At 37.4% G+C, this 72,089-nt stretch overlaps 3 protein-coding genes across 4 annotated transcripts; 1 reads left to right on the forward strand and 2 right to left on the reverse strand.

Moving 5' to 3' along the window:
* Window positions 1–25,208: 25,208 nt before the first annotated feature.
* Window positions 25,209–26,391, forward strand: LOC142554596 (uncharacterized). The gene is made up of 3 exons (XM_075665260.1): window positions 25,209–25,224; window positions 25,503–26,019; window positions 26,100–26,391. Exons 1-3 carry the CDS (start codon window positions 25,209–25,211, stop codon window positions 26,251–26,253), a joined length of 687 nt encoding a protein of 228 aa, XP_075521375.1. The 3' UTR covers window positions 26,254–26,391.
* A 130-nt stretch (window positions 26,392–26,521) lies between these two features.
* On the reverse strand, window positions 26,522–44,970 carry LOC142553794 (PX domain-containing protein EREX-like). Of its 2 annotated transcripts, none has more exons than XM_075664301.1 (11): window positions 44,541–44,970; window positions 43,950–44,060; window positions 36,921–37,019; window positions 36,627–36,713; window positions 29,813–29,921; window positions 29,512–29,674; window positions 29,068–29,446; window positions 28,138–28,302; window positions 27,815–28,057; window positions 27,292–27,510; window positions 26,522–26,885 (listed from the first exon to the last, which is right to left on the reverse strand). In XM_075664301.1, exons 1-11 carry the CDS (start codon window positions 44,847–44,849, stop codon window positions 26,646–26,648), a joined length of 2,124 nt encoding a protein of 707 aa, XP_075520416.1. In that variant the 5' UTR covers window positions 44,850–44,970; the 3' UTR covers window positions 26,522–26,645. The 2 variants fall into 2 exon arrangements, with proteins under 2 accessions (XP_075520416.1, XP_075520415.1); XM_075664300.1 differs by having other exon boundaries at window positions 29,512–29,701.
* Window positions 44,971–50,566: 5,596 nt separating this feature from the next.
* LOC142553796 (uncharacterized) lies at window positions 50,567–57,439 on the reverse strand. The gene is made up of 10 exons (XM_075664302.1): window positions 56,984–57,439; window positions 56,204–56,269; window positions 55,710–55,890; window positions 55,326–55,522; window positions 52,996–53,046; window positions 52,800–52,891; window positions 52,323–52,450; window positions 51,301–51,380; window positions 51,054–51,158; window positions 50,567–50,970 (listed from the first exon to the last, which is right to left on the reverse strand). Exons 1-10 carry the CDS (start codon window positions 57,326–57,328, stop codon window positions 50,806–50,808), a joined length of 1,410 nt encoding a protein of 469 aa, XP_075520417.1. The 5' UTR covers window positions 57,329–57,439; the 3' UTR covers window positions 50,567–50,805.
* Between the last annotated feature and the right edge of the window lie 14,650 nt (window positions 57,440–72,089).

The raw sequence follows: 72,089 nt of genomic DNA on the forward strand, positions 1-72,089 counted from the left end.
TGAGTAAAAGGAAGAGTACGACGTGCCTTTACGTATTTTACGCACGAATAAACGTTGACAAATCTAAGAACGATGGCTCGAAGAAGATGGCTTGAATTTCCTTGAAGAACTTTCGAAATTTCCCTCCAATTATGATGTGTGTGCCGTGTGTTTGATGGAAATAATGAGTTGGGATTTTTTGGGGAAGTGGGGCGTGGGAATTGTGATGCATCGGGTAGGTTTTTCTTTAATATTAAATACTTAATTAAACCACTAACAAGGCTTAGGCCCACCAATGAGGTTAATTATGCTCATTAGTGCTTAATCAAAATATTAAAATTATTTTGAGTAGAAAAGTTTGTGAACTTATTAGCCGGGTTGCCAACACTTTTGTATTTTTGTTGAAAAACCAACACCGATAAAATTTACGTCCCGACGTATAAAATCATCTAAAAACCCCTTATTCTCAAAAATAAGAAAAAGTATCAATAATATTTTAAATAATTAAAAACAATTATTTAATAAAAACATTTTTCATTTTTCGGCCCTCGGTCTCCGTTCCTTGATCGTAACTCGAATAACCCTTAAAAATACATTTTAATGCATGTAAGTATAAAAACTACTAAAACATCATATAAACATGTCATAATCAATTTTTCAATTAACATCAATTAATTAATCATTTTTTTCATATTTCCTAGATTTGGATGCAGTTTAATTACGTCGTCTTAATTTTGAACCTTACAAAGTTACCACTGAAGATTGTGAAAGAATTATCATATATGCCCTACAGTGGGGTTAGGATAAAAAAAACCCTGGCTGGACCATTAAAAGGTCAGCTACTCGAGTGTCTAAAGAAGAACAAAGACGTCTTTTCTTGGTCGGCCTCCGATCTCATGGGTGTCCGACCAGGAGTTATTGACTACCAACTAAATGTAATGTATGATTACCAACCTGCGGTCCAGAATTAAAGGCACTTTGGGCTGGAGAAAGATGCAGTTTTACGAGATCAAGTGGAAGAATCTTTGAACTTTGGCCACATTAAAGAGGTAAATTTTCCGAGTTAGTTATCTAATGTTTTACTTGTGCTGAAATCTTCAAGAAAATGGAAAATTTATGTGGAATTTCGAAATCTTCATTGAGTGTGTCCAAAAGATTGTTACTCACTGGCCCCAACCGATCAGCTGGTCGAGTCTACGAATAGACACGAGCTCTTGTGCTTCTTATATGCCTACCAAGGTTACCACCAAATCCTGTTGGTGGAGCACGATAGGAATAAGTTTAGCTTCATTACTTCAAATGGACTTTCTGTTTTGTCGTTATATCTTTTGGGCTCAAGAATTTCGAGGCACTTATAAAAGGTTTTAAAGTTGGTGCTCAACGAGTCAACTTGTAGCTTGAACTTTATTAACTCTTGTGTAAAATTAATCTTTATTTTAATAATATTTTATGATTTTATCCATTTATGACATTTATTTTATATGTGTACCCATGCAAACTGTGTAGATAAAATACTTGAATATACTATAGTATCATGAGGTCTATCTCACTACGTAACTCATGAAATTCATTAAGAAGTGTACTATATATTGTAAATATGTTCTTAGTCGATTCAACTGCCGAAAACAAGAATAAAGATCGCTCGAGCTCGAGACTAGCATATGTGATAATAACGTCACTGTCTCATTGGTATGGGTATTGAGATGTTCAATCATACAGATAGGTAATCATATGATGATTTCACTAAACTAACATCCCTTGACTTTCAAAGTGGTTATAGCTTAGCGAGTGAATTATTCATTCTGTTATGGTTGTACACCATTAGTCCTTAGACCTGGGACTACATGGAGGCTTTACGTACTAGCACTACACTTTGATCTTTTTACCAACTCCATGAGGGTTTTCAGGTGTAGAGTTTGGACGTAGTTTCGACATACATGAGAGCTATGTAATGTAGTCAATGATTCACTGCTCACCTACGGGTGTGGATATCATATTTGATATGAGATAATAGTGTAAGGACCTCTGGCTAGAGTAAGACACGTGAATTATGGAAAGAAGTTTCCTCAGTTGCTCATATGACGTCACTATGATTACTCAAAGATACATCACATAATTATCGAATTAATTTGTAACTCTCGATATTCAAATGATTGCATATTCGATCGAAATATATTTATTGAAAAGACCATACTGTAAGCTAACTATAACTTACTGGTTCTTGAAAGTACTATCAGTGATACCCATGGATCATAGGGCTATGCTACTAGATAAGTCTACCATGACCCGATGCATGAAATCAGACTCGAGTTCTGACATTCTTTATCAAAGAGTTTATGAAAAGAGTGAGGTCAATTAGGATAAGCCCGAACAAGGACAAATGTTCTCTTAAATCACACGAAGTTGTGAACCCACGACTAGATTTATCCTTGATCCATTGAGGGTTACACAAGTATTGAATTATGTATCCCTGCTGAGATAGTCGAACTCAAGGAGTTGAATTTGACAACTGTGAGTTTGATGCAGATAAAAAATATTGATTATAAAATATTTTCAAGTAGATCTATATTTGGAAGTTGTATAAGTAAGCATAGTTGCTAATTTTATAAGGAGAGTGCAATTACCTAATTAAGTAAAGGGAGTTCCAAAATAGGCATTTAACAAAATTGAACAATGGAAAATTGTGACGAAATTTCCATTTTATAGTATATTAATGAGTTTTTTTACCCTCGTCACATCGGTACTTTTTTATCGTTGATTGAGAATATAATGAATCGACAATCCTAAAATATTTAATTAGTGAACATGAAAATTCTAGTCAAATGTTAATTACTGGATATTGCAATAATCAAAACATCCATGGAATATTCTAGGAGAATTTAGAATAAATTAATTATTTAACTAATTATTATTTAATTATGTTAAATATTTTCAAGAGTTGAAAATATTTCATGAGAATATTCTAGAAGGACCTAGAGTATGTTAATTAAATAATAATTTTTTAATTATATAATGTGTTGTCAAAAATTGAAAACACAACACATAAGTTTTGATAATGAGAATTATCCTAGTCCTAGGTGAATGATGATTCTAGAATACTTTTAGTAAGATTAAGATTGAGTCATTGAGATATAATAAATATGTGTTATCAAAAGTTGATCATACCCAACACAAAACAATCCAGCCTTAGATTCTCTCAATCACTAATCTCTCTCCTCTTGAAAAAAATTACCCCTCCCTTTGTTTTGACAAATCTTCTGCTGACACCTTTTCCACCACCGCGCCGTCGAGAGTCGCCGCCGCTGCCAGCATGATCTTGCAATCTTTCACCATCTAACTTTCTACGCAAATCTTGTATAGATTTCTAGTGTGATCTATACAAGGAACATCATATTAAATCGTGGACCTAATTCGGAAAACGAAAAACAATATTTAATTCAATTGATAATTATTAAAGTGTGAGTGTTTGTGACATGTTCCTTCTCCTTAACATTATATCCCAAATTTCCATGAACATAAATATTAGATTTGGCGGGAGATTAAGATTTGAATAAGGTGGACATTTATTATCATGAGTTTTGAAGATCGAAGACATGTAAAATATTGGAAGCTTATGTAATATTGCATCTGCATCCTTGCATTTTCCTAGATTTTGGACTTGAATCCGTGTATAACTCTCACAGATTGAATAACTTTGGTTATTTTATTATTATTATTATTTATAATGCATGTGATATATTATAAATAATTAGTATGTGTATTATTATAATAATAATAATTATAGTTGCATGAATCCAGAAAACATACAAACAAACATGGTAAATTTTTAAAGTTAAACGATGAGACAAATTTTTGAAATTAAAAACCCTCATTTTGAATAAGATTTGAAATTTATATCAAGCTGAAAAAAGAACAATTAAAAGAATTTAATATTTCTTGCCTTCCATCAATGGTGGTTGCATGATGAACGCTACCTACAGCCAGTGTCTGACTCATATTGTTGGGGAGAACTGGACGCCGAAAATATGTGACTTCCGCTGACATAATTGATGTGAATTACTTGGAATTCTATTACTTTGGCTCATATTATTGGAGGATCTCATTGCGACTGTCCACTAAGATTTGACATTGATGGCCGAACTCGACACATGAAGAGAAACAACATCATATTATTTGGTCACTATCAAACTTGAGTCAAGTTACGTGAGAGTTGTAGTTGGGCTCTACCTTTCGAAAATTATGATTGACTAGTATCATTCGAGATCATAATTTAGCAATTAAGCTTTGTGTACTCACTGAGGAAATACAATTTCCTGTTTTCATCAAAGAGTGGTGAAAGTGTCAAAATATTAGAAGATAATTCATAAAACAGACCATATTTTATGTCTTATGAAATAATTTAAAATAGCTAGTAACGTTTATTTTGTTTTCATTTTATATATATTTATGACGTTGTCATAAAATCCTTTATCTGTTATACTCGATCAAAATAAGCTAGCTAGACCAAACTATCATGACTGTCTAAGGAATTTAAAAATTATTTTAAATTCGAAAAAAATAGCATATGTACTCACTAAGGCTCATCCAAAAAAGGCAGATGCCAATGCCCATGCCGAGTAATTTGCTAAGCTTGATAAATGTCAAGACCATGACTTACATGCTAAGATTTATATGCTAGCTTCTATGTCAAACGAACTGCAGAGACGATATAGAGATGCTGCAAATGCTGGTGACATTTACAGACACCTATAAGAGTTGTTTAGTGTACAAATACGTCCTTTGAGGCATGTTACTGTCAAGGAGCTCATGACTACATGTATGCTAGAAGAAGCCTTGGTACATGAGCATGGTGTTATGATGATCGAGCTAATTGAAAAGCTAGTGGACATGATCATCCCCAACGAGTTATCTACAGACATACTACTATTATCATTGCCATCCTTATTTGATGGGTTTGTGGTTAATTTTATTATAGAAAATCTAGAGGCTATCATTGAAGAGCTAGTCTATATGGTTACTATATATGAAGCCACCATTAAAAAAAAGTATGTTTTATTAGTGGACATCATCATCTGGGACGAAGAGAGGACCATAAGGAAAGGGAAAGAAACATTATGCCTCTTCCAAGAAAAATAAATCCAGCAAGAAGCAAACTCCAAGTACTGCTAAAAGGTCCGCAAAGCCCAATAAGTCAGAAGATGTTCGTTTCCACTACAAGAAGCCTGGACATGGAAGCGCAACTAAAAATAATATCAAGCGCAAAAAAGTTCTGTCAAGGGTATATATATTGAAATAAATATCTCAATTAACTGAACTTCCCGTGTATTAGATACTAGATGTGGTTCTCATCAATACAACGATTTGCAGATGATGACAAGAAGTAGGAGGATAAGAGATGGTGAAACCTTCCTAAGATGATAAATGAAGCAAATGTTGTTGTGAAGGTCATATGAGATGTTTATATGATATTAAACAATAATTTTAAGTTATTTTTTAGAAATTTTTATTCGTTCCAGATTTGGTTAAAAACATTATTTTATTTATGTACTTGATAAAGATATATTTTTTTGTTCTTTTGTTGAAATTTTTGCAATATTTACAAGAATAAATCTTTAATTGGAATAGACGAATTAGAAAATGATCTCTACAGCTTAAAAATAAAATTTATTTAACCTAACGATATCCAAGTTAACGCAATTTCAACAATACACAAAAAAAACAAGATAGTCTAATTCAAAACACTTACGGCACGCAAGGTTATGACATATTTACCCAAATAATATGCAACGTTAGTGGGAGAAGACATGTTTGACTTGTCAGAAATAAAATCTTTTGATATACGTGAGTCCTGTCTGAAAGAAAAATAAATTGTAAATTGTTATACATGGAATGTATGACAAAAAGTACCATCTTCATCATTGAATATGATAGGATCGGATATTTAGTTAAAAGAGTGTTTAGAAAGGGGGGTTTAAATAAACACTCTCAACTTTTCGAATCTTTTTGAAAGTTGAGTTCAGTTTAGTGATAAACTGAATCTTGGAATCCTGTCGGTCAATATCACTTGGTTGACAATAAAGTGCGGAATAAAACTGACTGATAGATAGAATAAAAACTGAAATAAAAACACAAGATTTTACGGATGTTCGGAGATTTCAAAAACTCCTACGTCACCCCTTCTTTCACAAGGATATGATATTCACTAAAAGACTTTGATTTATACAAAATTTTGTACAGACCCACTTCAGTTTGGACTTAACACTGCCTACTGAAACTCTTAGTTTACAAAATGCTTCACAGTATACAACTGAATTTAGCACAACTGATCTTTTAAAAGATCGAGTTTTACAATGATAATGATATGTTTTAAAGCTCGAAAGAGTAGCCTTGATTGCTACGAATATGTGCGATAAGTGTGAGCTTATGATTTTCGAATGTAAGCAGTAATTTCAACAGGGTAACATCAAGCTTAATGAAATAGTAGGTCGATTGCATTTTCAACTGCTTCTCGTCTGCTATTTATAGGCTTCCCTTCAACGGTAATATCAAATGAAATTTGAATCTTTTTATCCGTTGGTTTTCCATGTCAACATACTTCTGACATTCGTACGCTGTAGCTGTATTGCGGCGTTCCCACTATCTGTTGCAGTATGCTTTTGCACTATTGTCGGTTGAACGTCCTTTTTGTTGATGTGTAAAGCTGAAGGATCAGCTGATAGGTAATAGCCGATAAGCTCATGGCTGAAAGTAGCAACTGATCAGTTAGTTGTCTTCGTAGATTCAGTTGAGTTGGTTCAGTTGCCTTTGTTAACTAATCTTCAGTTACGGCAACTGTCAGTTTGAGTATATTTGTTCACTTCTTTGATCAGTTTTTCATCCGAATTAAGCACTCTGTTTGTCAAACAGCCGAAATTTAGTTTCCAACAGAATAGAATCCTTCAGTTATACAAGGAATGTATGATTCGAGGTCCTTGACATGTACATTATGCTCGAGGGAATCCGTTTCAATAAACAATTCAATATGTGTGTATACGTATATATGGATATATATGTTGTATTATCAAAAATTTATAATGATTTAATTATACATAGTATTTTCAAGAGTAGAAAATACATACAAGAGATATTTTGAATTATGGAATTACATTATTTTGATTCAAGTAGGATTCCTGATTTGATCATGAAATAAAGTTTATAAATATTTCATTAATGATCATATGAAATAAGATAATTTTCACACAGAAAATTTTGGTCACCAAACTTTTCTCTATTCTTTCCCCTCACAAAAAAATTGGCCACCCTTATATTTTGGAGAAAACATTTCGGCCACCATCCTTCAACCGTGTCATCGCCCTGACGCCGCCATATTTTTGAAATTTAGGAGATCCAAACTCGAATCAAACTTTGTTTAGATCTCTATTGCGAGCTATACAAGGAACAAAGTTTATGATCGTGAACCAGATTAGGATATTGAAGAAAGTTAGTAGGTATTTACAAGAAGAGCTAAGATAAATTGGAATAGCTGGAGCCAATACGCAAAGATATATCGGATCTAAATACATTATGAGTGGCTAAAATCATACGGCGCCCAAAGAATATTTTGAACGTGAAAACTAATTTTAAAACTTCCGATGCGATAAACTAACAGTGGTATCTTTGTCGTATAGATCGTGTTGGAACATTTCATGTTCGGAATCTTGATTTTATGATAAAAAAAACTTGTTATTTTGTTTCTAATGATTTTACCTAAGTGCGCATATATTGGAACTGATCAGAATTCAAACTGATCAGTTATCAAGCGAAAACTGAAGCAATCGAGAAGCAAACTGAAAGTGCTAACTGACTGACCAAACTGAATCAGTCCAACTGATGTATCAAGAGCAATTCAAATTATTGTTCAGTTGATAGGTGATTCAGCAGAAGACCTTCAGAAGCCCGGTCAGCTGATGAAGAGCTCAATTGATGATAAGCCCAACTGATCAGTTCAACTGTATTAGTGAAACCAGTTCAGCTGACGAGCCAACTGATTTCACCAAACCAGTTCAAACCAACTTAACTGATCAGTTCAAAGCATCAATTAGGAACAAATCAGTTGCAGAATTCGACAAGCTTATTCTATGGAATCCAGCTACGCATAAAGGTACAAAAGCAACTGTACTATCAATAGTACAATATTGGACGTTGCAGCAAAGCTTAAAGACCAAAGGTCCCAGCATAGATGTCGGAAAAGTCGAGACACGAATCTCAAGTAACGCATTCAAGCTGCAATAGATACAATAATTGAGTCTCACTGTACGTTCAGCCAAACGCCTATAAATAGAAGCTGAAGATCAATGAAGAAAGACACAGATACACAATACAACAAGTGTGTGAAGATACATAGAAATGGTATGTTTATTGCATATCAGCTTACAAGAAGCAATCAGTCAAGAGGGAACACTTCATCGTGTTATCAGCTTAGATTATAAGCATATTTTCCTCAGTGTGTGAAAACATTTTCGGGTTGTTTTTGTTAGATCTCGGTTTTCTAAGTGCCCATACGCAGCGGAATTTTAAAAATTTTATTTTATTTTGACAATCAAAATATGTTTATGTTTGGGAACTTGTATGGTTTAATGAATCAACATTCAAAGGGCATAAGAATTTTATACCTTTGGTGATTTAATCACTTGGCTCCAACTGATCCGGTATGACGGATCTAGCTCTTGATGAATCCTTACGAACTTTCTTCAAGAGACTCCTTTCTTTTTCTTCTAATCAGGTCCACGACTAGATGATCTGTTCCTCTTCCAATTTGCACTAGAAAATTGGGAGAAGTTTTGCGTTGGAGATCAAGGTTTGAGAGACGGCTCAATCTTTTCTCCAAAGAGAAGTGGCCGAATTTTTGAAGAGAAAAGTGTTGTGATTTTCGAAAAACTCACTCTGGGGTAGAGGCTAGGGTTTTCATAAATTGTGAATGAATTATTTTAAACTCTAAGGCTAATACACATATATATAAGCTTAGGTCCCATTAATTAAATTAAATACTTAATGGGCTTAATCAATTAATTATTCTAGTCCAACTAGTTTAATTAATTAATTAATCTTTTAAAGTCCAATTAAGAACCTTAATAATATGTATGTTGATTTTGTACTCCTACAAGTCCATTATAAATATACCCATTACATTTAATTTAATCCCCTTATTTAAATTATAAATTCAACTCCTTGAATTTATCACCTCCAAAATTTAATATTTAATAAACTCAACTTTTGAGCTTAATAAATTAAATCCTCAAATTTTATAAATTCAACTCCTTGAATGTACTATCTTATAAATTCAACTCATTGAATTTATTTTCTCAAAATTTAATTATCATAAATTCAACTCCTTTAATTTACTATATCATAATATAAATTCAACTCCTTGAATTTATTCTCTCAACGGGAACAAACGATCCAGTGCTTGTGTCACCCTCAATGGTTCAGGGATACAGCTAGTTGTGGGTTCACAACTCTTTGTGATTCAGAATAATATTTATTATTATTCGGGCTTACCCTAGTTAGCCTCATTCTTTTCATCAACACCTTGATTAATAATGTCAGAACTCATTTCTGATTGTACCCATCGGATCATGGTAAGAGCGTCTAGTAGCATCGCCCCATGATCCCCTAGGTATCACTGATAGTGCCTGCAAGAACCACTCGATTATTATTAACGTACAGTACGGTCCCTTCATCTCATATATCCCGATTGAATCTGCAACCATTAGTTCATCGAGGGTTGCATAATAATTCGATAACTATGTGATAACTATAAATAGTTGCATCGCATGTACGGTTGGAGAACTCCTTCTCTAACGTACATCTCATATTCCCGCAGGTGAGAGATATATCCCCGACTACAATGCACTGGCTCCTATATGTGTCGCAACTGTACCCAACCTCGTCACCTAATACTCTCCTGGAGCCGGTAAACGAGTCAAAGCACAGCCCTAGCATATAGAGCCTCAGTGTTGTCCTGGGTCATAAGGACTAATGGTGTACAATCATAACAACGGACTTATCCTCTCGGTGAATGATAACCACTTGGAAAGTCCGAGGGAGGGTTGTTCGGTATAATCATCATATGACTACCCATCTGCATGTTTGGACATCTCTATGCCTTTACCAAGAAACGCAGTACACAACATCACAGATGCTAGTCTCGAGCTCAAACGACCTTTATCTTTATTTTAGGCGACTGAATCGACTAGGAACGAATTTAGAATATGCAGAGTTTACAAATGAGTTTCAACATCGAATTACGATTCATTTGTATTAAAGTATAATCAAGGACTTTATCTATGCTGATTACATGTGTATACAGATAAAGTAAAACAAGATCATGAAAAGTTAAATTTTTTTAAAATAAATATTGTTTATTACACTTGAGTCAATAAATTCCCCAGCCAACCGTTGGCTTGCAGGGCATCTACTCTAACAATCTCCCACTTGTCCTAGAGCCAACTACCCATAACTTTAATCCCATTGCTTCGCGATGCTTCTCAAACAATGGTCCTGGCAAGGGCTTTGTAAGTGGATCAGCAATATTATCTGCAGAGGGGACTCTTTTGACTGATATGTCTCTTCTTCCCACAATCTCCGTATGATGTGGAACTTCCTCAGTACATGTTTGGATCACTGATGAGACCTTGGTTCCTTTGCTTGTGCAATGGCACCAGTGTTGTCTCAGTACAACGGGACTGGATCAACTCCATTAGGAATAACGTCCAACTCTTGGACAAAATTCCTCATCCAAACTACCTTTTGCTGCAGCAGATGCAACAATGTATTCAATTTTAGTGGTGGAATCCGCAACGGTGTCTTACTTGGAACTTTTACAAGAGACAGCCGCATCATTAAGCATGAATACAAAGCCAGAGGTCGATTTCGAATCATCTACGTCACATTGGAAGCTAGAATCAGTGTAGCCTTCCAATTTCAATTCTCCACCCCCATAGACCATGAACAAGTTCTTAGTCCTTCTCAAGTACTTAAGAATATCTTTCACGGCCTTCCAATCCGTTGGACCAGTGTTCGCCTGATATCTGCTTGTAACATTCAGAGAGTAAGCAACATCAGGACATGTCTATATCATACCATACATGATATTACTAATGGCTGACGCATATCAAATACGTGTCATCATCTCTATCTCTTCATAAGTTTTGGGACATATAGCTTTAGATAGAGTAATACCATGACACATTGGTAAGTATCCTCTCTAGGACTCTTTCATAGAGAATTGCTTCAGAATGGTATCGATATAAGTGGCTTGGGTGAGTCCTAGCATCCTTTTGATCTATCTCTATAGATTTATATTCTCAATAAATAGGATGCTTCACCCATGTCTTTCATTGAGAATATACTTGCTAACCATACTTTAATTGATTGCCGTAATCCTATATCATTCCCAATGAGTATGATTTCATCAACATAAAGTATAAGGAATGTCACTGCAATCCCACTAACTTTCTTGTACACACATGGTTTTATCAGGATTCTTAGCAAAACCAAACTCTTTGATAGTGCTATCAAATCCGAGGTTCCAACTCCTTGACGTCTGCTTGAGACCATATATTGATCTCTGAAGTTTGCATATCTTATGCTCACTCCCCACTGATGTGTATCCTTAGGTTGAGACATATAAATTTCTTCTTTGATGTCTCCATTGAGGAATGCAGTCTTTACATCCATTTGTCATATCTCATAGTCATACCATGCTGCTATGGTAATAGTATTCTAATGGACTTAAACATAACAACTGGTGAAAAGATTTCCTCATAGTCAACTCCTTGCCTTTGAGTCTAACCTTTTGCAACCAGCCTAGCTTTGAAGGTCACTACCTTCCCATTCGCCCCAAGATTTCTTTTGTAGATCCATTTGCGCCCTATGGGAACGATTCCCTCAGGTGGATCTACTAATGTCCAGACTTGGTTTGAATACATAGAGTCCATCTCTGACTGCATGGCTTCAAGCCATTTGGTTAAATCAATATCAGATATTGATTCCTTAAAGTTCATTGGATCACATCCAACACAAGACTCATCATGGTCTTGTTCATGAAGAAGCGTATATCTAGCATGTGGTCTAATAACCCTATCAGACCTCCTAGGAGCTTGTACTTCAACTACTGGTTGTTGGGGATTAGGTTCAACTACTATAGTTGAGGGAGTATCTTGAATTTCTTCAAGTTCTATCATCTTGCCTTTTATATCTAATAGAAATTCCTTTTCCAAAAATATGGCATTGAAACAAACACTTTTGCTTCATTGGGATGATAGAAATAATATCCAACAGAATTCTTTGGATATCCTACAAAGTAGAACAAATTGGACCTACTATCCAATTTGTCTCTCACTGTCTGCTTCACGTAAGCAGGACATCCTCATATTCTCATGTAAGAATAGTTGGGAGTTTTTCCCATCCATATCTCATATGGTGTTTTATCCACTGCTTTAGTATGAACATTATTCAACAACATTGCCGCAGTTTCAAGCGCAAAGCCCCGCAACTTTGTAGGCAATTCAGTGAATCCCATCATAGATCAAACCATGTCCATCAAGGTTCGATTACGACATTCAGAAACATCATTCAATTGTGGTGTTGCTGGTGGAGTCTATTGTGAGAGAATCTCATTCTCTTTTAGATAACCCAAAAATTCAGCACTCAAGTATTCTTCAACTCGATCATATCGAAGTGTTTCAATACTTCTTTCTATTTGATTTTCTACTTCAGATCTTAATTTTGAACTTTTCAAATGCTTCAGATTTGTGTTTTATCAAATAAACATACACATACCTCGAATGGTCATCTGTAAAGGTAATAAAGTAGGATTGCCCATATTTTGTGCTAACACTTAGCGGGTCACAAACGTCTGTGTGGATCATATCCAGTAGACCATGCACATGTTCCACGTTTCCATCGAATGGAGTCTTTGTCATTTTTCCTTTTAGATAGGATTTACAAGTAGGTAGAGAATTTATGTCTAACAAGTCAAACATGACTTCTCCCACTAGTTTGTGCATCCTTCTTTGGGAAATGTGACATAGTCTAGCGTGCCATATTTGTGTGGGATTTGGATCATCTAACTTTCTTTTGTTTGTAGTTGAAATCATGTTTACTTGGACATTCACTTATCATTTCCAGAACATTTCTGGCGCATATAATTTCTTATGTCTGAACTTCTTGCAGTGAAATAAATATGTTCTGACTTATTGGGCTTTGTAGGCCTTTTAAGTGTCCTTCAGAGTTTGTCTCTTATTGGGTTTGTTTTTCTTGTGAGGGGCAGAACATTTCTTTCCCTTACTTTGTGGGCCATTTTTCGTCTGACGAGAGGCCCATTAGAAAAACAACATTTTTCTCTTTTATGGTGATCTCATAAGTCATAATCGTATTGACTAGCTCTTCAAGGCTATCATATATCTTATTAAAATTGAAGTTCACCATAATCTCGTCAAATGAGGAAGAGAAAAACAACACGTTGATGTTATCTAGTAACTTGTTAGGAATCACATATTCCAGGCCCACCACATTCTTAATAAGCCCAGTCATATGTACACCACGCTCATGGGCCAAAAACCCCATCTTGCCTGCGTGTAATCATGAGCTCCTTAAAATGGTGTGCATCATTTTATGAGTTTCATGCACCATGCAACTCTTGCACGTGCATTCGAATGTCAGCAACATTCAACATTCCCTCAAACTGTCCCTACAGTTCATTTGACATAGAAGCGAGCATGTTACACTTTAGCTTGCATACTATGGTCCTACCATCTTGCATGCTTTGTCAATTCAGCAGGACTCACATTAGTGTGTATGCCACTTTCTCCGAATTCAGAACAATTTTCCCAACCAGTCTTGAAAATTAGATTCGATTAGCTTGTTAATAAAAAAATTGGATTACATGACGAAATCGAAAATATACTGATACAGAAACAGAATAATGGTTGCTGATTATTTCAAAATAATTATAAGATATAAAATATGGATTTTTATTTTATAAATTTCCCTCCCACTATTTTGACGTTTCCATCACCCTCTGATGAAAAAGGGAAATCGTATTTCTTTAGTGGACACGTAGAGTCCAATTAGCCAATTATAATTCCGAATAATATCAGCCAATTATAATTTCTAAAAGGTAGAATCCAATTGCATCCATATGCAATCTCCGCGTGTTTTGCCTCACGTTTAATAAGGACCCAATAATATGACGCCGTTTATTTTCGCGTGTCAAACCGACCCATCAATATTGAATTGTAGTAGAGGGTCGCCATGAGTTCCCCAATAATATGAGCCGAAGTCATGGGAGTTCCACTCAATTCACATCATATGTCCGGTGGAAGTCACAGCTTTCCGGCGTCCAGGCCTCCCCAATAATATGAGCCAGACACTGTCCGCGGGTAGCGATCAACATGCAACCACGGTTGATGGAAGGCAAGGAAAAATTAAACTCTTTTAATTTTTACTTTTTCGATTTGATATAAATTTTGAATCGTATTCAAAATGAGGTATTTTAATTTTAAAATTGTCTCATCATTTTAATTTAAAAATCGCGTGCCATGTTTGTATGTTTATCGGATTCATGCAACTATATTATTTAATAATATAGATACATGCATACTACTATATATCGCATATATCATAATATGACATTCAACAATAAATAAGGATGATCGATCGCCAACACTATTAGATCCATGTGAGCCATACATGGATCCAGGTCCAAAACCTAGGTGAATGCAGGGATGCAAATGCAACTATTACAAGAGCTTTCAATATTTTACATGTCTTCATCTCGTTAATCGGGTCCACCATCTTCCAGTCTTGATCTCCCACTATTTCTAATAATTAGATTTAAATAGTCATGGCACATAAGGGATACATCTCATGGGGTGGGAACGGGCCATAAACCAGGCCCACTTTAATAATATCAAATATTAAAAAAATAAATAAAACACTAAAATATCCTAACATACACCTAACACATTGGTTAAGGCTCTTGATCATCCTTCATACATTTAATATCAAATATTAACATCAATTTAATTAAATAATTTAATTAATTGATAAATCATATATCTAATAATTTTATCACTAACCACCACAATTATTAAAGAATTTAATAAATTAAATAAACATCTTTATTTAATTTTCAATTAAATCAATAATAATTGATTTCTTATAAAACTCAATTTTACCATAAATAATTAAAATCATATTATAATTATTTATTTTACAAGAAAATTTTTAAATTTCCAAAAATTAATTTTCCAAAATAAAAATTGAACAAATTTTAAAAAATATCAATTTTGCCCAAAAATTTGAAAAATCAGAAATTGCACCATGGCCTAAACAATTCAAACCCATCATTTAGCACGCTTCCCGAGACGATCCCGGGCAGCCGCCCTCGCTGCCTGCCTGCTGCCCGAACGTTTCGGGCAGAGGCAGGCCTCCTGTGCGCGCAGGGCGCGCACAGGTGCGTGCGGCGTCGCGCACAGCACGCCGCGCAGGGCAGCGCACGTGCGCCCACGCTGTGCGCATGCCCGCTGCGCGTTTCTGCGCACAAGGCGCTGCGCGCGCAGCCTTGTGCGCGGTCTGCCCGGAACAATTCCGGGCAGATCCGAATTTTTTTTTTGTTTTCTGAAAAAAAATAATTTTTATGGTGCTATAATTTTCTGAAAAATTTTCTTGTGTGGTTAGAAATAAATTATTCAATATCAAAACCATACGATTTAGAAAAACATTGGCTCTGATACCACTGTTGGATCTCGGTTTTCTACGTGCCCAAACGCAGCGGAAGTTTAAAAAATTTTATTTTATTTTGACAATCAAAATATGTCCCCTGGCACTGAAGCTTTTACCTCCACAGGATTAGAACCCAAGACCTCCTGGACTTATATAGATCTTGGCAGCAATCCTGGTACCAGTTGATCTACTAGCTCAACTGGTACCAGGATTGCTGCCAAGATCTATATAAGTCCAGGAGGTCTTGGATTCTAATCCTGGGGAGGTAAAAGCTCCAGTGCCTGGGCTGGAGAAGTTCTATGAGTAATGGGTAATGGGATAACAGTGAGGGGACTTAAGCCCAATCGGGACAGCCCATGTGCATTACAAAAAAATGTTTGGGCACTTGTATGGTTTAATGAATCAACATTCAAAGGGCATAAGAATTTTATACCTTTGGTGATTTAATCGCTTGGCTCCAACTGATCCGGTATGACGGATCTAGCTCTTGATGAATCCCTACGAACTTTCTTCAAGAGACTCCTTTCTTTTTCTTCTAATCAGGTCCACGAATAGATGATCTGTACCTCTTCCAATTTGCACTAGAAAATTGGGAGAAGTTTTGCGTTGGAGATCAAGGTTTGAGAGACGGCTCAATCTTTTCTCCAAAGAGAAGTGGCCGAATTTTTGAAGAGAAAAGTGTTGTGATTTTCAAAAAACTTCACTATATGGTGGAGGCTAGGGTTTTCAAAAATTGTGAATGAATTATTTTAAAATCTAAGCCTAATACACATATATATAAGCTTAGGGCCCATTAATTGAATTAAATATTTAATGGGCTTAATCAATTAATTATTCTAGTCCAACTAGTTTAATTAATTAATTAATCTTTTAAAGTCCAATTAAGAACCTTACTAATATGTATGTTGGTATTGTACTCCTACAAGCTCATTATACATATACTCATTACATTTAATTTAATCCCCTTATAAATTCAACATTTGAATTTAATATTTAAATTATAAATTCAACTCCTTGAATTTATCACATCCAAAATTTAATATTTAATAAACTCAACTTTTGAGCTTAATAAATTAAATCCTCAATTTTTATAAATTCAACTCCTTGAATTTATTCTCTCCAAATTTCATAAATTCAACTTCTTGAATTTACTATCTTATAAATTCAACTCCTTGAATTTATTTTCTCAAAATTTAATTATCATAAATTCAACTCCTTGAATTTACTATATCATAATATAAATTCAACTCCTTGAATTCATTCTCTCAACGGGAACAAACGATCCAGTGCTTGTGTGACCCCCAATGGTTCAGGGATACAGCTAGTTGTGGGTTCAAAACTCTTTGTGATTCAGAATAATATTTATTCTTATTCGGGTTTACCCTAGTTAGCCTCATTCTTTTCATCAATACCTTGATTAAGAATGTCAGAACTCATTTCTGATTGCACCCTTCGGATCATGGTAAGAGCGTCTAGTAGCATCGCCCCATGATCCCCTAGGTATCACTGATAGTGCCGGCAAGAACCAGTCGATTATGATTAACGTACAGTACGGTCCCTTCATCTCATATATCCCGATCGAATCTACAATCATTGGTTCATCGAGAGTTGCATAATAATTCGATAACTATGTGATAACTATAAATATTGACATCGCATGTACGGTTGGAGAATTCTGGCCAGAGATTCCACGCACTATAATTTCATCAGATCACATAGGATATCCACACCCGCAGGTGAGCGGTGAATCCCCGAATACAATGCATTGGCTCCTATATGTGTCGCAACTGTACCCAATCTCGACACCTGATGACTCTCCTTGAGCCGGTAAACGAGTCAAAGCACAGCCCTAGCATATAGAGCCTCAGTGTTGTCCCGGGTCGCAAGGAATAATGGTGTACAATTATAACCACGGACTTATCCTCTCGATGAATGATAACCACTTGGAAAGTCCGAGGGAGGGTTGTTCGGTATAATCATCATGTGACTACCCATCTGCATGTTTGTACATCTCTATGCCCCTACCAAGAAACGCGGTACACAACATCACAGATGCTAGTCTCGAGCTCAAGCGGCCTTTATCCTTATTTTATGCGGTTGAATCGACTAGGAACGAATTTAGAATATGCAGTGTTTACAAATGAGTTTCAACATCGAATTACGATTCATTTGTATTAAAGCATAATCAAGGACTTTATCTATGCTGCTTGCATGGATATACAGATAAAGTAAAACAAGACCATGAAAAGTTAAATTATATTAAAATAAAGATTGTTTATTACACTTGAGTCAATAAATTTCCCAGCCAACCGTTGGCTTGTAGGGCATCTAGTCTAACAATTTTTAGAGATCAGTTCTCTCTCACACACACACCACCACTCAAATACAGTCTTGCACAAAGACAATAAACTTGTGTATGTAGTCTTTGATACATAGACGTTAAACAAGTGTTGACTGGAAGGTGCTGCCTTCAGTCTAGTCTAGGAGTTCAGTTAAGCAGTGGGTAAGTTCTAAGCTGGGTGGGTTATTATACTTGTTGTAATTAATCAAAGTCTTCTAGTGGAACCTACCCAATGTGGTAGAAGGGGTGACATAGGAGCAGTTGAAGTCTCCGAGCATCCATAAACATATCTTGTGTACTCTAACTGTTACCCCTAGCTTTAAACTGACTTGATCAGTTCGAGTATCTATCAGTTCTGTAGAACCCGTAAATCAGTCTACGTTTAAGCCATGCATAATTCTAGATTTCTAAATTTAATTGACTTCATTGCGTAATTATTTTAAATGCATTTCTTTGAAGTTAATTATTTTATTATTTCAGTTCAGTAGTTGGATTTTTAGCATTTCAGTTATTTCAGTGAGGCCGGACCGGAGTTGGAGTTTTGAGATAGAATTTAAGATTCGAGAAATATTTCCAGGAGTTAATTTAGCTAGCAAGTAAGTTCATTTAAGTTAGAAAGGGAGGTTTGAGAATTTAATTTAATTATTTGAGGTGATTAAGAAATGAACTCATTTAAGTTATTAAATTAAGGGGTTAGCTCACTAAATTATTTAAAGGATTAGTAAGGCTTTCAAGGATTATTAGTTGACTAGATAACCAACACTTCCCACTCATTTTATTAGCATGATTTCGGCCCCTTGGATTTACTAAGCAATTCATTTCCAACTCATCAACTTTGACCAATTCTTTGCATGTAATTAGTAGGATAATTCTAGGATTTTTGGGAGCACAATTTAATTAAATAAATGGACATATCCTAGACTAGAAATAAGCAAAAATCGGCCATCACCATTCTAGAAACACCCAACATAGATTTGATATCAAACCATAATTCAAAATTCAAAATGGGAAGACTTGGTCTTGATATGATCCTTATATCTTGCATCATCCTCCTCACCCCTCATAACCACTCCATCACACTCCCTCCCCACAGAAATCAGACCCCTTTTCAGTAGAAAAATCGTGAGCCATAGCTAGGGAGAAAGGCAAGAAAAATCGAGAGTAAAGAAAACAAGAGAAGCGCTCCATCTCCTCCGTGCCGCGTCGTCGTCGTTTCGTTCGTTTTCTTTCGAAACGAAACCAGGCATGTCTAGATTCTTTCAAAACCTCAATCAAGTCATATTATCATTTATTTTTCAATACATGATCAAGATTTATCATTTCAAAAACCGAAATTTTCAGTAGACAAGAAACGAAAATTCTGCACAGATTTTTTTTATCGACTTCCATGCTTCACGATTGGTATGTTTTGTTTCGATTTCAGGGATGGGGATCGTTCCAGGGGCTCAAGGCTGCATATGGACATGTACTAGGACATGTTAGGGTCATGTTAGAACGTTTATTTCAGTCCCATGCTTGCTGGAAAAACAGAAATGACAGCAACACCATTTGTGTCCCTTTTTGAGTTCGAAAATTTCAGTTTTTATGTCAGGAGGAAGGATCTGATCTTGGCTGCCCCAATGGCCTATATCCATGGTTGGATCACTTCCCTAGCATGTCTAAGACGTGACTAAGTTCACCCTTTTGGTGGCTTGGTCCATGGCTCATCGGTTTTTAAATAATCAACAAGAACAACCCCTATATCCCTTCGGCCCCTTCCATTTTTCAGCATATGGTTTCGTTTCTTTTGTTGCTTGGTATGGATCTTGGTTGGCCTATGGCCCTTAGCCACGGTTCATATCATGCTCCTTTATGTCTAGATCGTGCCATGTTCAATCAAATGGCCACTGGAACGACGCAAGACATCGATCTAGGCAAAACACTACACACGCATGCACGTTGGTTCTCGGTTGGAGTTTCGGTTGAGTTTTGGTGTGACGGGGATTGTGGCTGGCCTAGGGCCCTTAGCTATGGTTCAAATCACTCCTTGGGATGTTGGTAAGAGTCTCTGGCCGGTGTTTCACGCCCCAATGGCCGGTAGTCTCGAAAACAACACAAGTTACACGATTGTACAGGTGCTGGAAAATTACAGCAAGTTGCTGTGTCGGTTCGGTGGCTCGTTCGAGTTCTTGGTTGGCTTGTAGCCCATGGCCTTGGACTGGACAGTGCCTCATTGAGTTAGGAAGGTCATGTTTTTGACCGTTTGTCATTTGGATCATTTTTGAGGTCGTACGAGAATTTACGGTGCGATGTGCCAAATTGACTCTCGAAAGAGCGTTTCGTGTTTTGGCCTCCATTCCACCTAGATTTCGACCCTATCATTTTAGGAGCATTATTTTATGATTTTTCAGCGTATTTTAATCATGACTATACGTCGGTTCGGTGTCGGTTCAGTTTGGCTCGGAGTCATGATTAAATGCGAAGTCATTAGGCGTCATAGTCGCATCTTTTGAACTAAATTGCATAGTTGGTCAAGTTTAAGCTATTGCACATTTTTCATGGCACAGTTAGGTTGCAGCGAGCCTGGAAACGATCCAATCCAATCCAGTTGGTAAAATTACGGGACATTTTCATTATGCCAGTTAATTATTTTACGTGCATTAAATAGAAAATGATTATTTTTGAGATTTATGCGATATGGCTTGTGGTTCATTCACTATGTGGGAGTGTTATTTTATACGTTCGCCAGTGACCGATTAGTTCAGTATGGTACCACCCGGTCGCCAGTGACCGGCCAGCTCAGTTCAGTTTCAGCCTCCCCGGTAGCCAGTTACCGATCAGTTCAGCTTAGTGCAGGGGCCACAGGCGTAAAACATAATCTCAACAGAAAATTTTACCAGTTATTTCAGTACAGGCTCCAAGGAGCAAACATTTTTACTGTGATTATCAGTTCATTTATGCACATATTATAATTGCTCAGTACAGATTATTTTCAGCATGACTCATGACATGATATTTTATCCCATGCACATTTTACTTCAGTTTTTACTCGTTACCTGCGATATATGCATGCTGAGTCTTTAGGCTCACTAGACTTGATTGTTGTAGGTACTGATGAGGCCAGGGCCGAGGGCGGGGACCAGTGAAGCCAGCTTGGGTCGGCAGTAGTGGCACCCGAGGACCTCAGAGCAGCAGTTGTTATTTTATTCCGCAAACATTTTATCAGTCGTTGGATATTTTAAAATTTTGATTTTTGGCAAACTTTATTTTCTTCCGCTGCGATATTTTAAACATTGAACTTGATTCATCAGTCGATTTTATGAATGAGGCCATTTAAGTTCTTTTAAAAAGAAAAATTTTTAATTTTCCGCAAATTTTCAAGAAAGGAGTTCTAGGTCCTTTGCAAGTTCAGATCTCATCATAACTAAACTGATACATGTGAGAACTAATTTCCCTTATTTTCAGTTATTTAGTTACACATGATATAAAACATATCAGTGTTTCTTAACGAATGATTACTTCGATTGTTTTCCTCTTAGTTTATAATCAAACTCGATTTAATTCATTGGTGTATATGTTCTTAGAACACGAGCTATTGCAGCTCATTTATTTATTGTGTTCGAAGCACCTCAAGGTGCCCAGCACACGATCCATCAGATCACATTAGATATATAAACAAAATTTGCGTCGAGGTTTGATCGCCTGTATTTCAGAAATCCGATGGTAATGTAGCGGAGGCGCGATGGAAAGATGGTGGCCGGAATATTTTCTAAAAGTATGGGGTGACCGAAAATTGCTTAGTGAAACGAAGAGGTTTGTGTGTAAATATTGAATTGTGTATTTTTGTTATGTTGTTATGTTATCAGCTTTTGATAACATATATATAAACACAATATGACAATTGTCCTAGGATTCTAATCTTATCATAATTCTTTATTTTCATTATTTAAACATATATAAAGTTAACTAAACATTTTTTAATTACTTATTTAACCTTTTAGTTAATTAATTTATTCTAAACTGCTCTAGAATATTCCATTAGAATCTTGTGCATAGTAGTCTCCACTACTAACATTATTATTTAATAAGCATATTATAAATTTACTAAATAAATAATTGTGAACTCATTATAACCTGAATCAACGATCACACAGTGCCGATTATCGATTGTACAAATCTTGTTCATATAATAAAAATTAAAAATTTTATAGATCAAAATTTTCAGTGATCCACTTTTGGCAGCTGTAAATTTTCTGAACTCCTTCATTAAAACAGTTAGTTTTCACTCTCCTCACTTAATTAGTTGTTATGCTAACTTCCACAACTTCTAATAATGGAATCCACTTACAAACTCATTTATAAGTTATCTATTTGATCTCTATTAAACTACAGTCACCAAATTCAACTCCTTGAATTTGACTATCTCAACGAGAACAAAGAATCCAATACTTTTGTGATCCTCAATAGTTCAAGAATATAGCTAACCTCGAGTACACAATTTTATGTGATTCAGAATAAAATTTATTCTTATTCGGACTTACCCTAATTCCCATGATAAAGAATGTCAAAAAGCAAGTCTGATTGTACCAATCGGATCATGATAAGAGCTTCTAGTAACATCGTCTCATGATCCCCTATGTATCACTTATAGTGCCTGCAAGAACCTTAAATTATGATTAGCGTATAGTACGGTCCCTTCAACTCATTTATCTCGATCGAATCTGCAACCATTGGTATATTGAGAGTTGCAAATGAATTCGATAATGATATGATGTATCTTTGAGTAACAATAGTGACTGATATTTGCAACTGAGGAAACCCCTTTAATGTGCATGTCTTATTCTGGCCAGACTATTAACTCTTACATGTGTGTGAGCGGTGAATCTTTGACTACAATATATTAACTTTTACGTATTTCAAAACTATATCCAACCTCGCCAACTGATGACCCTCAATGGAATCGGTAAATTGATAAAAGTATATGCTAGTATGTAGAGTCTCTATGTTGTCCCAAGTCAAAAGACTAATGATGTGCAACCATAACCGCAGACTATTCCACTTCATAAGTGATAACCACTTGGAAATATCTAGGGAGGATTGTTCAGTACATCATCAAATGATAATACATTTTTATGAATGGACATCTCAATGTCATTACTAATGAAACACAGTGTTTACATCACAGATGCTAGTGTCAAGCTCGAGTGACCTTTATCCTTATTTTAAGCGACTGAATCGGCTAGGATCTAGTTTAGAATATATAGTATGCTCCCTAATGATTTTCATGATCTTACGTTAAGAGGCAGGCCTCATGGTACCTATTGTATATTCAAGGACTTTATCTATGCAACTTGCATTTATATAAAGATAAAGTAAATGTCATAATTAGATAAAACAGTAAAATATTAAAATAAAGATTGTTTATTCACAAGAGTCAATAAAACCTAAACCACAAATTTCTCGATAGATACCTACTCTAACACTCAATTCATAAATGGCCTTGAACTTTGTTGCAAATAACATAAAAGATGTTAGATGAAGGATTCAGTCGACTCTCGTTGCCTTCTTCTCGTTGTTGCTTTAGTTAATGACTGAAACCCTTCAACTTGCTTTGTCATCTCGCGTTATAGCAATGGGCACTGGGAAATCGTTAGGCAGTCGATTTTAATTGTTTGATCTGTCTTAGGATGCCCTTTCTGCCCAATGAATCTAGTTTGCTTAATGACATCGGAAAAGTTATGTATTGAAAAACAAAATAATTATTTCCTGTGATCAGAAGCAAAAGCTTACTTGTAGCTGATTGGTTTCGGATACTTTTGATTTACGTATTCAACCATAGTATGAGTTACTAACCTAATAGTCTTTCCGAAGCATTATTTCTTGTGAATTCTTAAATTAAACATACCTTTGGCCTAAAGATCCATAACTATTAGATAAGGGTACCATGTTTTGATATAATAATTTCAACTGTATAAGCACTCAATACATTTAAAATAAGTGTTAGTTAAAATTTGAGCTGTCAAACGGTCTGACCGGCCAGTTTGACAGTTTGAGAAAACCCCAACCCGATAAAAATTAAACAAGATACTGAGATATATAGTTAATAAAATTAGAGCAATCAAATGATCCGACTTGTCAGCTTGACATGTTACAATAAACAAGTATAAATAATATAAATATTTTAAAAATCATGCATATGTAAACAGTTACAAAACTCAACAACATAAATATATAAACAATAGAAAATTTTGATTTGCTTTTAAATTTTTATTATTATTGTTATTTTCGATAATAAAACTACTTAAAATAAAAAATAAACCAGCGTAACAACACTAAGAGAGTATGTCTCTTGTGAGACGATCTCATGAATCTTTATCTGTGAGACGGGTCAACCCTATCGATATTCACAATAAAAAGTTTAGCATAAAAAGTAATAGTTTTTCATGGATGACCCAAATAAGAGATAGATCCGTCTCACAAAATACGACAACTGAGACCGTCTCACACAAGTTTTTGTCAAACTGAAATATATAGGTATTATGTATTTAAATTCGCTAATTAGACACTGGATATTATATACTAATTTCATTTTAACACACACACGCACATATATATTCTGAACAAGATTATTATTAATTGATAAAAATGTGAATAACTATTAATTCATAATGCAATTTCAACTGCATTTCCCTCTATTGCTTCCACACAATTTCACAGAGTGAAAAAGGGTAGGAAAGCAGAAGATCGAGAAAATGAAGAGAGCTGCGTCTCAACCCCTTCTGTAAATATTCATAAATCTTTCTCCTATATATTAAACTCGGCTTCTGCAGAAACATTGTTGTGCACTTATTTTTTATTCTTAATATACTTTTTATAAAAAGCGATTATTATGCAGGAAATATTTTCGAGAAGAGGATGCAGAAGAAGAAGAACATGGCAAAATCAAAGGAAAATCACAGAGAGATGTTGACACCATTGCCAAGCAAGTCGCCTGCATGACAATACACAAGAAAGTAGCCAAGAAATCACGTAAAAAATTTAACTTTTTTTTTCTATGAATTTTATCAAGATTTCTAATAGCTTTTTGGTCTAAGTTACTGTTTCTTGGCATGTAAAGCCAGATATTCTGATCAAACTCGAGATGATTATAAAGATTCGTAGTTTCTTTTTCTTTTAGAAAATTTAGAGGTTTCATTACATGAAACAGGGACGGACCCAACAAGCCGAATATCGGCATTCAAACGACAGATTTTTTCACGTCAAACCCCATTAAATTTGTGGATTATGTCTCGCCATTGGTATATTTACTTGGAAGATTGAATTAAAATACAATGCAAATTACCGAGGATCATTTCATAGCAATTCTTTCAAATTATTTCCTTCGAAAAAAGTAAAAAAATTCTTGGATTTTCTTGAAAATTTCGTATTTTGTCAGGTGGAGAGTTAAGTTCTTGGGACAAATATGGAGGATCATGGAGGCTAGAGCAGAGGACTGGAGCAGCAAGGCTAAAGAAACAGCTCAAAACAAGATGGACCATTCAGAAACTGATTGATGAACAACTGACCCGATTTCAGGCACATTACATCAGGGCTACGGGCCCAACTAAACTATCAGATATGGCCCAACTTCTCATACCCAAGTGGTCTCCGAGCCACGAACTGGCCGCGGTGTCATGGCTTGGCGACTGGCGGCCCTCCACCATCCTGGAGCTGTTACGGTCATTGATCAACTCCTTATCCAACCCTTTCGGAGTAGAGCACGCCCTGTCGCAGCTGATCAATGATATACGTATCGAGGAGGCAGTGATCGACGAGGAAATTACCGAGATTCAAGCCACTTGTGTCCTTCACCTCCCGTTCGGCCCAGTCGAGGGAAGTGGGACAGATTTGGCTCGTGTCAAGTCCGAGTTCAAGAAAATCTATCGAGTTGTAGCTAAGGCACAACTCCTCAGGTTCATGTTGCCTGCTTTGTTTGATCAAATGATTGGAACTTGGTTATTTTTGTTAATGCATGCAATGTGCTTATTAACAGGGTAAAAGCAGTGGAATTAGTGGTTAAGAAGGTTTTATGCCAGACCGATGCAGCTGAGTTCCTCGTTGCATTCGCCGGAATCCAGGACGTCATCCACGAAATCGCTATGAAAGCGAGTAAGGGTCCAGTTAGTATCAAGGGACTTGGAGTTTAATTGATGGGGAGGAAATGGATTGGTGTTCTTGTAGCATAGCTTAAATGGTTGGATATTTCAGCCTTTTTCTGATCATTTTCAAGATACAAAGAGGTCTACCATTCGCTATGCTTGTGAATCGATTGATAGAGTAGTAATCGGTAGACTGTAATATAAAAGTAAATTCAACAAACTGACGATTCTGATCATGTTAAATGATTTTTCAAATTTAATGAAACACATTTGAATCGACTAATTTTCTAATTTTATTTAGATAACAGGGAGAAGATGGCATATAACTGGTTGCCGCATATATTTTCGAAATCATTTTTGCTTCTTGAATTACAAGGTGGCATAAGTTATATATATAAAAAAGTGATACAAATTATTTAAGGAAATTACTATTTGTTACACTACTTTTCCAAGAATTTGCTGAGAACAGCTTTTCGTGAAGGGGCCTCTTCTTTTCCGGTCTCAAACATATTGTTGTCTGTACTGAGAGAGCACCGGACTACAGAATTGACATGTTTCCTCAAAATGGCATTGTCCATAAAAACACTACATAGCATCTTCCTCAACTCACGGTCACCTGAATAGCCACCTTCATCACTTGTTATGGATGAAGATTTAACTTCTTGAGCCAGAAGCTGTGCCTGTTACACATTGTTATAGATGACAGTTACTAGTATAAACTACAATGAATTCGAGTTATCTCATAGATCTACACACGCAAACAAGATTAAGAACAAGGATCGAAATATATTAATTACGAGAACAGCTTAAGTCACCCCTCCCCGTCGTTAAAGATTTTGGGTCCATATGTGGAGTCGATCAAGTCTCAAATTGGATATGCAAGCCAGATCGCTCAAAATATAAAATTTCATGTCAGTTCTTGGATAACCACTTTGCACCGTTGTTAAAAAAGGGTGAACTTTCTGGACTCGTATTAGGATAGTGGGATGATCTCTCCAACCAAAACACTTCCATCTGTAATGTTTATTGGTGATTTAATTTCTTTTATATGTAGGATGATATACTACAGTCTGTCGTGAATAATACCTCTGCGAGAAGAAGACCAATGCGATTGTCCGAAGTAGCCAATATATCGACAGCATCAGACGGATATGAAGTATCCATCTTTAGTTTGTTTTCTTCCTCAATGAGAAAATTAACACTGCATTCTTCAAGCCGACAACGAAGAATTTCGCACTCATGTAGCAAATTTGCATTGGCAGCTTTATTGTGTTCAGTTTTCTGCTTTTCCATTTGTAGTCTCCTCTAGAGTGAAGAGAATGAGCACAGAGTTTATTATTAACTTATGTTGTGCAATTTGAAAGCATAAAAATAAACAGAAGAAACTATCCAACTGCTAATGTCGCATTTTTATCTACTGGGCTCTAGTAGCCAAAAAAGAAATTAAAACAATGATCACAAAACTTGATTTAATGAATAGATGGATACTTGAAATATTCTCTGTGTCTGTCTTTTGTCAGCAATACGAATAACTTTGTTGAGCTCGTAGTTAGAAATTAATGAATCTTACTAATTGGTTGAGTGTAGTGGATTTAAGAGCAGAAATTACCTCCAATTCTGTCTTTTCTTTTACCGTTCTGTCAAGCTCCTGTCTCTGTTCTGATTGAGAATTCCGAAGAGACTTAACTTCTTTTATAAGAAGTTTAACATCTGACTTTGATCTCAAATCTGAATCTTCTTGATATTTCTTCAAGTTTTTAAGCTGCTCTCTTGCGGAATCTAACTCTTGCCGTAATGCTTCATTCTCTTGAACGATTGAAGAGTTTGTTGCTTCAGCGACAACTTTTTCATCCTGCATTTTTTATTTCTTTCCCCATTATTCACTTTATAAAACAAGAAAAATTGATATGGTCACAAATACCAGATTAAGACCTGTTCAGCTTTCAACTTCAACTCCATCTCCAAGCATTTTCTACTGATGTCCTCCACATCCCATTGTGTTTGAGTAAATCTTTCCCTTTCATCAAGAATAGCCTTCTCCAGATTTTCTTTGCCAATCTTCTTTGTAGACTCGAGTTCAATTTCCAAATCTTTGGCCTATGATATCATAAAACATATAATGGAACACCGATCTGATATCGACAGTGTTCTGTGCTTGTCTGATTATGACTTCTATTTCATATTGGAAATTGAATTCTATAAATTACGCAAGTTCACACCTGAAAACATAAAATAATTTACATCTGCAAACTAAGTGATAGAACATTAGTTGTTGTAAAGGCAAATCCCGAATATTGATTGAAAAAATGATGAGTGGAAGAAAAAAGTTACCACGACTAACAGAAAGTAGAACCTATCTTCCTCTTCTGAAAATGACAATATGGACAGCTAGCCAGGAACCTATGGCTCCAAAAGGATGACCATAAGATTCGGAGTATATTTCCTCCCTTTACTGAAGGAAATCAAATTCCATAATTTATTCTGAGTGAATAAAAACTACATGAAGAATGCATTCCTAATTCTCTTGACCTTTCTCGTTCTGTCCTCTTCTTTGTATTCCTTCTTGGAAAAATGGATTTATTTACTGTCTTTCATATGCTTGTGCTCCACCTAAGGGTTCAGGTCTATGGTGGTAGCTGACAAGTATGCCTTCATATCCCTCTCCACTTTGTAAATTAGCTAACCCACGGAAGGGGTTCTTACACAAACCAGTAGTTACAATAGAAATTTGAAGGATACTATATTAAGTCATATTTCTTCCATGTAATGTAATATGCAACACAAATGTAAAACAATTATGTGAGCTTTGAAGCAGTACTTATTGAAGAAAACAGAAAAAGTGAACGAGGATTAGAAACTTACCTTCGTAGTTAGATACTGTCTTACAGCAAATTCATGATTTAATCTAGCCATGAGATCTTCCATATCGGTTTTTGATGTGACTAACCGCTGTTGCATGGTAACTAGAAGTCTGTTCATCTTCTGCTGCTCTTCTGCTGGAAGAATTACCAGCGTATCACGTGAAAATTGTGAACCTGATATGGAAAGTGTGTCCCTGAATTCTGTTGGTACAAAGCTTGCAGAATGTTGAGATGAAGAACTACACTGCCGGTGGATATCCCACAAACTTGAAACATCACTCGGTGGATCATCTAGATAAATCTCATCCATTGCTACGGCATTGTCAATTCTCTGATCACCTTTTCGTAACCATGATTCATTTACGGTTGTTTCTGTCAGACTGGATAAACATTATTAGAAATTGGATTTTCCTTGTTGAAACCAAACTAGTTAGCCTTCACATACCTCGAGGACAGAGCCTCAGGTGTCACATTAATAGAATCATCACCAAAATTTGATGTTAATTCTGAGTTGACGGCAATCACTGAAGCATTTGATGGATCTAATGAAGTCCCAATATTGGAACTCAAATTCATGTCCAGCACCTGATGACTTGACTCGCTGAATGCTGAATTGCAAGTTCGAGGACAATGAGCTTGAAAATAGAATTTTACTTTTAACAGCATGCGAGTTCACCATAAAAATAAATACGTATGTCATTTGAACAACGAGACAATCCTATTATCTGGGAAGGAGAGATACATACCTGACCTTGCAGCCGCTTCTAACTCAAGAAAGCACGCTGAAGGAGCACTTCTTGAGATATCAATATCAGAGAGTACCTTTGTCATCCACTCCTCCCAAGAGCACCTACGCTGTGAATCATGCTAACTTGATGATGGTATTGTATAAAAAATACTGACATTAATAAGCACAAATTCCTGTTCTATTATAAAACAATATGAGGCATCATCAATGTAGAAACAGTAATGGGAATAGAAACAGTTAAATCCAGTTACAAGAGCCTATAAAACCTATACTTGCCTTGTTAGCAAATATAATTAGGACAATGTCTCGATACATATCTATGATCTGTGCTTCAAGATTTCCTTTATCACAGTATAATGACTCCTAATTCAACTCACAACCAACAAACTTAGGCTGCCATTATAAACCACGCGTTTCAATTGAAACAATAATGACTAGTATGAACAGATTAAGAAATGTTACCCAAAAAAACCACAACCAAGTACTTGTGCTGTGGAAACTATAACCCCAAAGAAAATGACAACACCACAAGAGATAAATCAAATCATCTCAAGTTGGTGCCACGATGATTAAATGCAAAAGTTTGGCATAAAATGACCACAAGACTAAGGAATCAAGGAAAACGTTTGCATCCCAAAGTTCTTTGGTAGAAATTGCATGATATCATTTCTCAAATACCCACCCAAGAAGGTCATTGATTTGAGATGCTAAATGACAGACAAATATATATGAAGCATTGTCGCTTCTGTGTTCCTGTTCATTGTATATAATCGTTTAGATAAAAAGTATGAAATCTAGCTCAACCGGTACCAACACTTTAGGAATCTAGGTACTTAAGCCTGGAGGTTCTGGGTCAAGTGTTGGGAGAAAGCGAAAGAAACCACTTTTCAGGGATGAGATATTCTATGAGTGACGGTGCATGGGCATGTGCTACGGCTCATGCTAGACCATCCTAACGACCCATGACCAGTAGTGGTGCATGAGTATAGGCTAAGGCTCATGTTGGTTCAACCTAATGGCTCATAATGGTTACACTTATACCTTGCAGACTCAACGTAAATAGGCTGAAAACTCTGATGCGTTACAAATTTATAAGTTCGTTTCTCACAACTGTAATAATCAAACTGGACTTTCCAGAGTGGAAAATTGAGATAAATAAAGCCCCTTTCACCTATGAAACTCGGTGTCATAATTTTTTTGTTTCTAACATCATTTTTAACTAAGCAAAGGATTTTTCTGTCATTAGATGCCCTAAGTAGCCCCATAATGGATTAGATAATTTTTCTTAGAACTCGGCGGAGAGCAATTCCGAGAACAATGGTAAGTAGCTGTCACGAGCCGCGAAGACGACGTGGGCCGAGAAGGGGCTGTGGACACCAATGTGGAGAAAGAGCCCAAGAATGAGGAGGACGAGCCCAAGAGGTATCAACGTTTCACACATGGGAAATTTAGGGTTAAAAGTTGAGGAGCAAGAAGATTTTTTCCTAGTTAGCAAAGATAATTATTTCCTTGTTTTACTATTTCCTTGTTTTTGAGATTTCAGCATATCTTTTAAATTTGGTAGGATTTTTCTTTCAGTTGTGAGGGATTGCATCATTAGTATATGTAGGGATTTGGGAGAAAGAGATGCTTATCAAAAAATATTATCAATAAAAGTTTATTTTTCAAGATCGGGTGGTTCTCTTGTTCTCTCGAGCCCCAACTCTTCAGCTAATCATAGGTCGTCAAGGGCGTAAATCAAAAAGACAGGAATTCTACTCCGAACGAAAAGATTTCACTGTCCAACGACCCATAACACGATCCCAAACGCAGGCACATAACATATTGGTATCAGAGCCAGCCGTTATGGGGGATATCAGCAAGCTGGAACAGCAATTTGCGGCATTCATGAACATGTATCAGGAGGATATACGTGCAACCGAACAGCGGCAGCAAGAGATGGCCGCACAATTGCAGGAGCTTTCACTGAACTTGACAAACACACGTTCAGGAGGGCACAACGGGGAAAGTAGCTACAGGGACTCGCGCATTCCGCGTCGTGAGGACTCGAAGCGCATCGACGAAGGAGAAGGCCGTAGGTATATTCCAAAATACTCAAAACTAGATTTTCCTAGTTACAATGGCCAGGGAGACCCGTTGGGATGGATCCATCGGTGCGAACACTTTTTTCGACATCAACATACACCGGAAGAGGAAAAGGTGGAGTTAGCATTCTTCCACCTAGAAGAAGAAGCGCAAGTATGGTTCCTCAAATTGGAAAGAGATAGGCCAAACTTACAGTGGGAAGAGTTCAAGAACCAATGCAATCTCCGATTTGGCCCGACGATCCGCAGCAATAAATTGGGAGAATTATCTAAGTTACGCCAAACAGGAACCGTAGGGGAATATCAGCGCCGATTCGAACAACTGGCTGCCCATGCCTGTGCTCTCACCAGCGAACAAGAAGTAGAAATATTCATCAGCGGGTTAAGGGAACAGATTGCAATTGAGGTGGAAATCCAGCAGCCCAAGGATTTAGCAAGCGCAATGAGCCTTGCTCGCCTATTCGAGCGAAAAGAAGGGAGTCAAGCACCGCGCAAACCAGGGGTTAATCCAAGTCCACCGCCGTTTGTTAAGAAATTGAATCGAGCGGAGATGGAGGAGCGCCGATCACGGGGGCTCTGTTTTAACTGTGATGAAATGTATGTCCCCGGTCATCGATGCAAAAAATTATTTTGGTTAGAATTAACCGATGAAGAACAAGGTGAATCAGAGGAAGCACATGACTTGGGGCTGACCATACACGCTATTTCGGGGTCCTCAGAAGCGCAAAAAATGAAAATTAAAGGGGCTATTAATGGTGTTCCGGTCTTGGTACTCATAGATTCGGGCAGCACACACTGCTTCTTGGACACCAACTTGGCCGATAAATTGAAGTTGCCAATAGAAAATCCAGCAGCCCTTTGGGTGACAGTGGCCAGTGGAAAAAAATTATCATGCGCTGGAGTTTGTCATAACATAAACATCCAACTGGAGCGACATTCCTTCTGTGTGGAATTTTTCATTTTCTCATTGGGTGAATTTGGAGCCGTCTTGGGCGTGAATTGGCTCAAAACACTGGGTCCTATCACATGGAACTTCAAGGATATGTCGATGAGATTCTTGCAAGGGGGCACAACCATTGCATTATACGGCGTACAAAAAGGCGGCACTACAACTAGCCTGCATTTATCTACGTTGTGTAACAATAAAGAAGACTCACAGGGACAGTTAGCAAATCTTTTGGAAGAATTTTCTGATATCTTTGCCGAACCAGGGGGACTTCCGCCTTCTCGCAGCGCCAATCACAAAATCATATTGGAACACGGTGCCAATCCCGTCGTGGTGCGCCCATATCGATATCCCCATGCACAAAAAGACGAAATTGAGCGACAATGCGTTGATATGCTCGCGAAGGGTCTCATTCGGCCCAGCAACTCGCCATTCTCATCCCCAGTACTTCTAGTCAAGAAAAGTGACGACACTTGGAGGTTTTGTGTCGACTATCGGGCTCTTAATGCAAAAACTATCAAGGACAAATTCCCGATCCCGGTCATAGACGAGCTTTTGGAGGAGCTTCATGGTGCGAAGTATTTTTCAAAGCTGGATCTACGGGCCGGATACCACCAGATTCTTATGGATCCTAGTTGCGTGCACATGACAGCCTTCCGCACCCACCACGGCCACTTTGAGTTTGTCGTAATGCCCTTTGGCCTTACCAACGCCCCTTCTACCTTCCAATCAATCATGAATTCGGTCTTTGGGCGATATTTGAGGCAATTTATTTTGGTTTTCTTTGATGATATCTTGATCTACAGCCCAACGTGGGACGACCACTTGTGTCATATTCGCACAGTTTTTTCGATATTACGGCAACAACAATTTGTCTTGAAGCGATCTAAGTGTATCTTTGCCAAAAAAGAGGTGGCCTATCTAGGGCACGTCGTCAATCAAACGGGTGTTAAGGTTGATGAGGACAAGATTAAGGCAATCACACAATGGCCAGCCCCAAACACAGTTAAAGGGTTGCGAGGATTTTTGGGGCTCACCGGTTATTATCGCAAATTCGTAAAGGATTATGGCACCATCGCAGCTCCCCTTACGCAGCTATTAAAAAAGAACTCCTTCAAGTGGAGCGACGAGGCTTCTCGTGCGTTTGCCCTATTAAAAACTGTTATGACAACAACCCCTGTTCTTGCCTTGCCGGATTTTTCAGCACACTTTGTGGTCGAGTGCGACGCTTCTGATACTGGGATTGGTGCAGTTTTGCATCAAAATGGGCGTCCCCTTGCTTTCTTTAGCCAACCCTTACCACAACGACACAAAAAGCTTCCTGCATATGAAAAAGAGTTGATTGGGTTAGCTAAAGCGGTGCGCCATTGGCGACCTTATTTTTGGGGCAACACTTTTGTGGTTCGCACCGATCATTATAGCCTTAAATTTTTACTGGAACAGCGGATTACGACTTCACCACAGCAGCATTGGGTTAGCAAGCTTCTGGGTTTTGATTTTCATGTGGAATACAAAGCAGGCAGCACCAACGTGGTGGCGGATGCGCTGTCCAGACGTGATGATGCGGAGGGCAGTTTACAAGCTATCTCCCTGCCGCAATCCGCCATTTTCAGCACCATTCGGGAGGAACATAGGGACACGGCCGAGCTTCAACCCCTTATCCAGAAAATCCAGCAAGGCGAAGCTATAGGGCCTTGGGAATTCCGGGATGGTCTTATATGGTATCGCCAGCGTATTTATTTGCCGAAGATCTCGCCCTCCATTGCCAGTATCATTTCGGGTACCCATAATGCCTACCATGAGGGCTTCCAGAAAACTGTTCACCGCATTTCCCGTGATTTCTTTTGGACAGGAATGAAACTGCCAAGTCCAAGAGTATGTAGCTACGTGTCTCATATGTCAACGCAATAAGGTGGAACTTTTAAAACCTGCAAGGTTACTCCAACCCCTACCGATACCTCAGCATATATGGGCCGATATTTCCATGGATTTTGTTGAAGGGCTTCCGGTGTCACAAGGCAAAAGTGTGCTATTGGTCGTCGTCGATCGCCTCTCTAAATATGCTCATTTTTTGGCCCTCTCCCATCCGTATACTGCCGTGCACGTCGCTCGCATTTTCTTTGATCACGTACTTAAATTGCATGGGCTACCAGAGACAATTGTTACTGATCGGGATGTCACTTTTACAAGCTCTTTTTGGAAGGAACTTTTTCGACTGAGTGGTTCACAATTATGCTTTACGTCGGCATATCACCCACAATCCGATGGTCAAACAGAGGCTGTTAATCGCATCGTGGAAATGTATTTGCGCTGCTTTACAGGGGATTATCCAACGAAATGGGTAGGTTGGCTGTCATGGTCTGAGTATTGCTACAACACCAGTTTTCACTCTTCTCTTCGCACTACACCCTTTGAAGCCGTATATGGGCGCCCCCCACCACGCCTGTTGTCATACTGCCCCGGTCTCTCACTCATTGATTCTGTGGATAAAGAATTGCAAACTCGTGATCAAGTTCTTGGGGAATTAAAAAACAGACTCTTGCAAGCACAAAACTCCATGAAGACACAATATGATGCTACTCATCGGGAACTCCAGTTCGACGTGGGGGACAAGGTCCTGCTCAAACTACAGCCATATCGTCAGAAATCCGTCGCTTATCGCAAAAATCAGAAACTCGGCCCCCGTTACTATGGTCCATTTTCGATAGTTAGTCGCATTGGCTCAGTCGCATACAAACTTCAACTCCCAGAATTATCCAAGATCCATCCAGTTTTCCATGTTTCATCACTCAAGAAGTTCAAGGGCAATCAGGAGGCAGACCCCGTACTTCAGCATTTTCCCCTAGACGAGGAGAACAGACAACCGCAGGCCATCCTTGATACACGCATCCGCAATGGCGGGCACGAGTTTTTAGTTCATTGGCAAGGGCTGGCACCATCTGAGGCTTCTTGGGAAGCGGTTTCAACCTTCACAGCCCAATTCCCTTCTTTCAAGTTTGAGGACAAACTTGCATCTCAAGGGGACGGCAATGTCACGAGCCGCGAAGACGACGTGGGCCGAGAAGGGGCTGTGGACACCAATGTGGAGAAAGAGCCCAAGAATGAGGAGGACGAGCCCAAGAGGTATCAACGTTTCACACATGGGAAATTTAGGGTTAAAAGTTGAGGAGCAAGAAGATTTTTTCCTAGCTAGCAAAGATAATTATTTCCTTGTTTTACTATTTCCTTGTTTTTGAGATTTCAGCATATCTTTTAAATTTGGTAGGATTTTTCTTTCAGTTGTGAGGGATTGCATCATTAGTATATGTAGGGATTTGGGAGAAAGAGATGCTTATCAAAAAATATTATCAATAAAAGTTTATTTTTCAAGATCGGGTGGTTCTCTTGTTCTCTCGAGCCCCAACTCTTCAGCTAATCATAGGTCGTCAAGGGCGTAAATCAAAAAGACAGGAATTCTACTCCGAACGAAAAGATTTCACTGTCCAACGACCCATAACACGATCCCAAACGCAGGCACGTAACAGTAGCGTGATCTAACAAATTTACAATGTATATATATAAACCAACTAAGAATGTATAAATGTATTTGTATAGACAATAACAACTAGCAAATGCATTCCCTCTACGAGTGAGTATAAGAGTATTCCCTCTACAATGATACTCTACGGAACGCACAAATAAATACATTCAACTGCAAGCAGTATTTAAAACTTTGATAAGCACAAGATAAACTACAACGGTATATGAGCGAAGAAAGTGGAAAAGAAGAAGAGGGTGCTAACTTCCTCCAAAATTTCCCTGCCTTTTATTTTCAAGAGCCTCTTTGAAGGAGCTGTTGGCAACTTTTTGTTGGGAAAAGACCTTTTGAGCTGCAAAATACAAACATGAAATAGTGTTACAGTTTAAAGCATTTTAATTGGCAAAAGAAAGAAACAAAAACTTCACTCACCACTACTATCAATATTATAGATGATAGTAAATCATAAATTAATTCAATATTCAGATATGATCAAAGAAATTTATATCATCTCTTTATGAGAAAAGGGTAAATAGTCTTATAAAAGATGCTAAATTACAGCAGAGGCAAGCTTCAAGAAATCCCTAAATCTTCTTAGCAATCCTCGTGTGGTGGTCACCCCTTCCGGTGACTGCAAACCTACTTGAACCCTGTAAAACTGTCACAAACAGATGTTAAAACAATCGATATCAAAATTTCAGGTGTAATGCATGCATGCATGATCTTCTTCGTATAGTTCAAAGATTTTTCTCGTAATTTCACTCTGTTTCGGAGATTAATTGTACAAAAGGATCTATCTTACAGTCATAACAGCCCATCCACCTTACACAAAAAATTATTCTGCCAGAAAGTTATCCTGATTCAAGAAACATACAGTTTTTTTTTATAAGAGACATATATTATTAATTAATAAAAGTAGGTGCGTACAAGATACGGATAAGAAATCCGCTCTAAACAAAGGAAATAAAGAAAATCTACAACATCACAACTTTTAGAAAACAAAATTCCAATCCCTGGAAAAGTCTGAGACACTTAGATGTCGATATTCCGGCTGTAAGATCGACCAACACGCAACCCTGAATTTTATTTTATCCCATACTTCGACGACGGACTCCGACTTATCTTCAAATATCCTTGAATTCCTTTCCAACCAAATCGACCATAAAATGCAATGAACGATGGTAAACCAGAACCGAATATGTTTCCTCCCTTTGTGCAAGCTCGGTTCCACAATAAGCATTTCCTTTGCCTTTTCCGGTAGATTCCAAACCAGCTCCAACTCTTTGAATGCCCTTCATCCAAATCTGAGATGAGAATGGGCAATGAAGTAATAAATGATCCTGATTTTCCTCATCCCTATGACACAAACAGCACCAATGTGGACATAGTACACAATCCGGCCATCTTCTTTGCACCGCAGCACTAGTCTGTAGCTTCTCCAAGGCCACAATCCACGAAAAAACTTGCACCTTTGGTGGGACAGGTATTTTCCAGATATTGTTACAGCAGTCGAAAGGATTCAAAGAAGGATTAGGAAAAAAAGAGTTATAAAAAGATTTGACAGAAAACAACCCTGAAGAGCCCCCCAACCACAATCTATAGTCCTTTACTCCCCACTCCAATCGAACAGTTTGTAGAACCCCAAGAAGAATTGTGAACTCACTCTCTTCACTCTCAAAAAAGTTCCTTCTAAATCGGACATCCCAATTAATAAGAAGATTACCACTACTAGTGACTACATCGACAAAACTCAAGATTGGTCTATTTTTTAAAGTGCATAAGTCAAATAAGGAAGGAAAACGCTGTTTGAACGAGACCCCCCCCCCCAACCCACACATCCTCCCAAAACCGAATAAAGTTACCCTCTTTAAGCAACCCCTTAACCAACTGATGAAAAGCCGGGAACGATCGAGAAATACATTTCCACGGACTTCTGAAGGTAGAAGTCCTCGCCAATCCCAAATCCCAAATCCCAGCCATTAACTTGAGTACCAATAACTTTCTTCCACAGAGTATCCCTATCCACCGATCCTCTCCACCACCATTTACCAAGTAGTGCCATATTTCTTAAACGGATGCTTCCCAATCCCAGTCCCCCTCTGTCCTTAGGTTTGCACACTTGTTCCCATCGTACTACATGACAATGCTTATCACCGTCGGCCCCATCCCAAAAAAAATTACTCATCATTTTTTCCATAATTTTCCCACCTTATTCGGCACCTTGAAAATGGACATATAGTAAGATGGCATAGCGCACAAAACAGACTTTATCAACGTTAGTCGACCCCCTCTTGATAAAAATGATTTTTTCCAGCTAGCCAATTTTTTTCCCATATTGGATAACACGGGTTCCCAAAACTCCGTAGACAAAGGGTTTCCTCCCAAGGGAACACCTAAATATTTAATAGGAAAGTTGCCTTAATTGCACCCGATTGTTCGTGCCATACCTTCCGTGTCTTCGTCAGACATAAACAAACCCACCACCAAACTTTTATCCAAATTCATCTTAAGCCCCGAGAATGAGCCGAACCTCTTCAGAATATCGACTATCTCTAGTAAATGCCTTTTAGAATGTGCGAAAAACAATGTGTCATCCGCAAATTGAAGGTGAGTGATTTGTTCCTTTTGTCTACCTACCTCGAGCCCTCTAACTTTGCTGTTTTCCTTAGCCTTATCAACCATCCTCCCCTAAACATCAACAACCAAATTAAACAGTAATGGAGAAAGAGGATCCCCTTGTCTTAGCCCTTTCTCTCCTTTAATTTTTCCCCGTGGCCTTCCGTTGATAAAAATCGAGTAGGAAACATTAGAAACGCAGCCCATGATCCACTTCCTCCACCTAAAGCCGAATCCTTTCTTCCGTAAAACCCAATCAAGAAATCTCCAGTCGACGTTATCATAATCCTTTTCCAAATTAACTTTGAACACCCAACCTCTCTCTTATTCCTTCGATAAAATTCCACCACCTCATTAGCAATGAGGCAGCAGTCTAGAATTTGTCTTCCTTTAATAAATGCACATTGATTTTCCGCAACCGTGGAACTAATGACGCTCTTCAATCTGTTTGTCAAGACCTTAGCCAAAATTTTGTACATACTTGTAATCAAGCTAATTGGTCTGAAGTCCTTTATCCTCATAGTCTCTTGTTTTTTCGGAATGAGGCATATGTAAGTTTCATTAGTGACGCCACTTGACAATTCACTGTTGAAGAATTCTGCAAACACCCTCGTTACATCCTCTTTGACCGTGTCCCAATTGTGTTGAAAAAAGGCCATTGTGAACCCATCCGGCCCCGGGGCCTTAGATCCATCACTGTCAAACACCACCTTTTTAATCTCTTCATCGGTGAAAAGAATCTCCAATTCATCTGCTTGAGCCCTATCTATCTCACACCAATTCAAGCCCCGAAGATCTTCCTCCTCTCCCTCGAGGTTTCCCAATTCCCCTTCCGTTTTCCTATACATTCTCCGGTAGAATCCTAAGATTTCCTCTTCAATCACTCTTTCATCAATAACCCTCAAACCATCCTCCAATTCCACTATATCAATCAGCGCTTTATTTTTTTTATTTGTCAATAATGAATTGAAAAATTTCGTGTTTTGATCCTCTGCTCTCATCCAATTCAATTTCCCTTTTTGACATTGCATCTGTGATCTTCTGAGCATGACATTTTCCAACTGGCCTCTTAGATTCCTCTTTCCTCTTTGAGAGAAACAGACCACCTCCCCGACCCCTCTAATTCATCCAGCCTATGAATACCACTAGTCAACTCCCTAATTCTATTTCCCACATCTCCGAAAACCTCTCTGTTCCATTTGGACACTTCATCTTTGATCCTCTTCAATTTTTTCATGAACTTGTACCCTTCCCATCCTTGAATGGTCCCATTGTTCCACCAGACCTTAACTGAATCTTTGAACTCAGGATGTGTCAGCCAAACGTTTTCGAACCTAAATGGAGCCGGACCCCAGCGTAAAATACTTGTGTCGAACAAAAGTGGATAATGATCAGATGTTGTTCTCGGCAGAACCCTTTGTCTATAGTTGGGGAAAATCTCTTTCCAGCCCTTAGTAATGAGGAATCTGTCCAATCGACAACAAATCGGATCTTCTCTAAAGTTAGACCATGTGAACTTAGCATTCAAAAGTGGGGGATCTATAATCTGTAATTCATCAATCAAGCTATCGAAACATCTCATGCTTGTGGTCAATGAAGGACTGTTTAATTTTTCACCCGTGTTTCTGACCACATTGAAGTCTCCTCCCAAACACCATTTATCACCGCAAATCGAATTCAAGCCTGCTATCTCGTCCCAAAAGTTTGCTCTCTCTCTTGGCTTTACCGGACCATAGATTGCCGAAAAGCACCACTTGACTTCCTCATGCCCGCAAATTTCGATAGACACCGAAAACTCTCCTATCAAATTGTCACTTACTGCCACAACTCTAGGATCCCACATCACCAAAATACCCCCCCCCCCCCCTCTTCCCACCGACGGTAGACAAACCCAATCAACATATCTCGATTTCCAAATACTCGCTACAAATTTCCTATCCAGCCTATCTTTTTTGGTTTCCAGTAACATTACAATTTCAGGTTTTTCAGTTCGTAGGACATTCTTGATTAATTCTCTCCTAGCCGCTGCCCCTCCTCCTCGTATATTCCAGGATAATATTTTCATAGCGAAACGTAGGTTCCCTTGGAGGTCGATCCTCTCTCATAATTGATACCACACTGTAATCTGTGAAGTTCCCTACTCAAGATACCATTCGACTTCCTAACCCCTTCCCCACGAAGTCCAACTGTACTTACCTCCTCTTCATCATTCCCAGCATCTTCTCCGTAACCTTTCGCAGCTCCGCAGAATGATTCTTTCCCTATTCCCGACTTTTCATCGACCCTCGCCAACCCCCCTCTTAATGGACCACTAGACAACCCCAGAGCCGTGAAAGATGCTGGTAAAATAGAATGAAGCATAAAAGAGTGGTTGAAAAAGGATGATTGAATTCCAGATAATACATGTCCCACCTTAGAGCTCGTATTTACCGTTTTTTGTTGCAATTCAGATTCAGTAGCTTTTTTCAGCGGGGAGAACAGCCCTGCCAGATTCTCGAAGTCGTCTTCCATTGTATCATTCCGATCTGATCGCGTTGAAAGCAGACTATCCGTTTCTGAGGATTCCATCTCGCCCTCCAACAAATCGTCTTGTGAGCCATCAAAATCTATGTCATCACTGTCATCAAGTTCGCAGATACGCTTATTTGGACTAAATATACCTTGAAGGTTGATCCCATGAGAACTGGAATGATCCTTATTCTCAACAGCCCCTCTCTTAGATCTTCTGTAATAGGTTTTCCCATAAGTCGGCATTGGTCTTTTAGAGATTACAGCGCCCTCTTCACTTTCCTGCCCCTTCGTCGGCGACACATTCATGGAATTGATTTCTGAACTCTGAAATCTTAGGGGTTCTTTAGGGACGACTCTGGAAAGGATTTTGATCGCCTTGCTACCAGCACTTGATGGCGGTTCAACACTCTTCCCTTGCTGATAAATTTTCTTCTCGCACATCATAGCCAATTCTATCTTCCTTCTCTTTAAAGTTGATATCCGGGCCAGGATGCATCTCCAAAAATTCGTTGTCTGATGCTTGGGCTGGTAAGTCTTTCTTCTCGCTGTTTCCTAAGGTGTGTCCTCCTTTAATCCCCTCCTCAAGATTTTGCATCCTGTGAATATTATTGTTGCCCCACCCCGCCAAAGTTCTCTTGCCATTCACCACAACTTGAGCGTAAGTTAGCTTTTCATACTGAAGATAAGCTGTAGGGTCAAAGGTTTCTACCCTAATACTTATCTCTGTCATTTCACTTGGAATTTGCAATTTGCTATGGATGAACCCTCCTTCAGTGCCTTTGACTCTGATTTTAGCTGCACCGAGGTCACTAGTTGATAGGGTATCAGCACTGATTTCCATCAGACCTCCGCAATGATCCCCGATAATCTTGAAAATATCCGGCTTCCATAGATTCCAGGGTAGCCCGTAAATGCTAATCCAGCTATTACAACACTTTTCAACAATATATGCCGTGTTAATATCTTTCCTCCATCCCTCAAAGTCCAACGAAATCCCATTATCGAAGAATCCTCGTTTCAAATTCAAATAAAAAGAGAATTCAGCTGCATTTGAAGGCCACCACACTGCTCTGTTTGCTTCAAACGGAATAGATTTGCTTTCGTTTTTGTTGGTTTCCCAAGAGCATTCTGAATGGATTCCCAAGAAGTGTTAACCCTTCTTTTGGTAACTATAAGAGCTTCTTCCCAATTCCTTCCGGTGGTAAATATACCTCTGTTGTCAGAAGATTTCAACCCCTCTCGGCTGATATCCCTCCTACCCCGCCTCCCTTCAGACTTGTCACTGTTGAAGTTTCTCTGATTATAACCGTGATGCCCTTGTATAATACCCCTCTGATTATATCCCAATTTCAATTTTCCCAAAATAGTAGCTATATTTCTCTATCCCACAGACTTGATACCGCTGGGCACGATAGTGGTTTGCTTCCTGCCTTGCTGGTTGTATTTAGACAATTCCAGAAATCGACCACGCTTGTTAGAGAATAACTGCACTGTGAACACCGCATTCTTTGCTCTGAGGCTAAAGAATGGCGACTCAGACGGTGAAGCAGAAATGGAGTCTAAGATTCTAAGGTGAATCCAGTGGGCCTCCTCATGCCCGAAGTCCAGCATGTAGTTCGAATTCCTTGTTCTTTCGGACCACCAAATAGACCTGCCTCCAATACCCAACCTCAAAGTGAAGATTTTGTGTTCAATCCTAATAACCACATCTCGGTTAACTGTCCTGATATCCATTGGCAGATGCCCAACGTTCTTGCTATTCCTGGGGTACATTCGTGGAACCTATTCCAACCGGTCCAATAAAAATAGTTTGAATCAGCAATGAATCACTCCACTCAGCTTATCCGACCAGACTGGCGACGTAAAGGCAGACGAATAAGGTGAGAAGGATAGATTAGGTAACGGGGAAGCCGGCTGTCATCAGAAAAAAATTTTAGGAGCAGCCGAAACAAAAATGGCGAGGAAAGGTGACAGGGTAATGGGCCGCCGACTGCCGATGACCGGCGTCGGGGACGGAGGAAGGAAGCAGTCGACTAGGCTTAGGTATAGAAGTTACTGATAGATCGAAGAAAGGACTCGGGCGATAGAAGATTCAGAGAGGAAAGGAGCATTTTCAAAAAATTCTCTCTCTAGGGCTTTTTCGTTTGCCCAAGAAACATACAGTTGCATATTACTACTTTCTGCGCTACTACTTGTTTTGCTTGGATGTGTCATTTTCCATTGTTTTGGGCTTTTGTAGTTTTAATTCATTTTTTTTAGGTTTAAGAAGTGGAGCTTGCTTGACCGGGGAAGTAAGAACCTAAAACTATGAGAAAATGCAAGAGAAAGCCGAACTGAAACTGGAGAGAATATATTTAAGCACATATTAGAACTAATTAACTATATACAATCATACCTAACGAGTTTGGCTCAGAAAAAAACCAGCAAAAATGAATGCGGAAAAAATTAACAAAGTCTATACCACCACAGCCTCTGAACCTCCTGGTTCAGATAAGATAGTCCAAGAAGGGATGGTAACACAATAACTCCATCTAGTGTGAAAACCGTGAGGCCAGACTGTACTTGGTCCATCCTACAATGGAAAAGTGCATGACATAATCTATGAAGTTACATGAGCATAAAAAAACACATCTTAAAACTTCACAATGGCCAATATAAGGCAGATATTAAGTCAAATGACAGTTCTGGTTATAGATGATCACCAAGTATATTAGTTATCTACAGATCGTAGATCAGAACAAGATAAATAATTAGTCCGGCTATCTCAAACAGTGAACAGTTTGATGCATTCAGTAAAAGGTTGAGTCACCTTCCTGAGGCGAAAATGGAATTGTTTATACCTTACTGTTCTAAAACTATAAGTTTTACTTGAGTTGCCAGAATTTCTAAATAGCCTATGCAATCAAAACTATAACGCAAAACAACAGGAATCTACAAACAATCGTTAATTTAAACCAAACTTCAAATCTTGAGGTTTGAGCAACGAATTACAACTCAATAGAATAAATTTTCAGTTTTCCAGTAAAAACCCATTAGGAGGGAGAAATCTAACCCACAAACAGGGAGGAGGGCTCCAATCCATCCCAAACGGCAGCGGCGAAGTGCCATCGTGCCGATGCTGAGATAAGGTAATCTCGTTTTTCCCAATTAAATTTGAAGACCCGAGTAAATTCCCTCCTTCCTTTTGCTGGTTTTCTCCATCACTGGTTGTCTGATGATGGGTTGAAATGGATTCGATCAAAGCGGGATCGATTAATCCAAGGTCGAAGAGTGAGTAGTTGATGCCGTACAGATTCATAGGACGCAAGTTGTTCGATGGATTGAAAGTGAAATATTCTTTGTTCGTGGAAATTTTGCGCATTCACTGCCTGATTTCAACTGCAGACCACCTTTGTATAACTACCAGTTTTGTCTCATATATAAGCAAAATGTTCTAAACAGATGTAGGCGATAGACGCACTCATGTCTCGGCCTACCGCTAGCTGCATAGGCGTCCGTCTATTTAGACAATTTTTTATTTTTAAATAAATATCTTTTTTTTTCTTTTTTTATCACCGTATTTTTAAATAATTTTTCATATCAGACAGTTTCTAAACATCGAGACATTGAGCAACTACTCAGAGCTTAGTCTCCGTCTAGGCGACGTTTTTTATAACATTGATCGAACTCTTGTATTCATTTATAACATTTGGATTTAGATAAAAAGTTAATTTACTTGTATGCACAAGTTTACTGGTTGTTTGTCTCGAAAATTGCGGGGCGTGACAGGCACGTGTTTGTGTCAAATGTGAATGATCCGACTTCGTTTGTCAAACGTTGCGAGTCTCGATTCGACCGTTAGTTATAGTTCATTCGATATGGCTTCAAAATTAAACGTATAAACTGAGGAAAATAAAGGAATTATAGAGAGAATTCATGGACAACATCAAACTTAAATATGATGTTATGAATTTTGATCAACATTCTACAATAAAGTTAAAGAAATGAGAAAATATATTGTACTGCTTGGAAAATGGGAAATGAGCGAATAATTAATTATAGAATTCTGCAGAGTTTTTGCTGTAGAATTGTTGGATGATTTTTGTCGATGGCTTTTTTTCCGATTATTCCTTCTCCTTTTGTCACCCTCCACGGGGGAGTTTCAGCCACATTCCACGATCTCCCCACGATTTCCACGTCATGTAATGGTGCATCGTGCATTTCCCTGGGCCAACCGCTATTCTCCTGGGCTTTCTTTTGTTGGGCTACTGCTCATGGACTTCAAGAAATATTTTTTGAACACAACAATTGTCCCCCGTAGCCAATTTGGCCCATGAACCAATTTGGCTATATTTAATAATTCTAATGTATTAGCTCATTTATAAGTTTGGCCCAAGTGCTAATACGATATATAGGATGAGGCAGGGGAGAGAAAACAAAAAACAAAAAAACAAGAAAGAAAGAAAAGACAGTGTGTTTCCTCCCATACTCCTTCTCTGTCTTCTTACCCCAAAAATCATCAAACTCTTCAATGTTCTCACATCCAATCCTCCTTCGCATCAAGCCACAATTTCTCAAGGTAGGTATATTTCTCCATTTTTCTCAATTCCTCCATCACAAAACATCGTAGAATATGTCACATCTTCAAGCTGCACTCAAGGTATTTGTGAATACGTTTGAATGAGTTTTTGATGAGCAACACCTTGCAACACCCACGGCATGATATCTTAAATAACCTGATTTCAATGTTTTCAAATTTTCAGGATTCAAGCCTCACTTGTTCGGAGACGTTGATTCAAGTGGGAGATTTCAAAGCACAGAAAAAGAGGTTGGACAGTATGCTATATGAGAGAAATGTTATCCTAACAACTCTCCAATAGAAGAATGTGAACTTTGACTCCAAGGAAGAGCTGGTAAAGAAATTGGAGGCCGAACTCGCTCAGCATAAAACCGACATGATGGCCCTTCTGCATGACAATGAACCCTTGAAAGTTTCCTCCGATAAGCTCAAGGCCGATATTCAGCACTTGGGTGATGATCTGGTGCAACAAAGCATGCTTACCAGCAGTGAGAGCACACCTTGCAAACAGCTGAGCAGACTCGGGCAGAGTGCATATCCAAGTGGGACGAATTACGCCGTCTTGACCTTTCTCAAGCGCTCATGCATCACCATTAACATTTCATTTTGGTATTTTGTTCGATGTTCAGACCACTCTGTGGTAGATCTTTTGATTGGTTGTATTTTTTTGCCATGAGTTGGCTTAATGTTGAATTTTGGATGTTGAATAATGCTTGGAAATCAAATTCTTTTGATGGAATTATGTTATATCTGTTACTTGGGTTTTTCCACATGTTTTTACACATATTTGTATTTCTAGGATGTCACGATTACAGGGTAAACTCTGCCCAGATTTCTGTAAAATAAATTAACAACGGCTAAATAGCATGTTTTCTTCAATATTATCACAACATGCTATCACCATTGCTCATTATCACCCATACTTTCCAAACACCATCAAATTATCGAAATATGTAATAAACGTACTCTACACGTCATCAATTCGACTATCAAGACAACACATTATTCTCTTAAAAACACATCAGCTGCAAAGGATTCCATGAGCAAATTTTCTTTTTATTTATTCACAAGGATTACGATTATGAAATAAAGTACCACCCGGGATCATTAAATCTCATAGTCAACGCTCTCAATTGAAAGGTGAGATTAACTGTACTATGATCAAGTACTGTCTCAAATACCATTCAAGAGTGTTGTCATTTGGATTTCATTTTTCCCACAAGAAAGAAATGAAAAGCGTCAGATTTGTTACCATTGTGTCTGAACCAGCATTGTATACGCAAACCTAAGATGCAAAGTTGTCGAATCCAAAAGTGAAAAAACTAGCGAGTTGGATAATGGGATACATCTGGTTTCTCTTTTCAGCCTGATGGGACATTATGTTTATCAAGAAAATTCGTGGTAGCAGACGACACAACCCTTAGGGATGAAATTTTGTCTCAAGTTCATCACAAAAAATTGAGTATCCACCTAGGATTTAGGAAGTATCAAAATGTATAGACTTGAAAAATCAATTTTGGTGTAAATGTATAAAAAGAAGTGTTTATAATATACTCACAAGTATCTTGTGTGCCAACAAATCAAAGCAGTACATAGACGACCATGTAGATTGCTTCAGAATCATTGATTCTTGAATGGAAGTGGGAGCATCTGACGATCGATTTTGTCACCCACTTTTATATATATTGAGGAACTTTGGCTCTTTATAGATAGTTTTGGATCTACTTACCAAGTTAACATATTTCATTTCGTATAGTCGTGACTATAGCTTTGATAGAATGGTGAGATTGTACATCTAAGAGATGTTAAGTTCCACGGTGTACCTATGTTCATATTTAGCAACTGAGATCCTCGTTTTACCTTAATGTTTTGGGGGAGTTTTCAGAAAGTGTTAGGGACTACTTTGAGTCTAAGTACGCCATGTCATACAGAAATGGACGGGCAGTCCAGAAGAACAATTCAGACATTGGAATATATGTTGCGAGCTTATGCTATGGATTTCGGGCCAGCATGGCACGATCATTTACCTCTAGTAGAATTCGCTTACAATAACATTTACCACAATAGTTTGGCATGACACCTTTCGAAGCATTGTACAAAATATGTTTTCATACTCCTTTGTTCCGGGATGAAGTATGAGAGAGACAAGTTGAGGGGCCAAAATTAGTGCAACAAGAGATTGACAAGGTAGATCTGATTAAAACGAGAATCAAGACTGCATAAGATCATCAGACTAGTTATACAAATACTAATCGATGACCACTACATTTTCAGCAAGGTGAGAAATTATTTATGAAAGTTTCACCTTTCAAGAGATTCATGTGATTCTGACTCAAGGGTCGGTGAAGCTGACTCCGATATTCATTAGGCCTTTTGGGATTCTCGAAATTGTCGTGAATTTGGCTTACAGACTAGAATTACCACCTTATATGTACAACATTCAAAATGTTTCCTGTATCATTGTTAAGACGATACGTAGCACATGAAGCATGCATTCTGCATCCGACGAAGGTTCAACTTGAAGACTACCTGACTTATGTGGAGCAACCGCTCAAGATCCTGGATAGAACGGAAAAGGCACTCATGAATAAGAGCATTCCACATATGTTTTAAGTTGTAGAGCCGTACGCGCAATGGCAAAAACGAGGGACAAAATAAGAAATTCGAAGCTGGAAAGTCATATGCGCTCGGATCATCCGCAGATGTTTTAAGTTGTATCATGTACTTTCATTCGTAATATGTTTTGTATTTATCCTAGTTGATTTCGCGGACGAAATCCTTTTAAGGGGAAGAATATAATGACCCAAGTTTAGTCATGAAAGATACTTCTTAGAACACTAGAAATCACTTTATGATGTACACTTGAGCCAATTTCAGATCGAGCAAGGGATCAACATTCATCTTTGATAGCAGACATAATATCTTCTTTTAGGACTACTTCCCCAGCATGCTCATAGAATAATTTTCAAACCTCCTCAATATTAGAAACTTTTACTTTAAGATCAACCTGAGTCGCCATCTAGTGAACGAGATGTTATTGCCATGGCACTCATTTCTGGGCGTGGGATGCCCAAAAGGTCCACATCAACAGGTTTCCAAAAATCATCCAAGATTAGAAGAAAATATAATGTCCCTCATTTGACAAAAACTTGTGTAAGACGGTCTACGAGTCGTATTTTGTGAAACGGATCTCTTATTTTAGTCATGCATGAAAAAATATTATTTTTTATGCTAAATTATTACTTTTTATTGTGAATATCGGTAGAGTTGACCCGTCTCACATATAAAGATTCGTGAGGACCGTCTCACAAAAGACCTACTCCACTCATTTTGTAGCCTTTTCTGCATACTAAGTGACATTCTTTTCACACTTTGGTGGACTCTTGACAGTACTCGTCTGTTTAGATACTGTAACCCACCAAACAATCTATCCAAGTTCTCGAAAGATGTTTTTTGACCTCTACAAAAACTCATATGAGAACGTCTCACGAGTAAATTTTGTGAGACAGATCTCAAACCCGATCCAACTTATGAAATTTTTTTTATCTTTTAAGTCAAAAATATTATTTTAAACTCTAAATATAGATCGAATTGACTCGTTTCAGTATACATATCCGTGAGAATCTCACTAAATACCGACTCTTATCTATGGGCTTGGTTTTTATGTGACTTAGGACATCTAGGTTAACTCAATTTTTTATATAAATTTTATTAAAATATAATAATAAAAGATAAACACAATTATTCTCGATAAATTTTTATTTAATACAAATCTTTCACCAAATTTGTCATTCTTTCCTTTTTTTTTTACTTTTTGCCTTTTTTTCTCCGGGTTGTATTATAGGACTTTGATTTCAAAATTATCTTTAATTCTTTATTTCATTTTATGAATTTAAGCTCTATCTATGATATTTTGATTATTTTATTTGTTTTGTTGAATATAATGTCAAATTTATGATTTTCTCCAGTAAATTTTTTAATTAATTATGGCGTTTGATTGGTGTAATGCTTATTTAAATCCATGTTGTCCATATGAACGAATAGAGCGTATAAATATTATTTTCTCCGCAAATCTACCGTTGGCATTTTTTATTTTGTTTTTCATTTCTTGGATTTTTACAAGACATCCATCGCCATAATAAGTAATAAAAAAATATTTAAATCTTATATTACAAAAACGGGGTGATAAAAAAAGTAACTCATTAATAGCTCTATATCATCTTTTTAATTTTAATTTTTATATTACTATTGCTTTTCGATTATTAAAGTTTTAAAATTTGTTGGGAATTTTTTTATTTTTTTTTTTCTCAGAATCGGTTGTTATTCAAGTTGTGAAGGATGAAGTAGTGGAAATTTTACCATTCTAATTACTTCTATTTATTTTTATCACCTCTAATTCTCGGGTTATATATTTTTTTATCAATAGTTTTAACTTTTATACATCCACGCATTTGAAAAATCATATAAGACCTCAACGACAATCCAGAAGTTATATACATCAGAGAGCTGATGAAAATTGGTAACCCAAGGGGAAGTATATTGCCACAACAATATATGAACATGTTTGTTTTAATTATAAAAAGTAGATATCGAAAGCAATACCCGAAAGACGTTTTTTTGTAGAAATCTGGTCGTTTTCACAATGCAGATTCACTCTCGTCGTAGCCTTCACCTCGTCTCATGGACGACATCAAGTATTTGGTTTACTGATAGCCAAAGGCACCTGAATTTTTGGCCTCAATGACAAAATGGTCAAGTGTCAACCTAGTAATCCAAGATCTTTGGAATAAAGTAAACAGTCCTTAAAGCCCTTCTCTAATTCCTTGGCATCAAGGTTCTTTCCAATGAATACAATCTTGTTTATTCTTGGCTCGTCCGGGCCCCATAATCGATCAGGAGAGCCTTGGAATATGTCATGAACTCCCTGTTAGATGTGCGGAACAAGTAACAAAATGGGTTATAGTGAATAACAACTGAGTCTATACATATGTAGCAAAGCACCATCACCTGAAAAACAAATCTCTCGTTCATGCCATCGACTGATAGAAGACCTTTCATTCGATATATATCTTCACTTCTTTCTAACAAAAGGGTACCCAACCAGATGTTGGCCTGAGATATTAAGCATCGTGTCCTCAATGGTGATCCATTAAATACATAATATTTCAAAGGTTAAAGTCTTGTCGCATTTAAGAATAAACAACACAAATTTAGGAGAAATTACAAGGGCAACACTCAAGATTTTATAACATACCTTTTCGAGGTCCAAAACACCTTCACAAACTATGCTGACCGAAGAAACACCGGGGTCATGAGTGTGGTCATCATGATGTTCTGCACCGAAGTTCGAGAAATTATAGTGCAGTGTATTTTCCATAGAGGTTGGGAAGGCTATTGCGAACAATACCGTTTTAATTTTTACTAGCTTATAGAATTTGACTAGATCCAAAATTACAAATTGCAGGATAAATATTGATCTCAACCAAACTTGCAATAAAAATTTACAGATAACAAACATGGAATGTCATGATCCAGATGTTGAAACAAGTCCAATGAAAACTAACAAGTTACTTCGAAGTATTTTGACTCGAGTCTATGTCAGTGTGCAGCCATTGTTAAATTATTTGGGCCATTGTGAAAGGAGAGAAGAAAAGTTGGCATTATTTTGTTGTGCCGCCGCTCGCAAGGATTATAAATCGTGGCTAGCTAATTCCCGCAAGATGTAAAGAAGTCGATTGCTTTTGCCAAAGTCGTGGATTTGAACCATGTTGGCTGCCTGATTTGTAGATGGATTTTAAATGACACTCATCTTGATTGTATTTGAAAATCATCATAATCACAACTGAAAATGTTTAATTTGATATAGAGTGGATTTGAAATTCACTGAAATTTTGATCATCCAAAGAAGTCGAGGAATTTAAAATCCAACAATCTAAACATATCTAATAATTTCTCCTCCATCATCATATAAAACTGACATTTATTTGCTTCACTAAGATTAATTTTGAGCCTCAACCAGACAGATAAAGCCTAATTTGTTTGTAATTTACTATGATATTGTAACTCATGCTTAAATCCGGAGTTTCAAAGATCGTTGATTGTGAAATAATCAGCAAATGGATGGTTGTGAATTAGATATTGAGAATGATTTTCTCAATCATTTACAACCCAATTAGGTTAAAAACAGGTACACGCTACAACGGACATTAGATGAACCCATCATTTTAAAACTACTATTTCATAACAGAGATTTAGAAACGGGAAGTGTGGAATTACCATGTTTGTGCTCATGTTCATGCCCATGATCGTGGTTATGATGATCATGTTGGTGATGGTGATCGTGATCATGGCTGTGACCAACATGATCCTCCGATGAATGATCAGTGTCAACAGCACTATCGATTCTGCACATATCCACTGAACTTTAGGGGAAAAAATTACTTCAAATACACCCTAAAAACCAGTAAATCGACTCGGGTGAAAATACAAGAATATTCCACTACAATATCTGTCAAAAGTAATTGAGATCTCTTAGACTATGGCGCGGCACCAAACATTTCAAATAATACAATCAAAATACGTAGCAGCAACGAACAATGTTAAGGCTATGAAAAAATAACTCAAAATGGAATAAACAGGACATATTCAAAGGGAACAACCTGTATGATTAGTCAATTACAGTTAAATAATGTAGCAGGCTAAGAAGACAAAATAAACAAAGTGCCAAAATCTAGAGAAAGGACAAGTGAAAACCTTTCTAAGTCAAAACCTCCTATACCAAGGACATAATCCAAATTAACATTCCCATACTTCGTTCGCTTTAACTGAGCCATTTGATTAATGTTCTGCATTCCCACTATATACATTAGAAAAAAAGCAGAGAAAACAAAAGCAGGAAACAAATTAATTAATTGGAAAACAGTAGTGGGCATAATGTGAGGAAAAGTACCTTTATCCTCTCGACTAGAGAAGCAATCTCTGTTTCATCAACAAGATCAGTCTGTAATCAAATGAAAAAATAAGGTTAGCCTTCATAATCTGATGTTCACCAGAAGCGAAAATATTTAGTAATTCATTTTTAGGTCTGGGATTGGAGGTTGTGTAAAAGCTCCAGAGGTGCTATATTACTAAGCACACTCAGAACTCTAGAAGATGGAACTGCACAAATTATGTGTAAACAATGAAAAAATTTAGAAATCAGGTCCTGCCCATTCATTTTTTCTTAAAGATTCTTTAGAGTGCATTCGAATACATAAGCTATTTTTTACGAAAATTTAGAGAAAAGGCATTAGAATGTTCTTTTAAAACATTTTTTTCAAACAGTTTGTTCAGAAATTACGAATTTTAAACAAGTTCCAGAACAGAGAGTTTTATTGTTTCTGGTTCAACTTCTTTTACGAAACAATAAAAAAATATAAACCAATCCGACCAAACAATTAAATTCTTCCAAAAAAATCTTATCTTTGATTTTTCTTTCCAGAAGGGTCAGCCAAGAGAGCCAACTGTGTAGATATTCTAGAAATTTTGTCGGCCTATGTCTTGACAGCCATATTTGTAATGATTCGAATCCTTATTTGGAATAAAGCACTAATTAAGACATGATTAAAGAATTGTTAATTAAGCATTATTAAGGAATTCACTAATTGAGGATCAATGGATCCACCGAATTGAAAATGGATCACCCAATCGACTTTTCAGATTACATTATCCCGATAAATCCATCTAGACGAATGAGATTATAACACGTGACAGATAAGATTTGAGTTACGAATCTTCTGAATTAGTCCGGATGCAGCCTATAAATGGAAGCTGATTTCATTTGTTTTCTACCGCTTTCCCCAGCTACTATCTCTCGGGTTCTAGCCATATACCTTAGGTTTTCTAGCCAATTTCAATGGTAGTTTAGAGTCGGGAGCTTCGTAGCTAGTGTCGACTCGAGGAGGTGTCGGTGAACTGGGACACACAGATCAAGACGTCATCAGATGGTTAACGACGGACGCAGGTAGAATCCTAAAGCCTTAAATAGAGAGTTAAGGATCGTTAGGAAGAACCTTGAAGCATCTTTAGTTATTCTGGATCTTGCTCGATAGTGATTTCAGTATGTTGGTATTGTTTAAGTTCAGACGAGTAAACTTTCTATCATATTGTTTTAATGAGATACATAATGTACCGACTGAGATATCCAAGCGTATTATACACTTATATACTGCATTTTTATCTGTTGCATGATACATGTTTTACTATTTTGACATATTATGCATGACATAGCACGTTGGACCTGATATCTTTTGAGATATACCTCATTTGTTGGCCCTGTTCTGTATTATGTACGGTTGGGCATTGAGATCTACGGTGTCCGACAGACCCCGCGGGCTCTGATGACCCTAGACATTGTAGGTTCACGTCTTGATGATGAGTGTGAGGGCCAAAACTTACCTAAGACATATCAGAGATTACACACTCATGCGTCTTTAAACTGAGCATGAGATTCTTGACTTGATCATTGATATCCGATCATATTGTATCTCACATGCATCTTATCAGTTTATACACTCGTACATTCTCGTATTGGGCAATTGTCACTCACGTCCTTATTTTCATCTTGCACCCCTCATTCCACAAGGCGGGTCTTAATTTGGATGGTTCAGATAGCCAGAGCAGTTGTTAGAGTTGGGTTTTTTGTGGTGATCCAGTGGAGATTTTATTTGGTTTCTCGTATCCTCGTGCATGATTATGATTTCAATTTGATTGTACTAAGACTAAAATTATTGTTTAGTTTTCGTTTAACTTATATGATGATTAAGTTATTTGGTTTCCGTTGTTTAATTGTTGTTATCAAATTTAATTATACATGCTTATTAGTTTGTTTAGTAGTAGCTCGGGTAAGAGCGCTACAATATTGCACTAACAGAACAAAAGTTGCAGTGGTAAATTTAGCGACTCTTTTGGAAAAAGACATCTTAAAAAGCCTTACTTGAGAGTAATATGTCCTACGAATTGCACTTTTGAGTTGGCAATTGGGATAGCATATTTAAGTTTTTGTTAAAAAATTTTTTTACTTATTGTAAGAGTCAATGGCATTATCTCCAGGTATTGATGAAAGCACCATGATAACTTGCAAACACCTTTGGAAGCAAATTACTTTTTATTCACCTAACTCAACATTAATGAGAGTAAATGGATAGGTGTTCTTGCATGAATTACAAGTGCTTAACTTATATTTTCAATTAATTTAATGATACACGTCATGAACCCAATGCTATAAGAATTAAATCATACCTTGTTAACTATAATGCGGTCGGCATAAGCAATTTGCTCTACCGCCTCATTGACTACACCTTTAGGCTTAACTTCATCAAGATGCACACCAGCAAATTTAGCATCAACCAGTGTGACCACTCCATCTAATTTAACATCATTAAAGATCTGATCCTCAGCATAAAATGTCTGAATTATCGGGGCTGGATTTGCTAATCCTGGAATTATGAAAACTAATTGAACTTAATATGCCAAAAAGGACTCCACTTATATTTATGTTATAAAATAAAAATACGGACAGAGAAATATTGCCACTCAAAATTTGAAAATGGCATATTTGCATTGGTGCACATAGATACTATTCAATATTGATGAAAAATATAATATGTTACAAATGAATGTTACCTGTTGTTTCAATAACAATATGATCGAATTTGTCTCTCTTTTTACGGACCAGTTCCGAAATCATCCTGACCAGATCACCCCTAACAGTGCAACATAGACACCCATTGTTGAGCATCATAATTTCCTCAGCTCCAGCAGCTTTTGCCGCAACCAGAGAACCATCAATGTCAACTTCACCATACTGATAACCAACATGGCAACACAAGTTTAGCAATGGCCAAATTTTGTGTGCATCAGCACTAACCTTACAAAAGTATTTAATCAACAGTGACATGTTAAAGTGTTTTTTTTAATTATAAAGATAACAAGAAGTTTTTTATTTGGTTTGACAGTGAAAAAGAGAGAAATACACAAAATCTCATCAAAAAGTATAGGATGCGCAATAACTTTGGCGACTATGACCATTTCCAACTAATTTTCGATATTAATGTGGTGTACTCTCCTCCAAACTTGAACAAGAAGAAAAAATCACACATTTAGACTAAATTTTTTACCTCATTCTCGATTACTGCAATTCGTTTCCCGTGATCAGCAGTCAATATGTGGTTTAATAAGGTTGTCTGTCGATGCAATTAAGAGACGCAGAAAGGGCCCATTAGTTGATAGCAAAGAAAACTAAATCAACAATAAACTGTGGCAAAGTATAACTCCAGTTTTCACTTTGTTTTTGCAACGGTAACACTTCGCGAAAATTATTATCAACATACTTGTATCCATTGGTAACCAGCCGGTGCCATAAAAACGAGAAGTATATCTCACTAATACAGCATTTGCTCCTTTAAAATGAAATTCACCACAGCACTTGCTATTTACTCAAATTAAACACCACAACATGTCACTTAAAGATCAAAGCTTTAGCACCACCCCAAACTCCTATAGAAAATTCCATCAAAATAATAACTAAAATATCATTACTATTACTGACTAAAAAAAGACGTGGAAAAAATTGCATCGAAACAACCACGATCAGGAATGAAAATGTGAAATAATAAAATTATCAACGTCCTATGATTTAAAAAGCCAAAAAATAAGATTTGTGGTCTATATAATCCTGGAATTATTCACCCAAATAAAGCTCGACAGGACAAAATGAACACAAATAAGTTTCAGAACCTTAAACTTTTCCCCATCAAACAAAACCCACCAACTATTTACAGACGTAACTACACAAGAGTGTAAAACGTACATAAAATAACTTGATCTTCTCGCCCATCTATCTACTAAACTCCTTGCTCTCAACCCATTACTGATATAAAATAAAATAAAAAAATTACCTTTCCAGAACCCAAAAAACCAGTGATTATTGTGGCCGGGATTCTATTATCAGGTGGGATTTTAGTCAGAACATCAGCATCCTCTGTTTGTGAAGTGGTGGAGGCAGAGACTGTGAACTGGCGAGCGAACCGCTTTATTGGCTGCTTTGGGGAGTAAACGATTCTATAATTGAAGGTATCGGCAGTTGCCGAGCTTGTCAAGAGACTGCGGGAGGCGTGAGCAACAATCTTGGACCTGTTTTTGCAAACAGAAAGAGATGCACCGATAGTGGAAATTGGAGAAAACCCGTGTTTAGCTAATCCCAAGAAGACTGTAGCCATGTCTACGGAGACTGATGCCGCCATGTTTGGATGCTTGGACCGTGTGCTACGGCAGTATAAAAGGCAGAGGGGTTTTTTAGATTTTGCAGTGGTGTGGAAGAAGATTAATACTTCGGAATATCATCTCTACCATTTATATGTCATTTTTTTTTATTGATTTAATATATTAAGACATTTATAAATTATTTGAGACATCGCGGATTAAGATGGTCTATTTTACATGATTTTCACTCTTTTTTTTTTTTTTTGAATAAAGTATTCTTCTACTTGGTCTTTTCTACAACGTCCACTACCAGTTAAAAAACTAATGTTAGATTATACTTCAAGAGGATTACCATGTAAAAAAGCTTGTCTTCTGAGTAATTTAATTTTCTAGAGTTTATAAATTATTTTTTATTAGTTTAATTTATCTATACGAGACATTTGTAACATAAATTTTGTTGAGTGATTATTACATTTAGAGTACAGTTACAAATTTTGATGAGTGATTATTAAATCTATAGTACATGTAATATTACAATGTTGAGTGGCTAAAAGCCTAAAACTAATTTTTCAATCAACATATTTATTGTACACCTTGGGCATCACTTTTTATAAATTAAATCTTAAGAATTACTCAGCGATACAATTTGGCTGAATTATTCTTGAAGCCAATTTTGGTCTTTCTTACAAGTTAAATATTTCCTCAAGGACATGATTGATTCTCAATCAAATAAACTAAACATCGAGGGTACTTTTTGCCAAATTATTTTTCATGTTTTTTTTTTTTTGTGAATTAAAACAATAACGTTCTTGAGAAATTAAATTTTAGACTACAACACTTTTTAGATGATTAGAATATTTTAAAGAAAAAGAAAACAAGTACAAAATTCTATAAGTAAAAAGCTTGATTTGGAACAGATTTGAAACTTGTCTATTTAAAATTAGTAGACAATAATATTATATATTCAACAAATGTTACACAAGTTATTACAATTCTTCTCCCAAGAATCTCGCCAGTTAGATTGATCAATTTCTAGCGATATTTTGACTAACTTTTCCAATTTTCTTCGTTTCCCTCTCTACCTTGTTTGCTTCCATTTTTTATTTTTTTTTTATGTGAGATTACCCATTAATATTCCGGCCAGACATCTCCTTGTCGCTGGCGAAGCTCTTTAATGTCTGACTCAGGTGATTTTTTTGGTCCCACGAGTGAAATTTGAGATAATAAAACCCGAAAATAAAGAATAAACTGGACACCGAGATTTACGTGGAAAACCCCTAAAAAATTATTAGGTTAAAAATCACGGGCAAGATGAAAAGAATTCCACTATAATATTTTATGGTGTACAACTCACTCACTGTGTTTCCAAAGAGAACACACACTCTTTTAATACAGGAAAACAAACACTTCACAAATATTATAGAACTAATAGGATGAGAGAAAACTCGAAAAAGATATTATTTCGGAATGTAGCTCTATTTATAGAACTTCCTGTCTTTGTTTGATGACACCATTCGTACCATTCACGAAGTATAACAAATTTAACGTTTAAATATACTTTGCTTCTCCATAGATTCATTGTTACAGAGTAATTGATGGCATCTTGAATAATTCTGGGTATATTTAGTTGAAAATGTGGTGTTCAAATAAAGTTATTTAGCTTCATTTTATCTTCGAAATAACACAAATATCATTTAATTTGGTTAAGAATCAAAAGAGTTATACTCATTCTTCTAATGTGAGATTTTATGCGAGTTCAAGCATATGCAGTGAGCTTCTGTACATATTGCATACAAATTGTTAAGATTTTGAATCTGATGTCAACTAAAATGTTATAGGAGTCGAGTTAGCTTTCATTTCCAACTTGTGGAACGTGATTTGAGTGAAAAATGAATTAATTTTAAATTTTATACTAACAGATGCCGAATCTGAAATTCTGTCCTAATCCTTCTGCACTTGTTTATGTTATGTTGTGGATTAGCTTAACTTAATGAACGAATTTCACTTAAATGTTTCTGATCCAATGTGGTAAATTGAGCTAGGTATTTATAAGTTGGTTATGTATTGGATGAGTTATGGGCTTAAAATCGAGCATATGTATATGTTGAAATGGTGAACTCGAAAATGGCTAAATTTAGAGGTTTAAAAGTAATTGTTCGGGTTATAATTTTAAAATTGGTTCAAAACGACTAAGTTATCCATCTGATATGATATTAAGTAAAGTTTAGTTTTTAATAAAAATATTAAGACACACGTTGAGTCAAGGAAAATTATATTTTTTGTCTTGTAATTTTCATTTTTTCTACTTTGGTCATGTTAATAATGAATATATATTTTTGGTCATATAACTTGTATGTTTTTTCCATTTCTGGTCATGTTAAGATGAATTTATATTTTTAGTCCTGTAATTTGTATATTTTTTTCATTTTGGTTATGGTAACAGTATATTTACAATTTTAGTTTTGTAAATTACGTTTTTTTTTCCATTTTGGGTCATCTTTTTAACCGGAGTTCGTCAATTTTCCTTACAAATAATATTCTAAAAAAAGCACGACACATACGGAAGTTTCTTCCAAAAAATAATGTCAACTTCCACATCCGCAAAAAAAAAAGACCAAAAATGAAGAAAAATGCAAATTACAAGACTAAAAAAGCAAATTCAATGTTAACATGACCAAAATTTTTTTTTAAAAAAAAAACATGCAAGTTACAGGACTAAAAATGCACAATCACCAAACTAGTCCATCCAAATCTAGAGTATTTTGATGTTATCGTCAATTGAATGCTCACGTGAAACGACAACTAGAGGTGAATGATATACTAGATATTCTTCTTCATAAAAGTTACAACTCAATTGTCATTGAAGCAGGTAGATATGAGGAGATGACTTTTACTGAAAAATATCTTTGAAATTATATTGATATAGTTAGAAAATTACGACTCCGAGAGAGGGAGATGCAGCTGATATTCAATATTATTTCTCTAAAATGCAGTCACTTTGTCTTGGTTTTTTCTTTAGCCTGGATTTGAATGATGATGGTCTCGATTAAAGATGTATTTTGGGCAGATAATAGGTGAAGGAAAGCTTATAAATAATTTGTGGATGCAGTAAATTTTAATACAACATACTTAACTAACTCAAGTCTAAATCATCATGGACACTATATACTATTTAGATGTGGTCTACTTTCTAATGAATTTGTCCGGTTGTTTAGGATATGGCTAGAGTGCATGGAATTTTAGGCACCTCAGGTGATAATCACTGATCAGGACAGGGACATGCAGAATACTATAGAAACAGTCTTGTAACACAAAACATAGGCGGTGTTTATGGCATATACTTAAGAAATTACCTGAATATGTATGAATTACAAAATAATGATTGGTTGATCGTGCTTTTTAAGGAAAGAAGTCGTTGGCTACCATGTTTTCTCAAAACTTCATTTTGGTTGGAATGTCAACAACCCAATGGAGTGAGAGTATGAGTGTTTTTTTTTTTTTTTGACATTTATGTCAATTCAAAAACATCTTTAAACTGTTCATGGAGCAATATGAGCGAGCTATGTGGAGTAAAGTTGAGAAAGAGTTTCGAACCGACTTTAAGTCCTCCTGGATGGTACCTTGCATTACTCGATTTGATATAGAGAGGCAATTGTATTACTCGATTTGATATAGAAAGACAATTTTCAAACTTCGAATCGAGCTTGATATCAAAATATTCGGTTCGCTTACATCCCTAATTGTATATGCGGGTGAAGATCAATTAATATGGATGGATAACTACTCCTAGTCAGTTAAATTAAGAGAAGTTGTGCCAGAAATCTACAAATGTTGCAGATTTGGCTGCAGATAATGATGATGAAACTCAAAGCTCCTTGAGTGGATTGAAGTAAAGCAACTGATCTTGCTAGGGAGAAAGGGAGAAAATCGAGAGCCAAGAAAGGTAGAGAAGCAAGCCACTCCGTCTCCTCCGCGCCGTCTCGTCTCTTCTTTTCGTTTTCTTTCGAAACGAAACCAGGCATGTCTAGATTTCTTTCAAACCTCAATCAAGTCATATTATCATTTATTTTTCAGTACATGATCATGTTTTAGCAAGCAAAAACCGAGATACATGTCAAAATATTTTGGAACACACATGCAGAATTTTCGAATTCCTTGGCAAGCTTCACGATTTCTTTTGGTTTGTGAGTTTCAGGTATTGGATCGACTCCAGGCTCCCAAGGCGACTTGTATACATGTATTAGGATGCATTAGGACCATGTTGGTCCATTCAAACCAGCCCCATGCTTGCTGGAAAACCGAAATGACAGCAAGTTCCCCATAGGTGCAGAAATGTGATTCGAAAATTCAGTTTGGATGTCAAGGAGGAAGGATCTGATCTTGGCTGCCCCAAGGGCCTATAGCCATGGTTGGATCACTTCCCTAGCATGTCTAAGACATGACTAAGTCGCCCTTTTGGTGGCTTGGTCCATGACTCATCGGTTTTTAAATAATCAACAAGAACAGCCCCTTTCCCCATTCGGCCCTTCCATTTTTCAGCATTTGGTTTCGTTTCTTTTGTGGCTTGGTGTGGATCTTGGTTGGCCTATGGCCCTTAGCCACGGTTCATATCATGCTCCTAGATGTCTAGATCGTGCCATGGTCAATCAAATGGCCACTGGAACGACGCAAGACATCGATCTTAGCATAAACACTACACACGCACGCATGAGGGCCCTCGGTGAGAACTTTCGGGTGGTTGCTGGAATGAGGCGAATTGTGGCTGGCCTAGGGCCCTTATCCATGGTTCAAATCATTCCTTGGGAGGTTGTGGAGAGGCTTTGGTCGGTGGTTCAAGCCCCAATGGCCAAAAGTCTCGCAAACGACACGATGCAAGCTAGGTCGCAGCTGCTGGAAATTACAGCAAGTTGCTGTGTCGGTTCAGAGGCTCGTTCGAGTTCTTGGTTGGCTTTTAGCCCATGGCCTTGGACTGGACAGTGCCTCATTGAGTTAGGAAGGTCATGTTTTTGACCGTTTGTCATTTGGATCATTTTTGAGGTCGTACGAGAATTTACGGTGCAATGTGCCAAATTGACTCTCGAAAGAGCGTTTCGTGTTTTGGCCTCCATTTCACCTAGATTTCGACCCTATCATTTTAAGAATATTATTTTATGATTTTTCAGCGTATTTTAATCATGACTATACGTCGGTTCAGTGTCGGTTCAAGTTGGCTCGGAGTCATGATTAAATGCGAAGTCATTAGGCGTCATAGTCGCATCTTTTGAACGTAAATTGCATAGTTGGTCATGTTTAAACTATTGCATATTTTTCATGGCACAGTTAGGTTGCAGCGAGCCTGGGAACGAACCAATCCAATCCAGTTGGTAAAATTACAGGATTTTTCATTATGCCAGTTAATTATTTTACGTGCATTAAATAGAAAATGATTATTTTTGAGATTTATGCGATATGGCTTGTGGTTCATTCACTATGTGGGAGTGTTATTTTATACGGTCGCCAGTGACCGATCAGTTCAGTATGGTACCACCCGGTCGCCAGTGAGCGGCCAGCTCAGATCAGTTTCAGCCTCCCCGGTAGCCAGTTACCGATCAGTTCAGCTTAGTGCAGTGGCCACAGGCGTAAAACATAATCTCAACAGAAAATTTTACCAGTTATTTCAGTACAGGCTCCCAGGAGCAAATATTTTTACTGTGATTATCAGTTCAGTTATGCACGTATTATAATTGCTCAGTACAGATTATTTTCAGTATGCCTCAGGACATGATATTTTACCCCATGCATATTTTAAATTCAGATTTTTACTCGTTAGATGCGATTTATGCATGCTGAGTCTTTAGGCTCACTAGACTTGATTGTTGTAGGTACTGATGAGGCCAGGGCCGAGGGCGGGGACCAGTGAGCCAGCTTGGGTCGGCAGTAGTGGCACCCGAGGACCTCAGTGCAGCAGTTGTTATGTTATTCCGCAAACAATTTTTATCAGTTGTTGGATATTTTTAAATCGTTGTTGTTGGCAAAACTTTGATTTTCTTCCGCTGCAATATTTTGAAATATTGAACTTGATTCACCAGTGATTTTATGAATGAGGCCATTTAAGTTCTTTTAAAAAGAAAATTTTTAATTTTCCGCAAATTTTCAAGCAAGTAGTTTTAGGCCCTTCACAAGTGGTATCAGAGCCGACCTCTCTTAGTACGGTGTGGTTCGGGGACGAACCAAGCGGAAGCTGGTGGGCATGTGAGGCCCGGGGCCGAAGAGGGCGGGGGGTGATCGCCGGTGCCATCAGTTGCACGGACAATGAGCGGCTCCCGGCAGGCTTCTAGGTGAAGGGAACATGAATGAACCGAACCCACACGGGAATGAGAGGGATTCCGAGACTGTTCAATGTAATGGACTGTACAGTTGAAGAGGGCTTAAAAGATTTGATTTGTACTACTCATATCACGAAGGTGCATCTTCTTTTCGGTAGCTCATCACATAAGAACTCCAAAGTTAAGCGTGCTTGACTTGGGGCAATTTTGGGATGGGTGACCTCCTGGGAAGTTTCCCAGGGTGCGTGTGAGTGAGGACATAAGCACGCTGGAAAGACTCGTCTTGATACAGTGAGGACAGTCGTCGAATCTGGGGCGTGTTACATCAAAGTTGCGAACAGGTTGCAGCAGTAATTCGGTATCACCACTAAGCATGCAAGTACAATCTGATAATGCTGGTGATGCAACCCAAACTTCTACTCAAACTTCTACTGGTAAATTTCTCAATCCAAAGTGCAATAAAAACAAATGAGCACCTAAGAATCTTAAAAAAAGGTCCACTAGAGAAGTGCTATAAGAAATCAAAGGAATAATATATTCGTAGTACTAGAAAAGAAATTAAACGGAATTTGGAACCAAAACTCCATTGAATGTGTACAACTCTATTACAGAGAGAATGAATTGAATTTGAGAGATCTAAAATCTGAAAATAGTAACTACCACCATACAATACTAAAACAGGAAGTAAAAAACGTGTTTCTCAACTTTAACGCCTAATATTTCCCCTCAAGATGGAGAATGGATGTTCTCAATTCCCATCTTGGCCAATAGTGCTCGAAATCTAGCTGGAAGGAGTGATTTAGTAAACAAATCTCCAAGTTGCAACTGTGAGGCAACATGTAGAATTTTGATGATGCCCGACTGATTCCTCTCGCGCACAATATGACAGTCAATTTCGATATGCTTTGTGCGCTCATGGAAAACAAGGTTGTATGCTACATGAATGGCGGCTTGATTGTCACAAAACAATGTCACAGGTATGTCCACAATAGTGCACAGATCTTTGAGCAATGAAATCATCCATACAGCCTCACAAGTGGCATTTGCCATGGATCTGTACTCGGCTTCAGCGGACTATTTTGATACGGTTTGCTGCTTCTTTGATTTCCATGAAACCAAAGAGCTGCCAAGCATCACACAAAATCTAGAAACCAATCGACGTGAATCTGGACAAGTAGCCCAATCAGAATCCGAAAATACATGCAATCTAACTTCGAACTTGGAGCTGTAAAACAAGCCTTGTCCTGTTGTTCCCTTGACATATCTCAAAACAGAATATACGGATTGTAGATGAGTAGATCTTGGGGCAGAAACAAACTGGCTTAACTTGTTTACCGAATATGCCAAATCCGGACGCGTGATGGTGAGGTAAAGTAGCTTTCCCACGAGTTTATGATACACAGAGGGATCTATTAACAACTCACCATCATATTGACTAAGTTTTGAATTAGCATCCATGGAAGTGGTTCGTGGTTTACTCCCAAGAAGACCAGCTTTAGTGAATAATTGAAGAGCATAATGGCGTTGACATATATAAATACCTTGTGAAGATCTGGCTACCACAATGCCCAAGAAGTACTTCAAGTCAGCCAAGTCTTTTAGCTTGAATTGCATGTTCATAAATCTTTTCAAACTCTCAGCTTCAGTTGTGTCATTTGTGGCAATTACTATATCATCGACATAGACTAATAGTGCCAAAAATACATTACCATGTGTGCGAACAAATAAATAATTGTCTGCATGGGATTGAACGAAACCAATCTTGAGTAGGGTTGAAGAAAACTTAGCAAACCATTGTCGAGAAGCTTGTTTGAGTCCATATAGAGATTTTTTTAGCTTACAAACAACATTGAGTGGCAAAGGTTCCCCCTTTCGTTCATACCCGGTAGGAAGTGACATATAGACTTCTTCGAACAAGTCACCATGTAAAAATGCATTGTTCACATCAAGTTGCATCAAGGACCATCCTCAAACAGCAGCTAACGCTAACAAAGTTTGAACGGTGACTATCTTTGCAACCGGTGAAAAAGTTTCAAAGTAATCCACACTTTCTTGTTGAGTATACCTTTTTGCTACTAACCGCGCTTTGTATCGTTCTAGAGTTCCATCCGCCCAAAACTTGGCTTTGTAAACCCACTTACAGCCCACTGCACGTTTCCCTTATGGAAAAGAAACAATGGACCAAGTGTCATTGCTCTCTAAGGCACGCAACTCATCAGTCATGTCCTGGCGCCATTCTGGATGTTGAACAACTTGAGAGAAGGTGTGAGGCTCATGAATAGAGGAAATATTGTTAACAAAGATTCGATAAGGAGTAGATAGCCTATGAGTGCTAATGACCAAAGATAGGGAGTGAACAATATATGAATCAGTTAAGGATGAGGAAGTAGTAAAGCAATGATAGCCACGTAAGTGGCTAGGCTTGGTGGATGATCTTTTGGAACGAGTTTGAGGAAGTTGGCTGGAAGAATCAAAAGACGGCAATGACAGCTCAATATGGGTAGGGAGAACATTTTCAGAAAAGAAATGCAAAGAGGAATCAGGAGGAGCCGATTGATATGCAAAATGGAAGACTTGTTCATGAAAAAGCACATCCCGTGATATATAAGCCTCATTAGTATCAATATTGAGAAGTTTGTAGGCTTTATATCCCGTGGGATATCCAAGGAATATAGACTTGGTGGCATGAGGAGAAAATTTAGAACGTTGGCTCAAAAGAGTGGAACCATAATAGAGAAACCCAAATGATTTAAGGTAGAGGTAATATGGGAGCTTCTTGAACAGTAACTCAAATGGACTTTTGTTGGAAATGCGGGTGGAAGGAGTCTGGTTGATAAGATATACTGTAGTTAGCACACAATCACTCTAATAAACCAAATGAACATGTGACCGAAATAACAAAGCTTGGGCTACATTCAAGATGTGTTGATGTTTTCTTTCCACGACCGAGTTTTGTTGTGGTCGTTCAATGCAAGAGTGGTAGGACACAATCCCCTCAGACTTGAATAAAGTGGAAAAATTTAATTCTGGGGCATTGTCGTAGCGAACAGATTTGATTTTGGAACCAAATTGGGTCTGCACTAGTTTGCAAAATTCAGGAAAAATTCCTAAAACATCAGATTTTGCTTTCATTAAATAAACCCAAGTGTAATGTGTATGGTCATCCACAATGGTAAGGAAGTACTTGTATCCTTCAACACTCAAAGGGTGAAAGGGACCCCAAACATCAATGTGAATCAATTCAATGGGAGCATCACAATTTTGATGGTTGGAAATAAAAGGCAATCTCTTTTGCTTAGCTAGATGACAAATAGAACAATCAAACATATCATTTTGATTTATTGAATTGGTTTGAAGGAGAGATCCTAGTACAGATAACCTAGGTAAAGAAGTGTGGAGGCCTAAAATCCGTACTTGAAAATTTGCGGAAAAATTTAAAAAATTCTTTTTAAAATAATTAAAATCGCCTCATTCATAAATGAACTAATAAATAAAGTTTGATGTTCAAAGTGGCAGCGGAAGAAATTAACATTTTCGAAATAATAGTAAAAGTTTATCCAACGATAAAAATGTTTGAGCAACCAAATAATAATAAATGCTGAACTGAGGTCCTCGGGTCCTACTACTGTCGACTCGAGCTTGCTCACTGGTCCCTGCCCTCGGTCCCGACATCATCAGCACCTACAACAATCAAGTCTAGTGAGTCTAAAGACTCAACATGCATATATCGTAAATAACGAGCAAATAAATAGTAAAATTGCATGAAAGTGAAAATATCATGTCATGAGGCATATCGTAAAAATGTCGTGTCATGATTAATTATAATACGTGCATAACTGAACTGAAAATCATAGATAAAAATGGTTGCTCCTTGGAGCCCTGTCATGAAATAACTTGTAATATTTTCTGGTGAGATTATGGTCTACGCAAGTGGTCCCTGAACTGAACTGAACTGAGCTGACCGGTAACTGGCGACCGGACCGGTAACTGGAGACCGGGTTTAATAATGTGCGTCTGATCAGACTACTGCCAAGTATACTGGGTGAAACAACTGAACTGACCGGTAACTGGCGACCGGATTTAATAATGATAGTAAAGTGACCACAAGCCATATCGCATAAATCTCAAAAATGAATATTTTTGCACGTAATATAATTAATTAACATAATTAAATATCATGTAATAATTTTACTGATTGGATTGGATCGCTCCCAGGCTCGTTGCAACCTAAATATGCCATGAAAAATATGCAATAGATTTATGGGACCAAACTATGCAATAACATTCGAAAATGTGACAATTAGGCCCAACGACTTCGTATTTAATCGTGACTCCGTGCCAACCCGAACCAACACCGAACCATCATGTAGTCATGATTAAAATACGCCTAAAATGATGAAATAATGCTCCTAAAATAGTGAGGGCCGAAATCTAGGTGAATGGAGACCAAAACATGAAACGCTCTTTCGAGAGTCAATTTGGCACATCGCACCGTAAATTCTTGTACGACCTCAAAAATGATCCGAATCACAAACGGTCAAAAACATGACCTTCCTAACTCAATGAGGCACTGTCCAGTCTAAGTCCATAGGCTAAAAGCCAAAAAAGAACTCGAACGACGCCTGAGAACACAGCACACTTGCTGTCAAAATTACAGCAGCTGCACATTTGCTTTTCTTTTGTCGTTTTCGAGTCTACCGGCCATTGGGGCTTGAACCACCAACCAGTGACTCTTACCAACATCCCAAGGAATGATTTGAACCATGGCTAAGGGCCCTAGTCCAGCCACCATTCGCACCATTCCAGCAACAACTCGAAAGATTCACCCGAGAGCACAAATTCTGCGCGTCGGGCATTGTTCTTGTTTTGCTGTCACGGATCGTTCCAGTGGCCATTTGATTGACCATGGCACGATCTAAACATCTAGGGGTATGGTATGAACCGTGGCTAAGGGCCATAGGCCAACCAAGATCCACACCATTCCACAAAATCGAACCATACATGCTGTAAAAATGAGAGGGCCGAAAGTGGGGAGGGGCTGTTCTTGAGTTTCATTGTAAAAACCGATTCACCATGGACCAAGAATCCAAAAGGGTGACTTAGTCACGTCTTAGACATGCTAGGGAAGTGATCTAACCATGGATATAGGCCTTGGGGCAGCCAAGATCAGATTCATTTCCCCTTTGACTGCAAAACAAATTTTTCGAAGACTCAAGTGGCAAGAATGGAAAGTTGCTGTCATTTCCGGTTTCAATCATGCATGGGGCTGAACTAATGGATCAACATGGTCCTAAACCATTCTAGTACATGTCTAGGATCCGCCTTGGGAGCTTGGAATCGAACCAATACCTACCATCAACACAAATGAAATCGTGAAGCTTGAAATGGAAACCGAAATTCCTGCATGATTTATTTTCTGAAAACTTCTTGATATGATTCGGTTTTTACATGAAATGATGATCATGAAACATAAAAATAATGATAGTAGGACTTGATTGAAGAGTCAAGGAAGAATATATGCATGCCTGGTTTCGTTTGAAAGAAAAACGAAAGAATGAGACGATCCGGCGCGGAGGAGGTGGAGCGCTTTTGCTACCTTGTTTGCTACTGATTTTTCTCTCTTGTTTTGCCCCTAGCACCTCACGATATTTAACTCAATATAGGCTCTGAAATCTCTCAGATTTCGGTGATGGGGAGGGGAAGAAATGGTGGCTAGGGGGTGAGGGAGATGGGTGCAAAAATAGGGAAAATGCAAGACCAAGTCTACTCTTTTTGAATTTTGAATTTTGGTTGCTAACCAAATATTTGTTGGGGTGTTCTAGAATGAGGTGGCCGAATTCTCTTGCTAATCTAGACTAGGATAATGCTCATTAATTAATTAATTAAGGTTGACTAATAATAAAAAAAAGATTAGCATGCTAACATAACCAAGAATGGGTCAAAGGGTGAGTTGTCAAGGAATGTTCTAGCAACTAAGGGTGGCCGAAATCTTACAATAAAAATGAAGGGAAAATGTTGTATAGTTGATAAATTTTAATACCTTAAGAGCCTTACCTAAACCTAATTAATTTAGTGAACTAACCCCTTAATTATGGAACTTAAATGAATTTATTTTCTACTCACCTCAAGTAACTTAAATAATTTCTTAAACTTCCTTGTTAACTTAAATTAACTTACTAGCTAGCTAAAATAAACTCTGGGAATGATTTCTAAATTTTAAATTTTATCTCAAAACTCCAACTCCAGTCCGGCCTCACTGAATTAACTGAAATGATAAAAATCAAACTACTGCATAAAATAATCAACTTAAGGAAACGCATTTAAATACTCGTGAAATAAAATCATTTAATTTAAAATACTAGAATTATGCATGGCTTATACGTAGACTGATTTACGGGTTCTACAAGAAGGGTGCCCCATTCTGTAGTGCCACAATTTGTTTTGAGAAAGAGAAACATTACAACTTGCAGGGAGTGTGTTGAAGGTTTTTAGAACATAAAGGTTCCCAACACGGCTACCCATCCCAATCCTCATGGCCTTGATGAAGCCCTTATGATACAAGAATCAAAAGAAAACAACATAGAACAATGTAGATGCTTGGTAAGACACCTGATGGAAATAAGATTGAAATGAAATTGAGGAACAAAGAGGACATTCTCTAGCACTAAGTCAGGGGATAGGAAAACAGATCCTATATATGTTGCTGCCACTTTAGAGTTATTAGGTAATGTGACAGTGGAATTCGTGGCCTTGTAGGATTGAAAAGATGCAAGTGAACAACAAATGTGATGTGTTGCCCCTGTGTACAAAACCCAATGATTATTTAGGATGGATGAAACACTATGGGATAATGAAGAAATACCACTGAGACAAGATGCGGATGGCTCAAGCTGTTTGGAATCCATTGCAGTGCCATATCCAAGCTGTAGTTGGGTACACAAGAAGGCAAGAAGTTGCTTTCATTGATCAGGATAGTGAATCATGAGTGTTGTTGGTTGAATTTGATTGAGTTTCAGCAACCCTGAGATGATTCACTCGAACTTTGGATGCAGGTGGCTTCTGTTTATATTTTGGGTGGCTAGGTGGATATCCATGTAGTTGGTAGCACTTATCAATCATATAACCCGGATAATGGCAGTAAGAACAGATCATATGATCTGATTTTCAACCTTTATCACCTTTGCTATATGAAGCTCCTTTTACAGCAGAAGTACACTGATTTGAGGATAGAAGTGAGGCGCGATCCAATGATGAACCAGAAATGTCAGAGTGTATGGATCGTTGACGTTCCTCTTGAACCACTAATGAAAAAATCTTCAAAATAACAGGAATCGGATCCATCATCAAAACTTGAGCACGTTTATGATCATAGGACTCATTCAATCCCATCAAAAACTGCATAACACAGTCTTGATTTTGGTACTTTACCCAATCCTTCATAGACCACAACTACACACCGAAATTGGTTGAAAATCCTTCAATTCATCTCATAGCGTCCTCAAACAAGTATATTAAGTGCTAACATCCATCGAACCTTGCTGTAAACTGGTTAGTAGCTTTTTGATTTGAAAAATTCGAGATACATTACTTTGATGGAACCTCTCACGGAGATCGATCCAAATCTTGTGTGCGGTGGGAATGTACATGTGGCTATCCGCAATTTCCCGACTAATAGCATTGGTATTACATCTGATCCATGAGCCGTACAACAGATCTTCAAGATGTGGACGCATAAATGTACCATCGACGAAACCAAGCTTGTTTTTAGCGGTGAGCACCATAAACATCGCATGACTCCAGGTATTGTAATTGTTACCTGAAAGGGAGTGAGATACGAGTACGAGACCAGGATGATCGCCATTTTGGAGAAAATATGGGCTGCTCAACTCATCGAGAACAAATCGCCCGTTCTGATAATTTGAAGCTTGATCATGCGATGCATTAGGTTTCACCATGGAGGAATTTTACTGCTCTGATACCATATTATAAAAGAAATCAAACGGAATTTGGAACCAAAACTCCATTGAATGTGCACAACTCTATTACAAAGAGAATGAATTGAATTTGAGAGATCCGAAATATGAAAATAGTAACTACCACCATACAATGTATTTATACTAAAACAGAAAGTAAGAAGCGTGTTTCTTAGCTTTAACGTCTAATACGTAGTACTTCCCTATAAAGTATCAATAGTTTTTATTTTATTTACATATATGTTTGTTTTTGTAGGTATCGTTGAAATCAAGTAAAGTAAAAAACTTAACGCCAGAAAATATTGAATATATATTCACATCTTTATTAAACCACTTGATAAAAAAACCATGATGACTCTGCTCTCTTTCTCACAAAAATTAATTGTATGCTAGTTTTCTCATAGTTATCTTCTTTTCAAAAAGCATTTTTCTTTGTCCATGTTTCATGTCACTAATCATATCTATGTTTGTTTATTATATTTGCATAATAATTATACGGTGCTCATCACCATCCTTGGAATATC

The sequence above is a fragment of the Primulina tabacum genome, chromosome 8 (genome assembly GCF_025594145.1).
Source record: "Primulina tabacum isolate GXHZ01 chromosome 8, ASM2559414v2, whole genome shotgun sequence".
NCBI lineage: Eukaryota > Viridiplantae > Streptophyta > Magnoliopsida > Lamiales > Gesneriaceae > Primulina > Primulina tabacum.

Bases quoted from the DNA above. Each gene is read 5' to 3' on its own strand.
- LOC142554596 (XM_075665260.1), top strand. The intron at 26,020-26,099 runs GTTCATGTTGCC...GCTTATTAACAG, and splicing joins GCTAAGGCACAACTCCTCAG to GGTAAAAGCAGTGGAATTAG.
- LOC142553794 (XM_075664300.1), bottom strand. From the start codon at position 44,849: ATGCGCAAAATTTCCACGAACAAAGAATATTTCACTTTCAATCCATCG. The intron at 37,020-43,949 runs GTATAGACTTTG...TGTTTGTGACAG, and splicing joins GAGGTTCAGAGGCTGTGGTG to TTTTACAGGGTTCAAGTAGG. The intron at 28,058-28,137 runs GTCTTAATCTGG...TAAAAAATGCAG, and splicing joins TGAAGTTGAAAGCTGAACAG to GATGAAAAAGTTGTCGCTGA.
- LOC142553796 (XM_075664302.1), bottom strand. From the start codon at position 57,328: ATGGCGGCATCAGTCTCCGTAGACATGGCTACAGTCTTCTTGGGATTA. The intron at 53,047-55,325 runs GTATGATTTAAT...ATTTGATTACAG, and splicing joins ACCGCATTATAGTTAACAAG to ACTGATCTTGTTGATGAAAC. The intron at 51,381-52,322 runs GTAATTCCACAC...ACTTCGGTGCAG, and splicing joins TGAACATGAGCACAAACATG to AACATCATGATGACCACACT.